Genomic DNA, 72,089 nt, shown 5'->3' on the forward strand with positions numbered 1-72,089 from the left:
TTCGTCTTGGGTCCGGTCCGGCAGATAAGAGGCTAGAAGTATAAATATCCCTGGGAAGACCAGCTACAAATGAAAATGGGCGAATCAGCCTAGCTAGACGTTACGACGTCAGCCCCGCAAGGGCAGTTTTGCAACGAGTTCAGTGAGGAGAGTCTGCGAGAACATTTTACGGGGATGACAGATGAAGGAGTGAATTTACAATGTGAATTAAATTCGATACGATTAAGGTGACGCCACGGAGAATTCCAGTAAACAATTAATAATATCGGTAAGTTACAGTAAAACTATAAGTGAAAAAAATAATGTAATAAATTTCATTCATAAACTATTTAGTCGTTTTTTTTTTTTTGTGGACAGCAAAGATATTTGCAAGTGAACTTGCAAACTATTTGCAAGTGATTGTTTGTTAATAGTTAAGAAGAAGATAGTTAAAAGAAGAGACAGACTTATAGGCCACATACTAAGGCATCCTGGAATAGTCGCTTTAATATTGGAAGGACAGGTAGAAGGGAAAAATTGTGTAGGCAGGCCACGTTTGGAGTATGTAAAACAAATTGTTGGGGATGTAGGATGTAGAGGGTATACTGAAATGAAACGACTAGCACTAGATAGGGAATCTTGGAGAGCTGCATCAAACCAGTCAAATGACTGAAGACAAAAAAAAAATGTTTGTTAATACAAGACTAATGGTTAAAAAAGGTTGAGACTACCTGGAATAAATTCCAGGTAGATAAATACGAACGATAATTTATGTTAAACTCTGTCTTGTGTGTAATCTCTATTTATTATTTACTATTGACATTTATAACTATTGATGTGTAATATTATGATTGTTGATTACGTTATATATTATGCTATGTTTACTGTTTTATGTTATGTATTAATTGTTTGATTCGTTGTTATTGACATGAAATATTATTTTCGTTTACTAGTACTATTATCCTGATTATGATTGTAGTTGTAATATAATTAATATTTGTGTATTTACTATTGTTCAAAGAGGACTTGTTGAAACGCGTCGATGATAAAACCAGAAAAGTCATCGCTCAACGATTTCCGACTTGTCCCTTCTTTTTCCTGATGTTTCAAGAGTTGTTATTCCTCGCATTGTTCATGACCATTTAGGCTTCAAAAAGGTTTGTACGCGTAGGTTGCCGCTCGTCTTAACGTAACATCGCAAAAAAATCAGAATGGGATCTGCTTTGGAATTTCTGATGCGCAACACAGAAAATGGTGATGATTGTTACCGACGATGAAATATGGATTTCGTATTACGGGCCAGAGAGAAAACGGCAGTCATGTGAATGGCGTCATCCTCAATCACTAACCAGATCAATAAAGGTCAAGCCACAGCCATTTGGATGCAAACTAATAACCACAGTTTTTTGGGATTGGTTTGGCATACTGCTGATTGATTTCATGCCACGTGGAACGACTATAAATGCAAAAGCTACTACGAAACTCTACCTAAGTTACGGCGCGGTATTCAAAATCGGCGACGTGGGCGGCTTATTGAAGGCGTCAACCTGGTGCACGATAATGCACGTCCACATTTTGTGGGTGCGACATATTATTTACTGAATACATTTGGATGGTAAATTTACTATCACCCACCATATAATCCAGATTTAGCTCCTTTCCCTGTTTGGGAAATTGGAAGAATTTTGGAGTGGTAAGCAATTCGCGGATGACGATGAACTTAAAAATGCTGTTAATCAGTGGCTAAGTGGACTGGTGGCAGAAGAATACGACGAGGGTATATTGAAGCTGATGTATCGCTATGATAAATATCTTAATTCATGTGGCGTATATATAGAAGTAGTATAAGGAATGTAGTTTAAACAAAATAAAATATATTTTTAAAGTTTTCAGAATAAATTTTTTTTTACAATGAAACGGTCTTTACTTTAGAGATAACCTCTCGTAAAATACCAAACGCTTTCATTCAGAAATATAATTTCCTTACATCAAAAATTAATTTATAAACATCAGGATAATTTTTTTCAAATGATATGTTTGTAACGTACTTTTATATAGAACTAAATCTTGGACGTTCAGAGTACCTGAGAAGAGACGATTAGAAGCTTTTAAAATGTAGTGCTATAGGAGAATATTAAAAATAAGATAAAATAACAAATGAAGAGGTGTTGCTGCAGCAAATTGATGAAGAAAGAATCATTTGAAAAATATAGTTACAAGAAGAGACAGACTTATAGGCCACATGTTAAGGCATCCGAGAATTGGCACTTTGATACTGGAGGAACAGGTAGAAGGGAAAAACTGTGCAGGCAGGCAACATTTGGAATATGTAAAACAAATTATTGGGATATAAGATGTAGAGGGTATACCTAAATCAAATGACTGGCAATATAGGGACTATAGGATAGAGAATTTTGGAGAGCTGCATCAAACCAGTCAAATGACTGAAGAAAAAATAATCATGTACAATAGATGATTGATTATTCAGCAAATACATTTTTATCTACCCATTTAAAATAAGGTATGTAACTCTACTTATTACTGTAATTTATTTTTTTGCATTTTTTCTCGCATAGTATTCTTTGTTAATTACTTTTTTAATGCAAGTGCTAATTAATTGTTTGCAGGTTTCAGACAGTGACAGAGTGTTTTCAGACAGACTAAAGTGTTAATGACATTTTACTTTCAAGTTTAACATTTATCCTACCGTATAAGAAAGATTGATTGTAATGTGTGATCAAAACAAGATGTAAGCATGTGTGTCTTATTCTCAAAAATAATGATTATAAGTTAAATACCATATAAACTGAAATAGAATATTGTAGAATTAATTAGCGTGTTGAAACAAGTTTTAAATATCTAAAAGCAAAAGCTATTCATAATATTAAAAACTAAATATAATTTTGAATGATATCGACACTACATTATAGTCTCCAACTCATAGTCATAGTAATATTTATTAGTTGGTGTCATTATGGACAGATAGTTACTCACAGATAATTTTAACATTTCAAAACCATACTGTCACATTGAAGACTGTAATCTTGGCCTAAAGATGATGATAAAGGCCTCAACCTTTCTTGTCAAAGGAGAATTAGTCCGAGTTAATGCTGTTTTAGACCCAAATTACTAAAGCGCACCTATGATGCACAATAAAATTCCATTGATGCATATCAGTCACTCATCCTATTAATACATTGGATCTTAAGTTTGGGTAATTACTACTTAATGAAAACCAAATAATCATTCCTTTTTGTATCTAAACAAAAAAATAATTATCCCATTTAATTATAAAATCATAGTCTAAATGTACCTTAAGATATTTTTCCAGAAGGCACACAAGCACAATTTTTTTAACATGGCAATACAAAAAAATATTGAATAAAACCTTTCTTTACAAAGTATCATTTTCAAAGTTAGACACAATCTGTTTAGTCCGGTGTTTGACGGTAAAAATAAACTGCAATTTAAGAACACCTTCCGTACATCGCGAAGAGGCCTGCAATGTCTTCTTTGGTATTCGACGTGTGGTCAATCCTGATGTTTTGTTTTATAAATTACGTTTCTGTTGTTGTTCTTCTATGATTTGTTTTGTTTCATTGTTACTGTATTGTTATTGTTCCATGTAATATTTTTATGTTTCTTGTTGTGTGTTGAACTCACTTTTACATAATTTTAATCTTAGAAACCACCCCTTATGATGAAATTTTTAATGGGCTTCCACTCCCACTGTAAAAGCACACATCGGCACTATATAACTTTTGTTCTTTGAGCTATTCCCTAATTACTGTCCAAATTTCATATAAATCGGTTTTTGTCCAAAAGAACTCTGAGCGAAAAACCGTCAAACACTGGACTAGATTCTAAGATTAATGAAGCAATTCTGTTAATTTTTATACATTCTGTCTTATCCATCAGTATTTTCTTACTAAAATCTTAATTTAGTTGGAAATTAACTAAATTAAGATTTTGGAAATTAACTGGAAATTTCATTGATGTCATATTTTTCAAAGATTAGATAAAAATTTAATTCTTCCTTACTTACTTACTTACTAAAAACTTAGGAATCCCATCTGGTGATGGTTCTATACAGTTAACAGAAGATGTATCTTCTGTAATTAAAAGAAATACACTTGTATAGCAAATTATCTTAAGCTAGTTTTATTATTATATCTTTTATAAAAAGCAAGTGTAGGAAATGTCTCAAACTTGGTTCTTACTCTTCTTCAAAACAGTAGAAGTAAGATATTACTTCTCAAATTTGATTCACCATAAACTACTCCAAAATATTGTATTAATTATTAGAATATTCAGTGAGAAACTGCTGTTATGTTATAGTAAATTTTCAGACATTCAGAGATTGTCCTGTTAACTGAAATTTATGCATTTTTAATCAATGATCCATGATGACTTTTAAATCACTTTTAATAATAATCATTCCATCAAAGACTAAATGTATACAGATTTACTAGATGCCGTTCGGCATCTAGTTGATGTTGTCCCTCCAACATCTTTCAGCAGCCAAAAAAGGCATTTTATTTTTTTGGTCGGTCCTTTTTCTGACATGTCCAACTACCAAGAAATGTAAATGTTGAAAGTTTTATCACTTTCAAGTGTGAGAAAAATAAACGACCGTTTGTTCAGAGCACATATGTACTGAAGGTATAATAAATTACAATCATTACAGTCAAAGATTCACTATTACAGTCATCTACCCATTAGCATAATAATTCACACCTTTGGTTACAGTTACATGTTGAAATGCAACATATGACTATGATATAAATAAAGAAGAAATTGTTATTTGTTTTATACATTGTATTGAGTGTAATATTGTCTGTAGAGTAAATATTTATTGTCAGTGTAACTGCAGTCTGAAGGATAGTAACTGTATATTATGTTTCAACAGTTATGTTTTTAATTTTAATTGTTATCAACTTCTTTTACTGGTTTACTATGATTATAATCAATAATATTAAATTGAAAATGACTTGATAGCATTTATGAAATAGAGTATTTACTCTTAAAGTTATGTATGAGTAAAATAAAATATATTTAACTACCTAATTTAGTTCTATATATCAGAGGCTAACCTAATTTAGTTTTTCCACTAGGCTGAATGCAGTGAGCTCCTAAATCAACATTTGTTCCAATGAAATTATCCTAAATTGAAGCTTTGTGTCAAATGACCTGTAAGATAGATAAAAACAAAAAATACTTTTTTTAAGATTATTTTTAATATATCAATTATATTATACACCTATTCTTTTACTTATATATTCTTGTTGATATAGATATTATTTAAAGTAAAGGAATCATGCAATCTTTTTCATTACTTTAAATTACATAAATGTTATTGCTTGTTTTTTTGTTGTTATTTACTGTAATCACTTCCTTCAATAATAAATTTGACATTTTTTTTTCTATTTCTTTCTTAATCTCTTTCAGAATATCACTGAATGACCAGCCACACTTTCCTTACTCTTTTTGCTCAAAAGATTTATTGAAACTGAGGTTTTTTTGTGAAAACACTTAAAAAGCTATTTTTATATTAATAAGTCAAATTGTAGCACATCAAATTTAAAAGCCTGTCCTCAATATGTTTTACTGGTTTTTTAATGGTTATTACTATTGCAGACTGTCCAGTCTAGAGTTTAAGATATTTTCAATTATACAAAGTACAAGGTATTCAAATTAAAAGAGGCCCTATAATTAATTTAGTCTCTAAATAATAATTTATTGGCAACACATACACAATAATTTACAGAAGGTGTTGAAAATTATGTCCATCCACTACTATACACTTGTCAACACATTTGACCATATTACTCCTTGATAGCTGCACCCTGTTCATTTCCTAGATAACATTGGTAATGTTTCCTAAATTTCTGCAGGGTGCATGGATTGCTCCTATAGACAATTTCTTTTAAGTAACCCCTACAGAAAAAAGTCCGAACTAGTCAGATCAGGGGGTCTTGGTAGCCACAATCCTTTAGAAATGATTCTTCCATTGAAAAAATCCTGTAGTATAGTAGAGCAAGCTGTTGTTGATGGTCTCTTGTTGCAACCAGCAGTCATACTCATCCTTCTGCACCAAGACTATGAAATGTTGGATAATTTCTTGGTGGACTCCATTAACCACAGTTTTTTTTTCTTCAAAAACTACAGTCCTATTATTCATCATCTTGAAACTGTACACCATACACCTACTTTTTGGAGATAGGAGAGATTAAAAAAAAATGTACAGGTTTTCAGTTCCCCAGGTTTGGTAGTTTTGACTACTCACTCACCCACCAAGCTGAAATCATGCTATATCTCTGATAACTATTTTTCTGAAATTCCAATGTTGCTTCTAATGAAGTTCGTGATCCATGACACTAGTGAATCCTTTTAGTATAATATCAATAATTATCGATATGGATAACATTTCAGCACCCATTCCTTCCATAAACAAAAAATAAAAAATAAATATAACTGCCATTAAATAATTACCTACCCCATAAGAGAAAGACTCAGCAGCAAAGAAATTTTTTCTATGTTCTGCAGTTAGTAGGGAGATAAATAAATCACCTGATATCTTTGCGTTCCAGCAATCTCCACACTGTAGTGTGGGCTGAACCTAGTGAAGAAATGTTCTTTTCTGGCTTAGTCTCTGCAAAAATTTATAGAGATCTTCTGACTTTCACTTTAATGTCCTATACAGTCTTTGCCATTAAAACTGACCTGTATCAACATGTTTCTGGTCCAACCTTGAACTTGTTTCACCAATTTTTTTAACAAATGAAATAACACTTTGTATTGGTGCTTCCTTTTCAAATCTCTCCCTGTACATTCACAGATAAATAACATGAGATTTCGTCTGTAAATAAGTTTTCATCACAAAAACATGTTCTTCAACAGTTAACCACATTTTAATAAACAACACACAATTAATTAACAATACCAACACAATGACCCACAAACACACAATAATAGCACACGACCTTGTTCCATGTTCAACGCAGAGTGGCAATACTCAAATGTGTAAGTAATAAACAGTCCTCCCTACTCCAGTTCCAGTTTTACCAACATCCTCCACATTATTTTATACTTCTAACATCATTATATGAATTTTAACAAATATATGCATTTAATGAAAACCGCTGATTGATGGGGCTTCTTTTAAGTTGAACATTCTGTATATTCCCATTTATTTCTAGGAAACCCCATATGTCACAAACTGTTTTATAATTCATTAAGACCTTTAGAATTTTTTTCTTTCCATATTTTAATCATACAATTTTTCAAAACTCTGCAATAAATTTGTATTGGTTTATTAATGAATTTTAGTTATACATATTCTACAAAACTTGAAGATGTTACCTTCCCAATTACAGCTTTTAAACTCTTTCAATAACTTACAATTTCTCCAGATACTTACAAGTTTTTCCATAAATTAGAAATCCACAAAATCAAATTGTTTTCAAGTGATAAAAGACTATTCCTATATTACTTTTGGTGCAACCATAGACAAAAAACCCTTTTCACAGAGTTAAGAAAGGGATTAATATTTTCAATGCTTCTGTGACTAAATTTCCATATTCATTTCAAGGAGCAAGCCGAAACGTATCTAAATCTTCAGATGTGATTTGTAGATGTAACGTTTTATCATTTATATCAGCTGATCGTGAATATCAACTGGTAACTTACCAGCTGTAACAACATTTTCACTAAATGGTTTCAGTACCCATTTGTTCAAGAAATTATTTTTTTCTTCCAGGAAATACTCTGCCAATTGAATTTTTAGCTTACCTAAATGAATCTTCATGCTATCCAAACTGTGGCGAATTAATAGTGTCTTCTTCATCCAAATTTTTCTCAGTATAATCGGAAGTGAGTGGGAATATATCAAAGTTTTTGCTTTGAAGGTGAATATTCCAGATATAAACTTCTTAATAAAGCATGAAATTTGTCATTAATAAAATGTTTTTGTCACGTCCTTATAAATTCACATTCAAGTCATTAAATGACAAAATATATCAGCTAAGTAAGCCAATAGAAACATATACTCGAATGGACTTTTTTTATACTGGAAAAATATTATTAATTCATCTCCAATAACACTTTCCCCTGTGATAATTGATAACCATCTGACTGCTGTATGGAAAAGAAGAGATTTTTTTGGCCATTTTATCACATAGCTTACAAACAGCCTATTCTGTAATGGTCGACTTTTAATAAAATTGATCATTTTTACAGCTTTACAAAGAATTTTTTTGAGATTTTCCAGCCTTTTTTTATGGCAAGAACATGTCTGTGAAGGAAGGCGTGCTTCCATTTCGCTCTTGTTATAAGACAATCTTTTAATTTTTTCAGATATCCATTGTTCTTTCCTGTTATCACCTTTGCACTATCACTACGTACTGCAATACATTTTGTCCAATCTGTAATGTAATTTTTTGTAGCTTTATAAAAAAAAAACATCAAAAAGGCTTTGTCCTGTTACATGACCAGGTATTGATTTGCAAAACAACATATTTTCTTTCATTGATCTGTTCCTATCGCATTCATATCTCACAAAACTTAAGAACTGAGAAATGTTTCCCACTTCTGTTTATTCATCAAACTAATACTAAAAAATTCACTTCAACTCACTTGCTGCCTGATCTGATTGTAAACATCAGTAGCCATGTCTTTGATTTGTCTTGATACTGTGTCGTTAGTAAACAGAATTTTCATTTTTTTTGCTTCTTTCACACTTATTAAAACACTGACCATATCAATTGCAGCAGTCAATATGAGGTTTTCTGGAATTATGTGGGGTTTGAATATCTTAGCTCCCCTTAATGCAATGAGATAAGATGCTTCAAGTGTACTTTTATCAATATGGCTTGATTTACAAATAGAAGCTTGTTGATTTCCCAAAGTATGTATATTTCTTTCCAGAAATTCAAAGGGTTTGCTTTAATGATCTGGATTTTTAGTTTTCAAGTGTCAATTAATTTTGATTGCTTCTTGCTTTCATCGGAGAAGACTTGAAAGCAAACAATGCACTGTGGCTTTCCATCCAATGAGGTAAAACAATAATTTAAATAACTGTAATTGCACAATCTTGTCTTTTTACTAATTGATTTATTGGATGTAGTTAGCTCAAAGGTTTTTTCATAAACTTATCTATTTTGCATAAGAATCTAATTGAAAAACAGTTACACCATTTGATAGAAACTAAAAAATCAAAATCTCCATTATTATTATTATTATTATTTTCAATGAAAATACACTTTTAAAAGTTAAATAAAGGCAGAAATGCTACAAATATTTTTCCTCATTCCCAAATTTTAACTACTTTCAAGTAATGGAACTAAATAGAGATGATATGATTTTTTATTTTTTTATTTTACCGTTGTAAACATTCATAAATAAATAAATCCTTATTTTCTACATTTTTGGTTCTTTTTATAAAAAAAAATAAATAAAATAGTAAAATCTGAAAAATACTTGGTATACTCGAATCACGATCAGGCTTGGAATTGTTCACATGATACAGAAATTTATATTTCATGAACTCAGCTTTAGTTACTAGAATAAATAAATACTCATATTAAGTATATATATTTTTTTTAAATATATTTATTTATAGTCACATCAACAATTAATGTTAGCGACTCATCAATATCTGTGTAGTAAATAATGTAGTTCAATATCTGTATGTGTGAACCTGTAGTCTTGAACAGACCCAAGCCGACTACTCTTGAGACGTGTGGTTAATTGATTCCCAACCAACAAAGAACACCGGTATCGAGGATCTAGTATTCAAATTGCAATAAAACCAACTACCTTTATTAGGATTTGAACATTACAACTCACGACTTTGATATCGGCTGATTTAAGATGACGACTTTTACCACTAGACCAACCCGATGGATTAAGTATATTTTATTAAACACTAAATTTGAAGTAAATAAGTTTTTTAATAGTTGAGTAATTTTTTTATAATTCTCATCATCAGTGTAGTCATGGTACACAATTTATTTACTTATTTTTTTAAATATAAACGAATACATTAATTCATTTATATCCGTCTAACTGCTTTATTATGGCTGTAATACATAAAGATCATAGAGGTACTTTCTCTGAAAATAATAATATTCATTATACAAAAACCCATAATATGACAAATTGAGTATTTTGCTATTGATTGGATTGATTTATGTTTTTTACTCAGTTCACTTACAACCGTTCGTCTATGACAATTAAATCATAATTTTTGAAAACTCTTAAGTTTCGCGACAATTTTTATTTCCTTGTACGAAGAAAGGAAGTATCGTGATCGTGAAAAATTTTGGTTTTCAGATTTCAACGGAAATATCATATATCACGATATATCATAAGTGATACTTATTTTCAATGGTTCCAGAGTTATAGCCAAATAAAATTTTAATTAATGAAATATTTGCATCTTACAAGGGGAAGGCACATCGGTTCATTGCCTACTTCATCTTCTTTTTTTTAACTTTTTTCTTTTATTTAAATATATTTATTTATTAATAATTATTAACCTCTAATTTAAAAAAAAATCCAATAAATAATAGTTCAATAATAACAATAAAAAAAACATATCAAAAGTTATTAACGAAATAAAATTTTATGTACTTTTCATTTAAAACAAATGTGTATTTGAGATTTAATAGGCGTACAAGGAAGTCATGTGGTATCCACATCAAATATTAATTTAAAGTAAATAGTATTATTACTCTTAGATGTCAATATCGTTGTTACTATTAAGGTAAACATGGATCCTATCAGAAAAACCCGTCCAAAAAATGGATATAGCTAAACGTGTTTGAGATGAGTTTTAATGTCTTCAAAAGCTTTTAATATTTAGTAGTGTTTAATTTTTCTTATTTTGGGTGGGCGGTCGAACTCCGTATCAGAGTAGGTAGCGTTTCGGTGGAGGTCCCGGTTTCGAGTTCCGGTCAGGCATGGCATCTTTCATATGCTACCAATTTCCATCGATGACCATAGCTATTGATGCCCGCTCTTTCATTACAAAAAAAAATTTACACACGAGTAGTATTGAACTCGTATTTAACTTGTACTCGTATTTACATACGAGTATGTCTTTATTATTAAAGCAGTATAGTTGTAATATGTTAACTTTGCTTGGAATGGAGGTGAATCCAAATCGAACCTCAGAATGGTTTGTCAATGAATTTACTATCAAGATCCTTGATAGGATCTGTTAAGATCCTTGATAGAATCCTATCAAGATCCTTGATAGGATTTGTTCCTAAGAGCAAATATTTGTGAGTTCATTGATCTATATTATTTGTCAATACTTTTATTAATAAAATTTATCAAAATTATTTATTATATGTAAGAAATTTCGTGAAATAATTTTTTTACGAAGAAATTGGAAGTTCTTGCTAAAATTTCAAATTACCTCCAATAAATCAGTAAAATATAAAAGAATAAATAGAAATAAATTTGTATGTGATTTTGTAGGAAAATTTATTTCTTACTGTCTAAACTGAAATGTATAAAAGCGCGCGGGCTCGCTCGCGCGGGCGCACACACACACACACACACACCTACGCATATACAAGATATATATATATATATATATATATTGATATAACTCAATTCTGTAGATTAATGTATATAAGAGCTTATAAGTAAGTTTTTCTTTCGTGTTTTTTTCTGTTTCTTTTATTGTCTGTATGTGCTATGTCAAACTTTTTTCATTCCATTTTCCAATCACTTTGATCTCTTAACATCAACGAAATTTAAAATATTTGCAAGGAAGTTCTACTTTGTCTTCATAATTCAAAACCTCTTAAAAAGAGAAAATCTAAATTTCTGTATGAATTATATTTAAAGTTTAAAAGGAATAGAAAGAACTTTTTTATTACAGTTAAAAAGAATGATTTAAGTTTTCTTTTCACTTCAAAGATCAATTCTTCATCTCTTCTAAAACCGTTAACGTAGACGGTTTAGTTGAATTACTAAAGGACCTCAAAATTATTACATAGAACTAATGCAATTTTCGTTTCCTTGGTAATATTATGATCTATAATAAAACGTAGAGATAAAAAATTGTAAAAGAATAAATAGTTCTGGTTAGAAAATTTCAATTATTCAAATTCATTAAAAACTTCACCGATTAAACGGAATTGAGATATCGCAGTATTTCTATAAAAAAAAGATTCGATTCCATTAATTTTTTTATCAGTAACTCAGATTGAACTACTCTAGTATTATATTTTTATTTTTTATTATTTTTCTTTGTTACGTTATTAAAGGCGAAGTTCTCCTCTTATCTGTTTTACTTACATATTGTATAAATTATTTATATAATAGTTTCCACTTACCAACAATCTTTAATAGTAATGTTCGACCGCTTTCGAATTATTGATCCATTCTCAGGAACAATGATATGTAATACATTATAATTATTTACTTCACATATCATTAATTATACTAAATTGAATTTTATAAAAATATAAATATAACAATTGACCGTCATAAGGGTACCTTTTGGCGATCAATTGTTATATTTATATGTTTATAAAATTATAATTATTTTTATAGTATAATTAATGATATGTGAAATAAATAATTATAATGCATTACATATCATTGTTCCTGAGAATGGATGAGTAATCCGAAAGCGCTCGAATATTACTATTAAAGATTGTTGGTAAGTGGAAACTATTACATAAATAATTTATGTATTAATTCCAACGGGCCACGCTTAATAAAATTGCATATTGTAATATTAGTTTTCATTTTCATATTTTTCCCACTAGCAAATTAATCAAATTGGATGATTTAATATATAACGTGTTAAATTAGATTAATTTTTCACAAAACATTTTGTTGGTTTCTTAATTTTACGGTTCCTCAAAATCCTTCTCTCTTTACTTTCGCCAATATCAGCCATAGGATTGGATTATATTACGTTATAAGGGAAGACAAATATTCGTTTTATAATTTCAAAAAACTTTCTGCAACTTTCCGCTAGGAAAATCTCCTGATAACTCCTAGTCTGAAAATTCGTTTCAACAAACTTGCAAACGGGAACAGTTCTATTAGTATGACTAATAGTATAAAAAATATATACAAAAAATGAATCGTGGATACAGAAAGAGAATAAATTAAAAGAAAGATCAATCAACACAAGGAATGTGATAATTTCGGAAAAAGTTACAAAGGTACCTTCTTTTTTATGTCCAGACCTCACTCTTTTTTTTTTTTGTTTAACCTCCGGGTCCGCAGTTAAGCAATTTTTTCCGCAGAGGATGAGATGAATGCTTTGTAACGTGTGTGAAAAATGGCATGCCTGACCGGGATTCGAACCCAAGACCTCCGGGTGAAAGTCCGAGAAGTTACCACTCTGTAATTACATAGTATCCAGATTATGGGTACTGGATACGTCTTTGAATCTTTGCCTATCTTCCTTTTCGATTTTATTTAACTGTGAGATACTTTCATGATCACTCAAATTGGTATCTGTTTTTTATCGGTTTTACCTTTAGTTTATTATTGGTAAATTGTAACGGCCTCGTTTAAAGTCTAAAGGTATTTTTTTTTTTTTTTTTTTTTTTTGCTTAACTAATACTTATTCGTAATATAACTTTCGGTGGTAGTCCATTATGCTTGTTCTCTTCGACTGATTTTTTAAACCACAAATTATAGAGTTTTCGTTGGGGTTTAATAATCCAAATTTCAACAGTTGTAATTTGTTAAAAATCTACAACAATTTATGATGATCTACACCATTATTTATTTTTTATGAATTAGTTGGTAACTGGGAAATAGATTATTATTTTTAAAAAATGGAATAAATTATCCCTAAAGTACTCGTTAAACGAAGTATACGAAAAATTCAGGTATATTTAATTACTAATTATTATTTAATAACTCAGCAGTAGAATAGTAATATTGCTTCTGTTAAAGGAAATATTTCCACTGAATTTTTGTATTTATTGAGAGATCGTTTTGTTTGCTAGGTAATTTATTAAAAATAAAAACTGAAACATAATAAATTTCTTTTTCAAAAACTGAAGTATTAATCTATGTGTTTTGTAACTTAAATGTGTTCTGGTTTGTTTTGACTAAACTAAATTTTGTGGGTGTTTTTTCTTTTACAAATACGTGACTTTATATAAATGAATTTGTACATTCGTAAATATATGAGTAAACGCTCGGCAATTCCAGAATTTCTAATTCATTAAAAATTTACCCACGTTATCATATTTTTCCGAACGGAATAAAGATCTAACAGCCCACTTTTGTACCTTTTAAGTAATGCTGTGCGCTTGTAAACAAGAAACTAATCAGCCAATAATTCTCTTATGAGGAACCGTTCGTTTTGCCGCGAAATATTTGATCACATTTGTATTACAAATTTTACTTCATATATATATCTGTTCCATTCCATGTTGAGTCGGTTAGTGCTGCACTCTAGCATCTACTATCGCTGGCCGGCGAGTTAGTCTCGTACGACATTCCAGTCGAAATCTTGCCGGGTGCGGTCATGTAAATTTAGTCTAAGGTGACTAACAGGTCTAATGTGACCATTTGAGAGTCGGATCCCGCTTGGAGCGGTCATGATTTTTTTAATGTAACATTTCATTCTAGTGCAGAATAGTTTTATTTTGTAGTCTAATGTGGCTTATAGTGTTTATTGATAATGTTCAATTGTATAATTTTTATTAATGTGTCATTTATTCATCCATACTTCTTCTACGACTTAACATCTTAATACTAACTTTCTTTTTTTATCACTTTTTGTAATACAGAATTACCAGATGGTATTATTAAAAAAAAATATTAATAAATATAATATTCATAAAACTTTGAACATGCTTGAAAAAAAAATTTGGTCGTACCAAATTAATGTAAAAATAAAGTATTTAATGGAATGGAACACCCTTGCTACTAATTCCAAAATTTTGAACTACCATTATCATAAAATACTTGAAATCTAAAAAAACAGATCTTTAGTAGAAAGTTAGAGTTTAGTACAATCTTTAGTAGATTTAAAAATTAAAATTAGAATAATTTTTTTAAAGTTAGCAGAAAAAATAATAAATACTACCACAGTTAGTTATAGTTATACAGGGCAATTCACAACGAACGTAACACATTTTAGAAGAGTTTCACTTTTGAAAATAAATAAAAAGATTCAAATAAATATAAGTTTGGAAACACCTCATTAGAGATTAGTGCCTGGCAAAACATTTCGCCCTGATTTTTGCGTCTTCAATAAAATTAAGCCAGACTGTAATTCTTGGGACTTAAATAAACGGGTAAATTTTGTGATTTTATATGAAATCAGACATGAAAAATTGAAAATAAAAAGTAAATACCAAAACTGTATTTTTAGTAGTTCTTGAGAAATCTGGGGTAAAAGACAAAAGATAGGGGTCGAAAAACATACTTTTAAGTGTTGTATAACTCCCAGAGAAAAGTTGGGAGTTGCCCCATCATGCTGGAAAATCGTCTGCCATTTTGTTATCAGAGGAAATATCTTTAAAAAGATCAGGCAGTTTATTCTGCAAAAGTTTAAAAGTTACTCGAGAATATATATATTCTCGATATATATATATATATATATATATATATATATTCTCTAATTGAGGGCTTGTCAGATAAATCTGACTGTACAACACTACAGTGTTGTGCATATAATATAACCCAACAATTAAAACAATGAAAAAGTATTTCTTTAAATAGTTAAACCTTAATTACAATACAAAACAACTGCTTAAAAATTTGTTTACTTAAAGTTTAATTACACGTGTTATTTCATCAATTTAAATAAAAAAATTATGGAAAGAGTTTGAAATTAATTTATTTATTTGATTTTTGACAAAATTACACTCTTTCACATTTTTAATAAAAATAAATAATATTATTATTCACTTAATTTTATAAACATTGTCTGATCCCAGAGGTTCAAGTGGTGTTAAAAAATGACTGTAGACTTTTGCCTCTTAATTCTTTAGTTGGTGGTATTTTGTTTTTCTGTTTCCTCCAATTCAATGTTTTCTGTGATTTTAATTTTCTCTTCACAACTCTTAATAGCTGAAAAAAAATGCAAATATCACTGTTCTATAAAAAAAATATTTTTTAACATCAATGAAATTCTATTTCAAATTGATTTTGTATTAGAGAATTAAATAAATAAAAAAATTATAGAAAGCTGTAACACTTGTCATTTTTGTTATTATAATTATGTGTAATATTATCCAAGGAATAAAAAAAAGTAAGTAAATTACTTATTTTGTTTCAACTTGTTTAATACAGCTTAACTATTTTCAAAATAATCCTTGGCTGAATTATTCTTTGAGTCCTGAATTATATTTCTTGATTGGACTGAAGTATCTCCATTCCATATTTTGTAATCTGAAGTTTCTCCCAACCCGTAATGATGGACCCAGGTACCATCAGAAGTTACTATTCTTTCCCAAATTCCATCCCTTCAATCAAATAACATTTTTGAGTTTCCTACTTGTTCAAAGTTTGGTTTTTTATGTTTATCATTAAGCAAACTTGGATAACTTCTTTCACATGTTTAACAGTAGATCAGTTAGCAGTCAATAATTCAGTAAATTAATAAAACAATAGTTCATTAATAAACAAATAGAAATTTTCAGCAATTCTTTCAATTGTAACTTGCCTCTCTCCTTGAATAAATTCATCAGTGAAAGATTTCAAAATTTGTATTGATAATCTCATTTGGTCATCTGACACATTGGTTGGGTAACACTAATTGGGCACTTTTGAACCATTTAATCACCCATAACAATTTGGAGTGTTCATACACTTACAAATTGCTCACTTAATTTTTTTCTTCAAAAGTGTCCTTTTTAAGAGTACTTCCCTCTGTTTCAAATATTAATTTTTGATATTTGTTACATATATAAAAATGATTTTCAATTAGTTGTTCAGATTAATGGTAAGACATGTAAACTTGTAATTAAGAAGTATCATACTTTTTATTCAGATGTTTAACATATCTTTATTCACATAAATGTCTTGATTTTAAATCAATCTCAAATTTGTGATTGGAACAAAAAAAAATAAAAACCTATGCTCCAAGATTACTTTAATTTTGATACTTACTATTGGTGGTAATGGAATGAGTTATATTAAACTCTTTCCACTTTATTGTATTCATTAACATTTTTTATTGACTTATTTCACCAACAGTTACTTAAAATTTAATTTTCCAGTGAAAAAATCAAAATGAGCTAAGCAAGTCTCAGGAGGGCAAAGCCCTGAGAAGGATTTATCAAAGTAACATGAAACAGAGTCTCATATAGAATAAGACATAACAGTAACTTCCAAATTATTGCTTACTCTTACATTCCCATATAATAAATAAATGTACTTACGTTTTTTGCCTTCCATAGCTAATATGATTCCTTTCAACGGTAAAATAAACATTAAAGAAAAAATAACTGATGCACCCAAACACAGCATAATCTCATTTAAATCAAACTGAAAAATGAGATTTATTATTAACAGTTTTTCATTATAATAAATTTGTAACTAGAATATTAAGCACATATGTGATATTGAGTATGCATCTAATCATTGAAAAAAAAAAATTGATAATCAAAAAATAAATACTGCTTTAGATATATGTAGAAAAAAGTTATTTATTTGTTAATGATAAAAGTTTAAATTAACGGATAATTTTACAGAATGCACATTAAAACATTTTCATCGACATTAAATCTTCTTTGCTTCTGTTTTTCATTGTGGTCCTAGCAGAAGTTACTATTGAAGGAACTCTTGATTTAAGACAGATTTTTTAGGTGAATACATTTCAGTGTAAGAGTATTCGTGTACACTTTACAATGTTCAAGCATGATTAGATATGTACATTTACCAAAGCACCAGCTGCTTTTGTCATTAGCTACTGGAAATTGCATCTAGTGAACTACATCCAGAGTTCATTAATGTAGTGGTGATGTTAACTGGTTTGTTGAAGATGACTGGCTGTTGGTATTAACATACTTCATGACTTTTGATTTCCACGATGCAACTCCCTGAAATATTGTAGTTGTTATGAAACAGTCTTTTATCAATTATTCTCCTACTAAAAACAGAATAACGCCAAATCAAATTATCTTAATGGTAGATGAATTAAGGGGATGTAATCTCCTTACATTTCCCATTCTGCCTATGATCCAATGGTGTGATCTTTTTGGTTAAAGTTGATTTATGATTTGTTTCAATGAAGTGGTTGATAAATATTTATTCTATTTATTTATATTTTCTATGGAGTACTTAATGATTTATCATAATTTTTTGCACCCTACTTCCAAAGGAATCAAAAACAGAACTCCTTTGCATTACATTTTGAGCAATTTAATTTATATATTCTTGGTACATTTCATTTATTTTACGAGGTTGTTTTTTGTGTAATAGTTAATTTTTTGTGCTAAAAATTGCACTGTATTGTTTAATTTTATAATAATTTTTTTTTAAACAGATAACACCAGATTGTACAAAAGAATAAAAATCAGTGCTTTTATAACTATAGATCAAAATTTTGCTTCAGTTTGCCAATAAATACAATACGTACATTTGAATATTCTTCAACATCCTTAAAGTGGCATAGTATATTTTAAAATGTAATAAAACGCATTTATTTAAAATGTAATAAAATTTTACAAATACGATGAAACAATCCTACAAAAAAATTAAGTAATATTTAAAAAAATTCTAATTGCAATTATACTATTTCAATTTTGTAAATTTGACACAATTTAGAAAAAATCAAAGTACAAGTTATAAATCATATATAATTGAAAATATTTACGTTACATATTGTAAGGTGAGATTATACTCTGTAACCCACCAGGTTGGTCTAGTTGTGGTCTTCCCAAGTCAGCTGATTTGGAAGTCGAGAGTTCCAGCGTTCAAGTCCTAGTAAAGCCAGCTATTTTTACACGGACTTGAATACTAGATCGTGGATACTGGTGTTCTTTGGTGGTTGGGTTTCAATTAACCACACATCTCAGGTATGGTCGAACTGAGATTGTACAAGACTACACTTCATTCACACTCACACATATCATCCTCATTCATCCTCCGAAGTATTATCTAAACGGTAGTTACCGGAGGCTAAACAAGAAAAAGAAAGATTATACTCTGTAACCCATTGGGTGGGTCTAGTGGTGAATGCGTCTTCGTAAAACAGCTGATTTTGAAGACAAGCGTTCTAACGTTCAAATCAAGGCAACTGCCTTTACTAGGATTTGAACGTTTACTTTACACAGGCTACTTTTACACAGGTTTAAATACTAGTCCATGGATACCAGCGTTCTTTGATGGTTGGATTTCAATTAACCACACATATCAGGAATGGTCGAACTGAGACTGTACAAGATTACACTTCATATACACTCATACATATCATCCTCATTCATCCTCTGAAGTAATACCTGAGGGGTAATTCCTGGAGACTAAACAGGAAAAAAAAGAAAAGGTTACACTCTGTAGATAAGGGGATAAGACATTCGGATGCATATATTTTTTTTTTTATAAGTTGTAAGTGATAATAGTGATTTAAACATTTTTTTGGTAAATCATTTCAATTGTCTGATACTACTGATACTACCATTCTCTTCTGTTCTGTGCTAATCTTTTTCATAAATTTCCTATATTCTAAGTAACTGTTTTATGTACTCCAATAATTCTCTTCCTTTATACACTTTATTTTCTGCACATCTGTCTGTTACCAAATTAAGCGTAGATTTCTTAACAGTTATCCCTTTCAACATTCTAACATGTATTTTTTTCTCTCACAATCTTAAGGCCTCTTTGTTTCTCCCTTTATCAACATCCTCCCACAATCACATCAACTCCATCAATCACATCACTCCCACAATCAGCCTAATTTTCAACATCCTCCCACAATATCACATACTAAAGGCCTGTATTCTTTCCCTTTCTATTCTTACTATTCTCTATGTTTCATGACCAAAAGGTATTAAACTTCAAACAAATATTTTAAATAATTTCTTCATAATTCTTAGATGTGTATTTGATACTAACAGACTTTCCTCTTTGTAAGAAAGTTCTCTCTGCTTGTATCAGTTTGTTTTTTATATAAGCATTATACCATTAAATTTAAAAAAATTTCTTCCTATGGAGAAACCACCCTTTGCCAAGAGGTGAATAAAATTATCTCAGAAAAAATGTCACCCCAATTTCTTGCTAAGAATTATTTGAGGTATCAAATAAGTGCGCAGCAGAGTCAGGAATAAACATTCATAACTTTTTTAATTTTTAAGATAATTTTATGAAAAATGTATCAAAATGTTTACAATTGAACAACTAGGATATCATTTACAATTGCTGATACAAAAAAGTTTTATTTACTTAACCTACTGAAAAACTTTTAACCTACTAAAAAAACAAATTTTATTTTTAGTTTATGATTTTTTTACAAGTAGGAACAATTTATTTGTGGGAAATAAGATGATTTTTTTTCATTGAAATGTTTATTAGAATTAGATGAAGAATTAAATCATATTATAGTCACATATTATTACATCATATCTAATACTGAAAGTCAGCCTTCATGAACAAGATTAATCATATCTGTGCAGGTAGCTGAAAACACAGCTTTGTTGTTTGGATTAAGCACTGGATTTAGGAATGTATTAATTTTGTCTTAAGTTGTTTTAAGTTTGTTAACAGTGCAATATCATAATGCCTCTTGTATAAATGATGTGGATCCCTTTTGTTATGTTTGTAATGAGTTTACCGTAAAATCAAACAGAAAAAACATTACACCTTTAATTAAAAAAGCATATCATTTGTACTTTCAGTGTAAAATTGGTGATCAGGCTAAGACGTGGACTCCTCATATAGTATGCACTAATTTTTTTGTATATTTAAGAGGATGGCTGAAAGGTACACAGAAGACTTTGCCATTTGGTGTACCTATGGCTTGGCATGAACCAAAGGATCATGTAACTGATTGTTACTTTTGTTTAACAAGTGTGTCTGGAATTTCTAAAAAATCTAAACATACTGTAAAATATCCTTCATTGTAATCTTCAATCAGGCCTCTACCACACAGTGAAATTATTTCAGTTCCTGAGCCATCTGTGAATGTATGTTTTGAAAGCAGCGGTGAAGAATCAGGCAGTACTGAAGAAGACAACAATGATTTTGACTTTGAATTATCTTCCAATAAGCCACATCTTATATCACAAGGTGAATTAAATATCATGGTTAGGGATTTAAATTTATCAAAAAATCAAGTTGAACTGTTAGGATCAATATTGCAAGGTTGAAATTTACTTTAAAAAAACAAAAATTTCAGGCTTTTGAAGCCAACAAAAAGAACTTTCTCAGTACTTTATTGATGAAAATAATTTGGTTTATTGCACAAATATTGATGAGCTTATGTTGCCCTTGGACAAGTTCATAAACCTTAGGAGTGGAGTCTTTCCATAGATTTGTCCAAGTATAGTTTAAAAGTGATTCTACTACGCAACGGTAGCAAACACCCTTTGATACCAATAACTTATGGTATTAATTAGAAAGAAACATATGATGTGATGAAAGACATTCTTGAAAAAATAAATTATAAAAAACATAGCTGGAACACATGTGGTGATTTAAAAGTTATAGCTACTTTGTTAAGCATGTAGTTAGTACATGTGTTTTCTTTGCAAATGGGACAGCTGAGCTAGTGATAAAACATTATGTTATCAAAGAGTGAAAGAAACAAGACAATTTAACTCCAAATGGGAAAAATATTATTCATCAGCACTTAGTTGAACCCAAAAAAATATTTTTACCCCCTCGCAATATCAAGCTAGAACTAATGAAAAATTTTGTAAAAGCAATGAAGCAGGATAGTCCTGGATTTTGTACATCAGGCAGAATTTCCAAATGTTAGTGAAGGAAAAATTAAAGAAGGAATATTTGTTGGTCCTCAAATAAGAGAGTTGGTCAAAAATGAAGCATTTTACTCAATGTTAAATAATGTAGAAAGTGCAGCTTGGAATTCATTTAAAGATGTTTGCAAAAAATTTCTCAGAAAACAAATATCTGACAATTATCATGATATTGTTAATCAAATTCTTACTTGATACAGAGCTATGGGATGTAATATGTCTCTGAAAATACATTTCCTGCACTCACATCTGGATTTTTTCTTGGACAACCTCAGAGACGTAAGTGATGAACATGGTCAATGTTTCCATCAAGACATTTTAATGATGGAAAGCTGCTATAAAGGGAAATGGAATACTAACATTCTGGCCAAAAATTAATGTCCAACAGTAATCACTGTTAGACATTAATTCGGGATGTGCCAGAGGTTATTTATAAAAGAAAAGCATCAATGAAATCATTCTAACTCTGGTACTTTTTCCTTAATTTTTTTTGAAGCGTAATTTATTTAAAACTAAGGGTAATACAAAAATTGTATTTACAGATTTTTAATATACGCAAAAAAGCAATTCAAGTAATAGTAGCATACTTAGAGAAACATTAAAAAAGTTTTTTTTGTCTATCAGTACTAGTGGATAGTTCTTCAAAAACACTCTGCAAAAGCAGACTGTTTTCTCTTTTTTTATTGCTACCAATCAGAAGTCAATTTTAGAATAATCCTTGTTACTCAGTTAGATATTTCCAAATATTAATAAGTCTGGGATTGGGGAAGGACTTTAAACTGTAAAACATAAGCTTGTTTTTGCATGGCTGAATAAATCTAAAGAAAAAACAGTTTATATAAATATATATTTGACTACTCAACATAAAATCATTAATTAGTGATATATGTTACCTCTGCTTCTGTACAGACATCCAGATCTATTAAATATTGTGAACAGGATGGGCATCCATTAATAGAAGTATTTTTGAAGCTATATTTTTTTTAATTTTTTTATTTCATTTCACATTGTCTTCAGTAGATCATTTAATATCCTTATCCATTGCAACAAAATCAGGTAGATATCGTGGCTACAATATTTTTTATAGTTTTGTGAAGGAGCTGTTCTTAAGCATTGTTTTTACTGTGTGGTAGTAAGTGTGTTTACTATCTCATGATTACACAAAACCCAAATTATAAAGTGGAGCTCATTAAGTAGTCAGGTTTCCTATATATTATTCCTTATAATATACACATATATATTTTATGAGGGTAATTATAATTAACTTTGTTCACTTACAGTTGAAAATAATGTCGCATAGACAGGAACTTGAGATGAAGTTATCAGTACAAACATAATGAAAATTTGTAGCATATAAAAAGGGTATGCTATTCTAGAAAACACTGTGAACCCTTTCCAGCTTAATAAATTATTAAGAAATTCTGAAAATAAAAACAAATTATTTACTTCAACATCAAAAAGAAAAAATGCATTATAAAATAAAATATTTTACTTCTCCTTTTAGTTTAAGAATTTCTTAATCCCTTTTCTCCAAGAAGGGAGATTTAAAATAAAAAAAAATAAAAATCTTCTGCTTTTTAAATCAAAATTTTAATTAATTTATCATTGGTTTATTCACGTGAGGAGATAGTGTGGTACTGCAAAAGTGTTTGTGACAAATTGAAAGCACTAAATTAAATTAGTTATAATGACATATCAATATTTCTGTGCTATGATATATTTCAGTAAAGTATTTACTAACTTCAATAAATCTTGTTTTAAGTAGCTATCCTTTGTTTCTTCATAAGATGTAGCCATTCAGAAAGAGTAACATATAAAAAGGACAGTATATAGTAATCAGTTACAGTGGTTAACAATAATTATGAACTAAAGGAACATTTGTACTACTTGACGGCAGGATATGGAATACTCAAAAAATTAAAGATTGTTATAGCTAAATACCAGGCACTAACCATGTATGGTGAATAGATAACTACCTGGTTATAAAAGTGAATACTTACTCACTTAAAATGATCTGAATGAATATTCAAGATACAAAAATGGGTTGTCGGACCCTTTGTTTGATACTTCATATATAAACAATAAAAGCTAATATTTAGTAAGTTAAAAATGTTAATTTACCCATATGTTATGGATGTAGAACTTTGCATAAAAAATAGTCACTTTTTTTATCTTAACACAGTACTTCATTTTATTAGAAAAAGGCTTATTATGGCTGCTGCCATTTTTTTAAAAATTAAGGAACCATTCAAAGTACAATTTAAAGATTTTCTTTGTAGAAACAATATATAAACTCTATTGTTGTTGATAATAATAGAATTTGCTTTTATTCAATACAAATTCTATTTTAACCGCATGCAATATATACAATTTACACTGTTGATGAATTTTTAAATAACACAAATAAACAAATTTTAAAGACCCTTGATTGTTGTCATTCAATGCGTACCTAAATGAGTGTCAATTAAAAATAATTTTGAATAATGCCTTCTGAATTGTGATTTATTTTATTGTTTTTTTATATTTAGTATCTTCACATATGTCCTTTAATATTATTGTGTATGCTTATATAGATGGCGCAAAAGTCACTTGACACTTGTTTATAAAAGTACTGAATTTATTTTATTTTATTTATTACAGACAATACTTAACAATTATATTTTAGTTCAAAATGTTTTCCATCTTCAGTAATACATTTTTGCACTCTATTAACACTATTACACACTCTATGGCAAAGTTCTCTATCACTGTCCAGATCACTGAATGCGTCGCAAATATAATCTTTCAGTTAGTCAGTAGTTGAGGCTTTCTAGAATAAACGGACTCCTTGATGCCCCATCGCAAAAATCCATTGGCAGAATATCTGGTAAACGTGGAGGCATGTATAGACATGCCTTCACATTGATAGACATCTGCCCATCAACTAATCACTCTTCTACCAAATCTTTCATTCAAATAATTGCAGCTTGCAGTGATGTAATTTGGTGGAGTGCCATCATGTTGGAAGTAAATTTCTTGAATGTTTTCAGCATTCTATGAGTCCTGATACCAAGTAATTTTTAAGAGTATTGAAATATTTATCTCCTATCACTGTTCCTCCAAAAAAGTTTGGTCTGAGTTGCCAAAAGAAGATATTGCCCCCAAACACAAACATCTGGTAAATTGAGTTGTTCCTCTAACAAAAGATGTTGGTTTTCAGTATACCAGTAAATGTAGTTATGTCTATTAACTTGAACACTTAACTTAAAATTGACCTCATCAGACCACACAAGTTTAATAAATACCTCCGGATCTTGTTTCTGTTCATTAAGAATCAATTCGTAAAACTGAAGATGTCGACCTGCGTCATCTTCAAGTAACCCATGAAGTAAACGTGGAATCTAAACTTTAAATTGAAACATTCTTTATACAAAACTTTGTGATAAATCCAGCTCAGAAGCTAATCATCTCGCTAATTTTTGTGGACTTTGCATTACTGCTAAACATACATGCAATTCATTTTCCTCTGTTGTGACTGTTATTGGGTGGCCAGATCTTGGTGCATCCATAACAGATTCATGTTGTTCAAATTTATCTCATACGTCATACATTGTATGTCTAGAGGGAAGGTTTGATGTAAAATGTCTATCCCACACATTAATAACTGCAGTAGCACCACTTTTATAAAAAGGTTTTAAAGCAAAAATGCTTTCTTCTTGCACCCCTTTAAACTCTAAAACTTTAACCTCTGAAACAGCAACACTCTGTTGGGGAGGGAGAAGAACGCTGACTGGGTCCCCTGCTCCCCCGAAGACGTACAAGAGCAACCGTTCAATGCAGCATCCAACTGTACCTCCCGGCAGTAAAAATACGGGAGCCGACACAATTCTTTCTGAATATTCCGTAAGGACCATGCGTTATCCTTAGCGAGTCCTGCTCCTCAGCAGCCGAATCGAAGTATATGCAAACTGCTCACCTCGCTGGTGACTCATCCTCTCGCCATTGAATCTTTGAGGTATCTTCGTTAACATACCGGGCTGCATCCCTGTCTGTAACAGCGACAGATCCTTGGAGGATCGTATATCCCGACAAGTCAGTAAAACGGCATACGTCAGCCGAAACAGTTGACAGCTCCGTTATTCGGCGTACTTTGTTCATAAACTCGTTCGGCCAGTTCATTGTCGCCGTCTCAACCAGTTCATCCCCTGCAAAGGTCTGCGTCAATATAGCTTTTAAGTCGCGACCTCTTTTCAAAGTCTACGTGAACACCTATGCCTGCTTCGACGACATGGTTGTACAAGTAGTACATGGCAGCACGACTCCCGCCATCCGTCTTGCTAACTTAGTCAAGACATCGGTACTCTGCTTAATCTCTCGTTCGATTTTTCGATTACTCGCCACCAGCGACTGTAGCGTCGAAATCTGAGAAACCATAAACTGGACATTCGATCCAAAGTCCAAATCAGTCGCTCGTCCGGTTCAGTCCTCGATCTGGTGAGTCCCCGTTCAAACTCTTAAGTTGGGGTCTAGGTGCCGAAACGGTACCGCCCTCCACCATATCATCTTCGCACCTCAGTTGCTCTTATCCTCGGAAGAACTGCATGACCTCGTGGAAGCAACTGCAGACGGCACCTGCCGGTTACTTTCAAATATCTTGCTCCTCGCAGACTTGCATCCACTTACTAGCGGCGACGGATCAACGACTTGAGCGGATTCCATTTCAACGGGCGCATCGAGATACGAATTACAGATCTTCGACTTGGGTAAACCAATGTCTCGCACCGGCTGTTCAGATTCATCGGCGCTGAGTGAAAATCATGGGACGATCCACCTCCCACCAACCCCTTCCACTCACAAGAGCCAAAATACAACCCCTAAAGATTCAGAGTCCTCGAGATCGGACATCATAACAGTCCACGTACAAAAATTTCAAAGTTGAAAAGTAAACAAAAAAATATTTTCAGTCCCGAAAATGTCAAAAATTCCACTATATAATGCTATATAACGAAAAACTGTCCACGAGCCCATCGTTGTTATGGTCAATAGGTCCTAACAACGGAGAACTCAGATAAAAATGTAATTTAAACTAGAAAACTTAATGAAACGAGAACACCACAAAACTGTAAACAAAATAGCACAAGAACAAACCAAATAAATAAACAGTAAAACTGATAAAAGTTGCGTGAAGAGAACAAGTACGTCTGTACGCGTCAGACGTACAACTCTAACTTCTTGGCTGTTGTACTTGCCACATTGTATATGCACCTTTTGATATAAAATAGATTTAGAGACAAAATATTATATTAAAACTCGCAACTTTTGTTTGCTGGGTAATAGTTAGTGGATACATAAATTTCTCCCTGATTGTATACACATCAGATTTGGTTGATACAATAACATGAGAAAAGTGGATACACATTCAGCATATTAATTATATTTCAGTGCACAGTCAAAAAATTTTCTTAACTTGATTTGTAAAAATAAATAAAAATATAGGCTATAAATAATTAAAAATACCTGCTTGTCTAGTATGGCAAGTAAAAATAACCCAGCACATAGCAAAACTCCATAATAAAGGTTGCGCCATTCCATAAATAGCCGAATGGATCGCACTATATTGAAAACTTTTTTTAGATGCTTCAGCTAATCCAAAATATGCATAATATATGCAAATAACTGTTACACCCCATCCTACGTTCAATTTTTCCTAATAAAAGAAGAAGAAATATCATAAAATAGATAAATTAGTTAATAAATAATACATTTAAAACATAATTTCATAAGGTATATCTTATCTACTGCCTAAACTACGTAATTCTTAATTATAAATTAAATATCCACCAAGACAAATAAGCATTAAAAACATATTTAAAAAACTGTAAACATACATCAAATAAAATCTATAATTTTATTATAGTACTTTACCGTATAAAACTGGATAATTTACTTTAAAGTTCTTCTATGCTAACTAACTCCAAAGGCGTTACCTTTAATAATACAGTAAAATCTTCTTATTCGCGGTAGTTAGAAACCGTAAAATGTCGTGAATACAAAAAACCGCGAATGTAAAACGGAACCAATCTCATTTAAGGAAGAATGGTTAGGTTCTGTATAAAATGAAAAAAAATCATGCGTACTTACTTAGAGCGATGTTATTGATGAAATATAGAAGGCAACATTAATTATAAGCAATTATTTAGTGCAGTTCGTAGGTACACTGCACAATAAATATTTTAAAAAATACAGTACATTTTCTAATTTACACGTAAGCACTTACCGAATTGTTTGATTTAAAAACTCACTACGGTTAATATTAATTTAAATTTTACCAGTACTCGTCGGACGATTCTTTCTTAATGGAAAACTATCTAATCCAAACCCGTCCTCCTCCTCCTCGTACACCCTCCCCGGAGTTTTCTGATGGAGAAGAGGATAACTGTGTGGGAGCAAGAAAACGTCTAAAGCGTAGGTCGGTAACCATGGGTGATCAATACTCCGAGGAGCCGAACACTACGAGGGGCAGCTCTGAAACGGCAGGTGGCACCATGGAGATTAGCGATGGAAATTCCTCGCAACCTCCGGTCACTAGGCGGGAGAAAATCCTACCTATCATGTTGGACTGCCCCAAGGAGTGGCCAACGCTGGCGAGAGCAATCTCCGCCATTATAAGAGGGCGCCTGGTAGCCAAAAGTACCGGGCTTTCTGTAAGGCTGCAGATAAGCAGCGAAGACGACTTCAGGGAAGTACAGAATTTTCTGCATTTCAAGGGAGTCGCCTTTCACTACTTTCAGCTCCCAAAAGATAGGAAGCTCAAAGTGGTTATTCGGACGTAGCTGGGCACGAGTTGCCGGAGGGGGAAAACCGGGCCACTAGCCTCAGGTAGTTTTACCGGCGGCAACGGTGACGGTGGAAAAAGAGGAATCACCTACCCCACACCAAGAAAGCCTAAACCGGCAATAGTTACAAGAAAGGTGAAGGCAAAAAAGCCGAACAAGCCTTCGACGAAGCCTGATCCGCAGGAATAAAAGGCTTTCGTTCATCGAACGGGCAGATCGAGACCTGATGTACTCGACATCGCAATCATGAAGGCGGTAACAACTCCGGTGATGATTAGAACGATAGGAGACCTCAGCTCGGACCACTCTCCTCTCTTATTGGAATTGGGCCAGGCAGGGGGCGGACGAGACCCCCGACTATAACCCGAAGGTCAGTGAATTGGAAAAGGTTCTATGAAACTCTCCAACGGGATTACAGATCAGCGCATCCTGAACTCCTGACCACACCGGAGGAAATCGACGACACGGTCGAATGCGTCACATCGTCAATGCCCGATGTTCTGTCAAACAACTCTACGGAAAAGACTACGAGGCCTATCCGTAATAATCTCCCACCTCACTTTTCTGATGCTATAGCAGAAAAGCGCCGACTCAGGAGGAGATACCGAATCACCCTGTCCCTCGATGATAAAAGGGCTTTTTATATTCAAACAAACAGAGTGAACAGCTGCTGGCACAACATCGTGAGGATTCGTGGAATGAATACCTCGCCTCGGTCTCAGACGACCACTCCTTGGTGTTCAGGCTTAACAAAAAAACTACGAGAAGGAAAGAAGCCCCGCCATCCGGTTATGGGGCAACGAGGCCTTCTGGCATATTCGGAGGCGGACAGGGCAGAGGTTTCCGCTGCAATCAAAGCCACAAGCCCCGACGAAGGCTCCGGGTGTTGACGGGATCGGTGCCCGCGCATTCCGGAATCCACCCACTCGTATAGCGACCATAACCACAATATTCACGTCAATTTTGTATGTTGGATATTTTCCGAATTGCTGGAAAACTGCAAAGGTAGTATGCCTACCCAAACCTGGGAAAAGTCTGCTCTTTCCCCAGAATTACAGGCCGATTTCCTTATTACCAGTATTGTCAAATCTATTCGAAAGGATTTTCCTAGAGAGACGTAGGCGACATTTGGAAAACGGAGTACGGCCTGAGCAATTTGAGTTCAGGGAGGGACACTCCTCGACCCTCCAACTGGTTAAAATAATAATAATCGACAATTTTGTCGAAGGTCTAAATACAAAAGCGGTAACCACAACCGTTTTTCTAGATGTAGCTAAAGCCTTTGACAAAGTTTGGCATAGCGGCTTGCTGTATAAGCTCGCACATACGACGATTCCCTGTCGCTATGTCAGATTGATACGGTCTTATTTACTAGACCGACAATTTGTTGTACGCGTAGGGGAAACAATCTCCTCCACCAGAGACGTAGCCGCTGGAGTCCCCCAAGAAGCAGTGCTTTCGCCGTTCTTGTACACGACCTACGTCAAAGATATGCCGCTGTCGGAATGTGTCAAAACAGCTCTATACGCTGACGACACGGCATTCTATTATGAATCCGGAAGTGTAGATTACGCGATCGAGAGACTCCGACGGCAATTGGATCTAGTAGAGCCGCGGCTCGTTATGAGGAGAATCAAGGTCAGTAGTACGGGAATAGGGATACGTCGTCAAACTTCAAGATGGCGAACAGTCCGCATTCAATCCAAAATGGCCGCCCTCTTGGATTGTGACGTCATTGGCGCTAGTAGCCTGTCAGTGCCATATTGGAATTTCCCTTTTCCCTTAGCGGGATATTTGAAATTCCGCAGGGATACCAACTGAGTAATATAATCGCTTTGAATATTATTTATAATAATTAATTCAAAGGTTAGTACCGCTGGTGAACAACTGTGGTGTAGCGGTCGGTTTGAATTAAATAAATAATATTTGAAGTGAAAAAAAACTTGGTTAGCCATGATTTTATATGTAATGAAGAAAATAAAGGTAGTAAAAAATAAATTAAGTCACACTCTAGATTAAAAAAACATTCAAATGAACATAAAAATTAAAAAAAACTTAAACTTACTGATGACAATGTGTAATATTTAATATTTTGAATATTCAAAATGTATCCAAGTAGCAGCCCCGAAAGGTAAGGTGTTAATCTATGTAATGGGTTTAAATAAAGCTGATTTCCACTTTCTGCTATCTTTTTTATTCTGAAAAATGTTAAAAGTAATATTAGTTAACCATACCACATTTTAAAATCTACGTTTGATTGTTTGTAGATTATGTACTTAATTAATTGTACATTATGTATAAAATGTTAAACATTAATGAACAATCTCTCTTAGATAGCTTAATTGGGCTGGAGCAATCTAAATTATTACATAAAACTATTTGGTCAGTAATAATTGTCTTTAAAAGTCAAAAAATTTAGAGAAATGTTAAAACCAACACAACACTTCCCTTAGTCAATATCTTTAGCGTTGCCAACTGGTCACAAAATTATTTCAACCTTTTCTTTTTCATTCTCAATAAAACAACCAAAATTTTTACTACAAATCTATCTCTTACAATGCTAAAATACCTTTGCAGGAACAAGTAATATTAAACCATTTCAATAATAGCATATACAAATAAGACTGTACCTGGCACCTCAACAACAGTTTTGATCAAACCTAAATGGCCATAACACAGTCCCTTAGGACACTAAGCTCTTGAAGATTTCCTTGTACCCATCCCAAGGCTGCCTAAAGGCAAATCCCATTCTAGACAACCTTCTCAGTTCATGAACATTTCTTTTTCAATTTATACATTATCAACTTTAAAGCCTGCAGTATATGATGAAGTTAGCTGTATATTGCTTATAAAATAATGTATTCAGATTTCTATTTAAGTTTTTACTTAATGAGATACATAATTTTTGAAGTAAGTGTAATAATTTTACAGTTTAAGTTTTTATTTGGTAAAAATAACACATTATTTGATACCATTAAAAACGAATTACTTACGTTATTCCATAATAGATTACAATTGGATAATTTCCAAAATAAATAATAGCTCCTTTGTAAATAGTAAGAATAGCAATTGATAATATTATCCCAAATAAACCATATTTTTTCCATTTCCATAAAGCAGTTATAATAAATGGTGATAATAAATAGATCTGCATATCTGTGATTACTTGGTGAGATGGTGGATAACACTAAAATAAACAATGTTGAATTAGTAAATATTGATTAAATAAACAATTAGATTAATGTTAGAATAGTAAGTTAATATTAGGATAATATAATGTAATAATATTATTATATAAATATAAATTAAATTGAATATTAGACAGAGAAAATGTAAAGCAAAGGGAAAAATTAGAATATATATAGCAAACAGTTACTTGAGGACAGGTTATAGCAATCCATAAAAGATTAGGATTTTTGGGAAAGAATAAAAAATTACACAAAAATATTTAATTACCAGAACAAAACATTGATTATAAGTAACCGGAAGAAATCGGTCATATATATGTTGTGTCTTGAATGGGAATGCTGAAGTGAAACCAACGCTTCAAAATTAATCAATCAGAAATTTATTCCTTAAAAGATTATCGATTAGTTCGTCACAACCTAGATAATTGCTAAAAATCTATTTAATAACTAAAGTTTTTGAGTATGAATTATGTCAGATTCAAACTTAGAATCTACTAGATGAGACAAACTATTTTATTATCTGTACTACTTCGCTATCATAAGCACTAAATTACATCTTTAATTTTATACCAGGGATAACTGTAAAGTAAAGATTGCTGGGAAATTTCTTTCCGTAAGGTTGGCGAACCTGTGCCCTTCATGGCCGCACTAGTAATGTACACATTGCAATGTTGTCTATATAGGTTGTCGCGATGTAGTATCTGTGAATCCAATAGTAGTGGGGAAATAGGAGTACTGTGCCAAAATCCAAGATGGCGGACAGTCATCTTTGAATGACGTCACGAATTGAAAATGACGGTAGTCGGCCATCTTTAATTATGACATCAGTGGCGTAGTAGCCCGTCAGTGGTACCAACTTGATTTATTTTGTGTGAATGTTGTCAACCTGGTTATACATTTAAATTATTGAAGTAATATTTCAAAGGTTGGTAGCACTGTTGAACAGCTGTTGTGTAGCGGTCGGTTTGAATTAAATAAATAAATAATATTTGAAGTTAAAAAAACTGGTCGACTAGGACTCGAACCGTGTCACGTAGGGACGCGACGAGCTGACACATTGAACCAATCGGCTACAGAGGCTCCCTGGCGTAATGAGTGAAAAATGTTCTACATAAGCTGTGAAATGATAACCCACCGGGTTGGTCTAGTGGTTAACGCGTCTTCCCAAATCAGCTGATTTGGAAATCGAGAGTTACAGCGTTCAAGTTCTAGTAAAGCCATTTATTTTTACAAGGATTTGAATACTAGATCGTGGATACCGGTGTTCTTTGGTGGTTGGGTTTCAATTAACCACACATCTCAGGAATTGTCGAACTGAGAATGTACAAGACTACACTTCATTTACACCCATACATATCATCCTCATTCATCCTCTGAAGAATTATCTAAACGGTAGTAACCGGAGGCTAAAAAGGAAAAAAAAGGCTGTGAAATGATGAACTATGAGTTTTAACGTCACATCAGTCTGTACACACACACACAACTATTTTTGTATTACACGCCAGAAATAGAAGGGCAGTTAAGCGAATGGCGTCATGGTGAATCACCAATAAAGGTCAAACCACAGCCATTTGGACACAAACTGGCCACAGTCTGTTGGGATCGTTTGGCATACTGCAGATTGATTTCATGAAAGTGGAAGAACTATAAATGCAGAAGCCTACTGCAAACTACCTGAGGACTACTTGAGGACAGGTTATAACAATCCATAAAAGATTAGGATTGTTTGGAAAGAATGGAAAATTACACAAAAATATTTAATTACCAGAAAGAAAGATTGATTATAAGTAATCAGAAAAAAATCGGTCATGTATATGTTGTGTCTTGAATGGGAATGCTAAAGTGAAACCAACGCTTCAAAATTAATCAATCAGAAATTTACTCCTTAAAAGATTATGGATTAGTTCGTCACAACCTTGATAATTGCTAAAAATCTATTTAATAACTAAAATTTTATAGTATGAATTATGTCAGATTCAAACTTAGAATCTCCTACCTAAGTTACGACGCGCCATTCAAAATCGGTGATGTGGACGGCTGACGAATGGCGTCATCCTGCCGCACGATAATGCACGTCAACATGTTGCGGGTCCAACACATGATTTACTCAGAACATTTTGGTGAGAAATTTACTATCACCCACCATGTGGTCCGGACAGCTTCTTCTGACAACCGTTTGTTCGGGAAATTGAAAGAAATTTAAGTTCATTGCGGATGACGATGAACTTAAAAAGTCTGTTAATCAGTGGCTAAATGGACTGGTGACAGAAGAATACGACGAGAGTATGTTGAAGTGGGTTATTGCTACGATAAATGTCTTAATTCATGTGGCGATTATATAGGGAAGTAGTGTAAGGTATGTAGTTTAAGAGAAATAAAAATTATTTAAAACGTTTTCAGAAAATTTTTTTTACAATGAAACGGTTTTTACTTTAAAGTAACCTCTCATAAATTAACCAAATATTTACTTCTTTATTTCTATGCACGCACGCGCTAGGGAGTGACACACACACACAAAACACAAATGATTATCTATGTTAATTATATTTATCTTTTCAGCGCAGTTTGTAAGATGTAAAAAACTAACTAGCCGAATTTTTTTTAACAACCTTTATACTCAGTGTTTGTCAAATGTATTTTTTACTTTACTAGAAATAATTCCTCTCACTGCTTGTGTCTACAACTTCACCTCACCCGGCAAGTAAAAATTCTGCAAAAATCCTAATTCTTGATTCTAAAAATGGTGGTGCAGCAGATATAAATATGAATGAACATGGGACCAAACAAATTCAGCAGACTCCTTACTCACCAGACATGGTTACTGCAGTTTTTGGATCTTTCCGAAGCTTAAAATTCTGCTTAAAGGAAAGAAATTTGAAGACAGATAAGAGATCAAAAGGCATGCTACAAGAGGACTTATGGTCCTCACTAAAAAATGCTTCCAACAATGAAATCATCACTGGGATAAGTGTGTTACATCAGAAGGAGCATACTATGAAGGGGACAAGTTATTGTACTAATGAATATTTTTCTCTTTTTACATATTTTTGATGAAACCTTATATTTAGAAACTTTTAAAATACTGGAAAAAAATTAAATGATGAACAGTATGTTACACTTTTATTATAATGATGAACTAATTTAATTTTTTTAATTTTCTAATGTGCTTAACTTTTGAACTAATCATTCATTTATATGAGAATTCTGAAAATATCCATTGCTAAAACAAAATTGTGACTTTTTATTTGAAATATCTATTACACTAATAAAAATACATTGAACAATGAAATGCTAAAACGGATTGCAGCTGCCACAGTTAAATTGCCTCAGATATTATTGCAACTGAATAGTAGATAATGAATAGTCCAATAAAGTTATTAGCTTCTAGCTTAGAACTAGTATTATTTCTATGCAATTTATGACAGTGTGATGTAATTTTGCAAGACAGTGGCAATATTAGTCTTGATACATGCAAAATTGTGGGAGTCGGTAAACTGCATCTCCTTATTACTGATTCTTGCATTGCCGGAATGTATCAGCACCCACATAATGGAATGATGTGAAGTTAGAATTAAATGTCAATAGCTGCGAAAGTCATATCTTAATACTAATTCTTACAGATCATCAGTTTAAACAATTTCACATACAATTGTACTACATCATGTTTTCATTTGTTGATAACTAATGATGATTGAAATTAAAAAAAATAGAATCATTTTTTCAATGTTTATTGTGGAATTAAAAGCAAACCACTATTATAGTAATTCATATTATATTGCATAAATTCTTAAACTTATATTATGTGCATAAACTCTGGTCTCAGTTTATTTAAATTTAAGGTGTCATTAAATTTAATTTTTGGTTCATTCACATAAATTTAAATTTAAAGATAATGATTGTACATCTTATGTCAGATCACTTATAATCTTTAAATATGATACTTAACATACATTATAATTATTAATCCTACTACAGTTAATAAGTAAATTCTATTGGTTTTAAAAGTAAATTGTTAAGAAAGTACTAATCATTGCAAACCAACCAACCATGTATCATTTATCATTACCCATAATTTATCATTTCCCCATTCTAACATGTTATTCAGAGTCTATGATGACTATAAAAAGAGAAGAAGAAAAATATGTATGACTGAGATGCATAGAGGAAAGAATTTAAAATTGACTTGTAGCAAGCCCTTATGAAGCATTGATTGAACAACGAGAAAAATCAAGTAAAAAATAAGATGACACCTATGCTGTAGACTCACTAGAAACAAGAACTGAACAAGGTAAACCAAGATGGTTTAGGTATTTATATAGATTGGAAAGTTGAAGAATAATAAAAAAAAATTCAATCTAAGTGTAATGGAATAAAGGCCTAGAGGAAGACCCAGAAAAAGTAATTTAATTTTGAAAATTAAAACTTGAATAAGAAAACAGAGGTGGAGACTGTTATCATGGAAGAATGATTTAGTGGCAGCATTAAGCAGAGGCCATGACGTGCAGCTCAACACACCTCCAAAAAAAAAAATAAATGGATGAAGTGAAATGATGTAATTATTTCGTTTTAAAGAAATATTCAACAAATTTAATATCAATAATATAACAAAGACTCACCATATCATTTATACCATCAATATTACTAATATAAAAAACAGATTTCCAGATGTTGTTACATTTGTCAACAAAATCATCAGTTACATGAATTGCTAATGGTCCTGTAAAAATATTATGACCAAAATTTTTTATTGTCAATGTAGTCATTATAAATACAGGTGTGAACCTACAAAAATAAAATAAATATTATATTTGGAGATAAAAATAAAGAGATAAATATAATTTTAAAATATATAAATTGTAATATAAACGTTTTAATAAAATCTAAACAAAACTATATATAATAAAAATATCTAAATAAAACAATATTATTTGAGTAATAACCGACAAAAAAATTAAAACTTAGTATATTTGAGGTTTTTATGTTAACATAAAAACATTTTCACTGGTGTACAAGTAAAATGTAAAAAGTTTTATTTTTGCTCATAAAGAATTCATTGTTGCTGGCAGTTTTGTGTAGTATGCTTGAAAAATTCCAACATCATAATTAAAACCAAACTCCCATCTTAATTGTAAACAATATCAACAACAGAATCTTTATCAATTCCTTCAATAATTTTCAATTATCCAGTGATGCACCTGGTATATCATGATTAATTATAATGAAACATCTCATTTATAGGTGTATGATAAATGATGATTTTGATTAAATATATTTGTAAAATTGGTTACATTTTTTAAAAATTATTTAATGACTAATATTAAAGATATTGGAGATTAGAGGGGTGAAGAAGAAGGCTAGAAATAGAAATGGATATAGACAGCAATGCCATAAGGGATCTGCCATCAGGCAGAATACCAGATGATAAAATAAACATCATTTTAAAACAAATGGGAAATGTCACTGACAGCTGACAACGTGGAACAGTTTAAATAAAAATTAACTTTTTTTTTAAAACCATCATTTTATTTAATTTTAATCATAATACTTGAGTGTTGTCATTCTTCTACCTACTAATTCTAACTTCCAAAGCTTGTTTCTTATATATTATTCAATTGTTCATTCCACACATCCAAACCATCTTACATTATATTCCTGCAGCTTGACTCATCCCCTAATCTATTTGTCTTACTTATCCCTTCTAATTAGTCTATACCTAATTCAGTTAGCTTATAGAGCTACGAGTGTTCATGCAGCCGATTTAAAAGCCATCTCCTGTAAATTCTGATGCATGTAAAAGAAACTATGCAATGTTAATATTCAGTAACAACGTGTAATTATATATTTTATATATATACATATATATCAAAATACTTACTTTATGTATCTTTTGATATACATAGAATAAAAATTTAATTTTTTTCCATCAACTAGCTTTTTAAAATTATAGTATGATGTTAGAACTCCACTTAAAATAACAAAGGTGTCAACAACATTCCAAAAAGCTCGAAACATCATTGTCCAACTTCCTTGCAACACCTAGAAACAAACAAAAGAATTTAAGTAGGATTATCTGCTAACCAGTTTATCTATTCCTGGATAGAATAATATTCAGTTGATTCAAAACATATAATTTTCTTTTATTATTTACATAAAAATAAAAACAAATTAAAATTATTTAACTAATTAAAAAATTGAATTCAAATATGCATGATTTGTTTAAAACATCTACTGTACATTTCATTTAAGACTGCAAAAAATTAAACCTAGTAGCTTTCACTCTAACTGAAGCTTCTTCAGAATCTGAGTGCTGAGAATGGTAAATATTTTAATGTTGAGGAATGTATACTAGAGATTGGATAAAGTTTTGAAGGATCTTTTTTGTTTAAAATTCATTGAAAGTTAAATGTGAAATTTAAATTGTGTTTGTTCACTTAGAATAATGTTGTTTATGTATGTTTTGAATAGGTTATTAATTTAAAGTTGATCAACTTTATCTAATTTTTATTTAAAAATTAAGGCTAAATTAACAATGATTTTGAACGCTTTTTAATAAAAATTAGATTTTAAAAAATAATAGCAGATTATAATTTTAATTCAAAGATAAAAGTTATTTTAAGTCAATAAAAGCTAAGAAGAAAATACAGCACGTATAATAATATAAATTACCTCAGCAATGACTGTCCTATTGGTAAGTAGCACAAAAAGTCCAAAAACAGCTTTGTGGCTGAAAAATATTAGTAGTGAAAATAGGAAACGTATTCCATGAACACAAGTTATTTCACCATCATCCAACTTGGTACTTATGAGATCAGGAATTGTTGAATAAAGTGAAAAAGACATCACAATTTTCTTCCAGAATGTCTCTGAAATAATTTTCAATTATCTGTTAATTTAATAAAATATATATAATTATTACAAATTAATGAACATATGAGAAATCTAGAAGGTTGTACAATCTTATTAAGCAAATATGAAAGTCACAACAATTAAAATTTATGATGTATATAATCATGGTATTTAATTGACTCAATGATAAATTTTCCATGAAAATTAAGCTAAGAGCTTTATCTAAGTATGATATAAATTATGATATATCCAAGAAAAAAGAATCGTACATCTTTGTGTTCCCTCTACAACTCCACTGTAGTCAAACTTTCCTTTTTGAAATTTAAAGGCAAGAACAATCTTTGCTGATCATATTTTATTTAGAACAATGTTTATTTTTAGTTTTTTTTTTTTTTTTACTGATTAACTGAATTTTAGAAGTTCAAAATCCACTGTTTATTCTAATTAAGCTGTCATATTAAAAATTCACTGATACAGAAAAGCCCAAGAGCTACTTTTTTCTTTTAATCTAAATATCCTGAATAAACTTGTAAAGAATTCAAATTTTCATTCTTTAAAATCATACGTCAAGTACATTGAGGAATGAAGAATTCTTTTTAGAAATTTCTTTTTTCTCAATGCTACTTTGATGTCTGTGTATGAACCAGTGAAAACAACAATTTATACATGTCACTCATTAAAATATAGTTTATTCTCATATGTTGCTAAAAATATTCTAAATTTTCAGCCTTGAAAAAAGAGAAATTACAAATTACTGAAAAAAAAGAAATTGCAAATTACGTGAATATTTTTATTTTATTTTATTTGTTTGATCTTGTTAGACATCTAAAACATATATTTTAACAAGAAAGATGGACAAGTGAAACATAATGAATGAATGAGCACAGAGAATGAAATAATGAGTAATTGCAATAATACATTAAATTAACATTATAAACTCATTAACCACTGCTAATGTAATAAACACAACATTTAAAAGAGTTTTCATTAGTTTAACTGTACTGATGGAGACATTACTATTAATGCAAACTAAACTAAACCTGGTTCAAAATTAAATTACAGTTTTAAATTAAACTTACTCCAACAATACACAACTCAGATGTAAGTAGCTTTAATTTTGAATATTTAAAATTAAGGTATGCATATAACAAACTAAATACAAATACATAAATGCTAAATTATCGCTATATATTAATAAACCAATATCATCAAATCTTGAAATATTCGTACAAGCAGAATAGAAAACCGTGATGATGCCCACCACTATTACTATTGCACTCAGGAAATTCCCCCACAGTATAAAAAAATTGCTAAGCAATAAGCTTTTAACCTTCCATCCAAATTTTTTACATATGTAATCTCATATTGTGATGATGTAAAACCTGTTCAGTTCGAATTTATTCAGATTGTACCTGACAATGTTTCCCAGTCTAAATAGAAGGTAGTGGAAGTATTTTAAAGTACTTTATAAGCATTTAACAATTATGTGCATTATCAACTGCTTCCATTATGATTAAACATTTTTTTTGCAATTTGAATAGTTTAGAGAATTCTTCCAGTAAATGAATAACACAAAAAAAAGCAAGGAACGAATATCAACAAAATAGACAGAGATAAGACAAGCTTCTATCTGTAGTCAACTTAACCCTTTTATTATTAAGTAGCACTCAGCAATTACTTGAGAACAAAGTGCTTGTATATGTGAAGTTCTACTCCAGCCTTTATCTATAGTAATGTTAAGAAACTCAGCATTTTCTATATTCTCAATCTTTTTCTGAGTGAAAACTCATTATATCTGATGTTTGTTTACAATAAGTGCATTTTGTAGAGTGCAGAAAAATTTTAAGCATTACTGGAATTCAAACTTTGATTCTGATTGGTGAAAGATATAGATGCTGTAATTTAACTATGGTGATCTATAAAAAGGATTTAAATTGATGCTTGAAATTAGAGAGCTCTTTTATTAAAATTTAAAAATTAAATGCTCTGATACAAATACTGGGAAATGCAGATTAATTTTTCCTAACTGAATGATTCAAATTCAAACAATCCATTATTTGAATGTATAAAAATTTTTTACTTCGAACTCCTTGGGAAAGATTTTCAAAGATTAAAAAAATAGCATCTAACACCACAGTAATAGAATTCAAAAATTAATGTAGAGTGATCAGGATCAAAAGCCTTTGTCAAGTCAACAAGAATGCATATGCTCTTAAATTTCGTTTCTTGATAAATTAATACACTACCCATCAAATCTGCATCTGCTAAGATAATAGAAAAGCCTTTTCTAAGGTAATTAAACTCTTTTCACTCAGTGTTTAAAATTTTATAAAGTAAGATACATCTATTAAAAACTACCTTTTTACAACATTTTTGAGTAGAGAAAATATACTGGCCAGTAGTTTACATGAATGTGTTTTGGAGTTTCTTTTTTAAAACTAGAATTATTTTGGTAAATTTTAAGCAATCAAAAAATAAAGGTAACTGACATCACATACTAAAATACCTCAAAATAGATATAATGCAAAACTCTTTAGAATTGTAGTATTTATTTCAAATACATTTACTGAAATTTTATTTTAAAGACATATCATAAACAAAGATCTTATCTCTAAAAACTCTTTCCAGATAAAAGCATTGATTGATTGAAGGAACAGAGTAGACACTATACATAAAATCTGTTGAAAATTTAGTATCAAACTTAAAAGGGTATAATAATAACTGATAATAACAACAGAAGTAATACTGATTACCAGTTATTAAAATAATTGGCAGCTCTTCTATCAGTAATAATCGTAATCATTAACTAGCTTTACAACAGAATTTATAATGGTTATATAAGAAAATATATAGCTCTCTCAAAATGGGTTAAATTACAATAGGTTTTGAATTTATTGTCACTAGAAAAAATGTTACTTTTAAAATCTATTTTCTTATCAGAAAGTAGACTTACTTTGCTTATATGTTCTTTGAAATAAATCTAAAAATTCAGTGATATTACTTCTTTTTCAGGACATGAGGGATTTTCAGTCTACAATGTAGAATTAAAAGACCTGCTAAAAACCATTGCTTATGTTTGAGCTGTTTATATTTCCCCTTTTTTATCAAGCTTATATCATTTAGGATACTGAGGAAGGCAAAAAAAATTAAACCTCTCATTTGGATCATTAAATTTTATCTAGAACACTATTCAGTGTCAAATTAAGTATGTCGAAAATTATTGTCAAAATTTGTAATTTTATTCCTCATATTATTGAGTTTCAAAAACAAGTAAATATTTTCACAACGAGAGCTTTATGATTACATAGAGCCACATTTAAAACAGAACCTATAAATTCCACATTAGGTAAATTTGTAGCAGTATAGTCTACTTGAGTTTGGGAAGAGGAAGTAATTCTGGTAGAACTATTTGTTATCGGAACTGGATCAAGTAATCTAATTAGTAAATATAGAGTCTTCCAATCATTAGAGGTAATTTGTTATAAATATTTAGGTTTCTGGTGTGGATGACAAACTTTCATTCTCTGTGAATTATGCCTAATATTTTACTCAGTAAATTGAAATAATATTTGGTGCTGGAATATAAAGTTCTGTATAGTGATGAAAATCCTTTCATCAGTAATGTCATTTATTGTTGAATATAGTTTATCTCCAGAGTATGCAATTAGGTTTCCATATTGATACCTGCTATTAAATATGAATCTAATATCCTATCACTGTAACCATTTCTCAACACTAACAGAGATGTGTGATCATTTTATTTTTTATTAATAAGTTAGAGTTGGCACTTAATTTTTTAACCTTTTTTTTTATTTCTTCACAAAAAAATTTAGTTTTCCCCTAAGGAATATTAAACATAATAAGAATGCTGAGCACATTCACATTAGCCCCCCAATATACAGATTCTGTCAGAAGTAATAATCCAGAATATTGAATGCACCTAAATTAAATGTCACTAGATAATAGTCATAAAAATCATGAGGTGATGATGTATTAACATTAGAACAGATTCCATAGACTGTATAATTATCTGTATTAAAGCACTCTTAAATACTTGTTACAGAAATTATATTTTCTGTTTCAAAATCCAAAATAATGACTTATATTGAATGAATAAAACTGACAATACCACAAAATTACCAAAACATTCAGTCATTGTTACAAACTAGAACAAGCATAAAATTCTAACATGACTGTTTATTTGATCTTCACAAAACAATCTTGGATCTACAGTACTATTATTATTAAGACCTTATGTAGTTAGCACAACAAAAATCAAAATATAAAGCCTCCTTTTGCCCTTGATGTTTAAATCTAGAATATCTCAAATATATTGGAACTGTTCAAAGATGGACTAGTTCACTAATCATTACTGAATTTATTCTGGCTGCCAATCTTTACAAATAGTTATTAAAAAACATGATCTGTTCTTTCATATGAGAAGAACATGGTTTTTAATACCATAAAAGGATTTTACACAAAAGAACTCCTTAACATGTTAAGTCTACTTTCTATAGTTTAAATACTGTCATTATCTGAGCAATGGAAATGACATTGGTACCTTAGGTATAATAACATGTCAGTATAACAACATCTCACAGTGCTTCAGAATCAATTATTTACATCAGTCTGCACATGGCATCACAAAGCCTAAGATTTTACTGTCACTTTGACCCTTGGATTTAATTTATGTTGTTAGACTTAATCTGTGATTAGAATTACCAAACTATTAGTCACTATGTTTAGGGTCATCTATGTTTCAAACATCAATAATTGCCAGCATCTGAAAACAGGTGCATTTTAGTAACTAAAGCTTTTTTTTTGTCTTCAATCATTTGACTGGTTTGATGCAGCTCTCCAAGATTCCCTATCTAGTGCTAGTCGTTTCATTTCGGTATACCCCCTACATCCTACATCCCTAACAATTTGATTACATATTCCAAATGTTGCCTGCCTGCACAATTTTTTCCTTCTACCTGACCCTCTAATATTAAAGCGACTATTCCAGGATGCCTTAATATGTGGCCTATAAGTCTGTCTCTTCTTTTAGCTATATTTTTCAAAATGCTTCTTTCTTCATCTATTTGCTGCAACACCTCTTCATTTGTCACTTTATCTACCCATTTGATTTTTAACATTCTCCTATAGCACCACATTTCAAAAGCTTCTAATCTTTTCTTTTCAGATATTGGGATCGTCCAAATTTCACTTCGATATAAAGCGATACTCCAAACGTATACTTTCAAAAATCTTTTCCTGACATTTAAATTAATTTTTAATGTAAACAAATTATATTTCTGACTGAAGACTCGTTTCCCCTATTCTATTTGGCATTTTGTCGCTCCTGCTTTGTCCATCTTTAGTAATTCTACTTCCCAAATAACAGATTTCTTCTACTTCCATAATCTTTTCTCCTCCTATTTTCACATTCAGCAGTCCATCTTTGTTATTTCTACTACATTTCATTACTTCGTTTTGTTCTTGTTTATTTTGATGCGGTAGTTCTTGCGTAGGACTTCATCCATGCTATTCATTGTTTCTTCTAAATCCTTTTTACTCTCAACTGGAATTACTATATCATCAGCAAATCGTAGCATCTTTATCTTTTCACCTTGTACTGCTATTCTGGATCTAAATTGTTCTTTAACACCATTAACTGCTAGTTCTATGTAAAGATTAAAAAGTTATAAAAAGATTAAAAAGGGGTAGGAAACATCCTTGTCGGACTCCCTTTCTTATTACAGCTTCTTTCTTATGTTCTTCAATTATTACTGTTGCTGTTTGGTTCCTGTAAATGTTAGCAATTGTTGTTCTAGTTCTGTATTTGAACCCTGATTTTTTTTAAAATGCTGAACATTTTATTCCAGTCTACGTTATCGAATGTCTTTTCTAGGTATAAATGCCAAGTATGTTTGTTTGTTTTTCTTTAGTCTACTATTAATCTGAGGCCTAAAATTGCTTCCCTTGTCCCTATACTTTTCCTGAAACCAAATTGGTCTTCTCCTAACACTTCTTCCACTCTCTTTTCAATTGTTCTGTACAGAATTCTATTTAAGATTTTTGATGCGTTACCAATTAAGCTATTTGTTCTGTATTCTTCACATTTATCTGCTCCTGCTTTCTTTGGTATCATGACTATAACACTTTTTTTGAAGTCTGATGGAACTTCCCCTTTTTCATAAATATTACACACCAGTGTGTATAATCTTTCAATCACTTCCTCACCTGCACTGCACAGTAATTCTACAGGTATTCCGTCTATTCGAGGAGCCTTTTTGCCATTCAAATCTTTTAATGCTCTCTTAAATTCAGATCTCAGTATTGTTTCTCCCATTTCATCCTCTTCAACTTCCTCTTCTTCCTCTATAACACCATTTTCTAATTCATTTCCTCCGTATAACTCTTCAATATATTTGACTCTACCTTTTGTATTATAAATTGGTGCACCATCTTTGATTAACACATTATTGGATTTTAATTTATGTACCCCAAAATTTTCTTTAACTTTCCTGTATGCTTCTCTCTTTTACCAATGTTCATTTCTCTTTCCACTGCTGAACACTTTTCTTTAATCCACTCTTCTTTCGCTAGTTTGCACTTTCTGTTTTTTGTATTTCTTAATTGTCGATAGTTCCGTTTACTTTCTTCATCACTAGCATTCTTATATTTTCTTCGTTAATCCTTTAGCTGCAATATATCATATGAAACCCAAGATTTTCTACCAGTTCTCTTTGTTCCGCTTAAGTTTACTTCTGCTGATTTAAGAATTTTGTTTTTAACATTCTCCCATTCTTCTTCTACATTTTCTACCTTATCTTTTTTATTCAGACCTCTTGTGATGTCCTTCTCAAAAATCTTCTTTACCTCCTCTTCCTCAAGCTTCTCTAAATTCCACCGATTTATCTGACACCTTTACTTCAGGCTTTTAAACTATAATCTACATTTCATTATCACTAAATTATGGTTGCTATCAATGTCTGCTCCGGGGTAAGTTTTGCAGTCAACGAGCTGATTTATAAATCTTAGCTTAACCATGATAGAATCTATCTGATACCTTGCAGTATTGCCTGGCTTTTTCCATGTGTATATGCTTCTATTATGATTTTTAAACTGGGTGTTGGCAATTACTAAATTATACTTCGTGCAAAACTCTATAAGTCGGTCCCCTCTTTCATTCCCTATGCCCAGCCCATATTCACCCAATATATTTCCTTCCTTGCCTTTTCCAATGCTTGCATTTCAATCTCCAACTATTATTAAATTTTCATCTATATGTTTAATTGCTTCGTCAATTTCTTCATATACACACTCTACCTCATGGGCACTTGTAGGCATATAGACGTTAACAATCGTTATCAGTTTAGGTTTTGATTTTATCCTTATTACAATGATTCTATCGCTATGCATTTTGAAATACTCTATTCTCTTCCCTATCTTCTTGTTCATTACTAACCTACTCCTGCCGGCCCATTATTTGAAGCTGAGTTATTTATTCTAAAATCATCTGACCAAAAGTCGTTTTCCTCTTCCCACCAAACCTCACTAATTCCTACTACATCTACATTTATCCTATCCATTTCTCTCATTAAATTTTCTAACCTTCCAACCTTTTTTAAACTTCTAACATTCCATGCTCCGAATCGTAGAATGTTATTTATTAATTTTCTGGTGACCCCTTTCTTAGTAGTCCCCACCCGGAGATCTGAACAGAGTACTAGTTATGTAACTAGTAACATCAGCTACTTGTACGTAATGGTGAGGAGTTGAAATCATCCAGAATTAAACCATTGATCTGATTTTATTTTGTAAAAAAAGTATCTGTCCAGAAAATATAATACCAACAGCTTATTAAACAAAAAAAAAAACAATATTCATAGTTCAAAGTTGCAAAGCAGCCTAAACATATAATGTTGTAAAAGTGCAAGGAAACTGAACAATCTAATGAGGTACTGATAGTTATCTTAAATACTCCTCAGATGAGTCAACCATTACAATGGAAAATCTTATTTGATGTTTTAAAAAAATTAGTTTCTTGAAAATTTGATATCCTTATGAACAGAGGAGAGCTACATTTTCCTCTCTGTACTAACTTTTTATTTCTATTAAATATATCTACCTATATAACATTCATTTTGGACTAAATAATAATTATTTTTCTTAAAGCAGATTTCTGAAAATTTTGAATTCATTTGGTAAAGTATATTAATGAGTCCACTAAAAAATGTTGAATTATCCTCAATTTTTACTATCAATGTAATGAAATCTCATGAAAACATTTGTCAGTTACACATTTAAGACGATTTACCAACTAAATATTGATTATTATCATTATTATATTTCTAGTAGTTTTTTTTCAGAGCTATTATGTAACCCTTCAGCAGTAATGTAATTGGTATTTCTGTTATTAGTTAAGTTTTTCTTGAAATAGTCAAATGGAATATTTAATTTTTTTTCATTTAATTTATTGTTTTCTTCTGAATTTAGGATGTTAATAAATTTCAAATTACTCACCTATACTAAGATTGTGGCTTCTAAGAATAACTTGAAAATTTACATAATATGATTAATAGTATGTATACCCTGTTATTATGAGGTGATTTGCAAAGAGTGACGTTTCCAATGTATGATGTACACAATGTATTCTTGAACCAACAGTTGATTCTAACCCTATAAGTCAGACAGGCAATGCAGACATAACAGTACAAAATTATTCACCGTTAAGTTATGATTATCAGTCATGTAATAATCATACGAACTTGTACATTTTGAGTTGTTTTGAAAGTGACAACCAACACTTCCTTCCTAAAAATCTCGGAAATTTTGTATGAACATTGACCGATGTATATTTACATAATGCATATTCTGCCACAAAGTATGTTTTTGATTATGTTTTGCATTTACTGTGGATAAAAAATGTATCAGTTTTGGTAGTATGTTGGGTATTGTTTAAGTTATTTACTTTGTTGCCTACTTTGGACATAGTGATTTAGAAAGTTGAGTTGTCATGATTATATTTTGCAGCAAACTGCTGACTTAAACTGCTGCTTATTTTTTTATTTCTAGTGAAAAATAAATAACATTGCTTTAGAGTGTCTTTGTAGAGGAATATAACTTATAGAGGAATATTAATATAGAATTGTCAGTGTTGTATTTAATCTGTATTTCTATTCTATGGCAAAAGTCTATTTTTTAACAGAAGTAATGTTATTTCAGCCAGCAATTAGAAATGGATAACAGACATAAAAAACTTAATTAAAAGAAGTATCTATTGAATGAAAAATAGTTTTGATTGCTATTTTAATATTTCATACAGAACAATGCTTATAAATAAACAAAATATGTTAATCTGAATATTATTTAATTACAAATTTTACCTGGGTTTTGTTCAGTTCGAGACGTGTCTTTCTTAAAATAAGTGTAATCACTGAACGTAGCAAAAGCTATAGCTGAAATTACTGTTGCATATATCAAACTAAAACAGAAGAGAATTGTATTTAGCTTTACTAAAATATAAAAACATTTCTTGAGAAAATGTTTATATGAAAAAATTACATATTCTATATAATTGTTTTTTCGTTAGAATTGTTATTTATTTGGAACAATTAAAATTGTATTAACACAGAAAATTTATAAAAATGAGGAGCTCAATTACAAAGCATTCCTTGTCGTTTGAGTGAAATTTGTGGCAAACCACAAAAAACATTTGCGAAGCTAAAATTCTGTATCTATGCAGAAAAAAGTTATCAAGTTATCTGTCATGTTTATAAATTTAATATAAACATATATTGTCAAAAAAATAGGTAATGAAAGCAACACATTAAAAGTAAATAAAGAAATAATTCTGAACAAAAGTCATTTTGTTCAGAATTATAATAAAGACAAGGGATGTTTTGGAATGAAACGCTTCAGACAAGAAACATTCTGGTTCAAAAGACAGTGTACAAAATTTGTCAAAAAATTATACAATTTATTACTAAAAAAGGGTAACAATTCTTTATGCTTATTCTATAGTACAAAAAAAAATTTAGTATTTAGGCCTATATGAGTCTATAATATGATAGAAATTGTAGATTTATCAGTGAAAGTAAGTTAAGTTGTTATTACAATTTCATACAATAAAATAAGAAAATAATAACCTTACCTGACTATTTAAATTATACTTTCAACATCTTCCGTCATGGTAGGTAGTAAAATTTCCACCTTCCATGAAAGGTGAAAGTATCACAGAATGTGATATCTTCCAATTCATTTTCCAAACCCTCGCAGTCAATATGTTCACTCAAAATGACATTTTTATAAAGTAATAAGTCCAGGTTCACCTCCCAGTCTCTTCAAAATGAAAATGTACAAGTACTTCACATTCTCAACCTTTTTTGTTTTTATAGGAATGCCTTTCTCTATTTGTAGTTCTCTATTGTATTTTTTTCTGTATTGTAATCTTAACAGCTTCTGTTTTGGTTTAAGAATTTTTTTTTAGGTACCTATAACTGTTTGGTACCATGTTTTCCTTTAACTAAAAAATATATATATTTTATGTAGCTTTGAAATATTCAGGAAACTGGGCAAGTACTGGCATGTTTTACATAAGCCTCTGCAGGAATGTTTTTTAATGGATCTAGTTTTTCAACGAAAGACTTCACTGCAGTAATTTTATTTTCATAAAGATGAGGGATCTGTGATCACCATCACCAGCTTCAGAAGCAAGACTTCCATTTAAAATATGTCTTCTGCAGAAATGCTGAATTATTTTCTCTGCAACACCTAGTATTTCAGAAAAAGCTTCCTTACATACCTGAATTTGCCTTGTTTGCCCATCTTTTGTGTGTGAACTGAAGAATCTATTGCATGTCTGCATTATCTGCTTCTACATATTTCTCTTCTTCTCTTAGGAGATTCACTCGTCTTACCGTTAAGCATGAAATTGTCTTGAATTTCCTTATTTATTTTTTTATAAAAGTTCTGATTAAATTTACAAATATACTTCACAGTTAACTCACTACAATAAAACTTGCTTGAACCATGTGAGTGCTGAGAACATTTTGGTAAATTTTTAGAGCATAACCCTGCTTTTTTGCCACTTTCCAGCATTGAACAGCTCAGTGCATTTCCCTTTTCCCTTTCATTGCAAGGTTAAACTACGTTTTTGCACTTCTTGTTCACTGGTTTGAGTACCTTACATACAAAACAATATACAATATTGCAACAGCCTATAGTCCGATAAAATACAGTAAGTTTTAATAAGGTTATAATCAAACTGATAATTCTATTGCATAAAACAAACTAATAAAGTCATATTGTTCATAACTAATACATATATGTAAACAATACGCTAAAGAAAAAAAGATAACCCAAATTTTGCCAAATGTATCTAAATAACCAGAGAAGGAACTAACACACAGAACTCATAATCACTTTCCAGAAAATATTTATGTCAACTGTTAGGAATATTAGCCGTGTGACCACATTAAATATTTCCCACCTGTAACATTACATTATATTCTATTTTACAGATTTTTTTATTATTCTATGATGTGCAACACACTGGACAGAGACACCATTGAAAGTAAAGCCATATCTATATTTAATGTATGCATTGGACAAGAGACTTTTTGTTACAAAAAAAAGGAAGCAAATTGAAAATATTACAGCCATATTGAATGGACATTTTGGAAACAAGATTCATACATTATTTAAATTGATTTTTTAATCATTTTAAGGATGTTTTTTGAACAAAAACCATAATTTCTCCTGTAGGAGGAGAAAATGCTGAATAAAGTCATACAAAAATATCAATTTCAAACATTTTTGGACGAGAGTCGTTTTGGAAATGCGATTAAATATTTAATTTCCAAACATAAAAATCCTTCTCAAAAATACTTTTAATACTCATATAACGTAAACTAATTAAGAGTTCTTAGAGCTCCAAATTTAGAAAAATCATTCAAGCAGAGGTATCAATACACAACTTAGCTTACTATATTTTCATTATAAAAACAAAATTTTTACAAAATTCAAAAAGAAATTCCTTAATTAATTTTTTAAGAAGTCATCAACTGAATTATTCATTAGCCCTTAATAAAAAGTAACATTATGGAGTGAAACACCCCAACAATATTCGACTTTAATGATCTACAGGTGTTAAAATTAAATATGCCTTTGTCATTTTATCCTTATTAAACACACTTGAATTAAGCTACTCCATGAGATCTGTTAGGGGTTAGATAAGTTATCATTTATGCATTTTGGTAATAACAAAATCTACACAATTTACCATTTTACCTAGAACAAAAAATATGTTAAAGAAATGCTACCTGCTTTTTATCAGAATTGGTAATCAAGTATTACAGATAAGAAGAAAAGCAACATTTGGCAAAAAAAAATAGAGTGCTTGATTACTTTCCTTTAAAAAAATTCTTTAGAACAAATATCATAAAATGCTATTTTAAAACCTTCAGCTACCATTCAAATATTTTTTGCAGTTATGACAAATTAATTATAAATGAATAAATATGTAAATAATGCTGAACTAAAACTTGACATGCTTGTTATATTTTTCATTGGAAGTATCATTACCTCCAATGAAAAAGTAAACAAATAAAATAAAAGAATACCATTTATTTATACTAAACGGAAACAAAGGGGCAGACTGTGATATTTTTTAATACATTGTCTCAGAACAGAGGGCTACATTAATTTGTTCCATCACAACATTGTACCAATGTTTTTTATGGCTATGATGCATTTAATGCATCTAAGGTACTAAAGACACCAGTTAGAATTACTCTCGTTGAGATTAATGATTTTTACTTCATAGTCAGTCTCAGTAGTGCACAGAGTGAAGGCGTCACTTGCAGGATAGAATATGAAGTGAATTTCATTTCATAGGCCACATGATGACATCCAACCATACATCTGGTTCAGTGCAGAAGTTAATCAGTAAATCAGTAGTCACTTCATTCTTCACTTTCCTAGTAAGCCTGGTTTGAATAATTTTTATTAATGAGAATGGTTTGTCATTTTTAGGAGTGACTTGTAACTTTTGTCCAGTCATCCACAAACATTGCAATTATTGCACTCAACATATATTACACATTTAAAAACACTAGATGTTTATACAGCACTGCCAAATAGAGTAATGATAATAAAAAAATGTTTAAATATCATCTTAATAGTAATTATAAAATATATACAATCAAACTAAACTTACAGAGTGACTGCTCCAGAAGTAGTTAATCTGTAAGGTTTTTTCTGAACTTGACAAGAATTAGACTTCATCCTCATTCTAATATTAAGACCAGTGTCAGTTGAATTATACTTCATAAGGTAATGTGAAAATATATTTTCAACTTCATTTACTGAGCATGATGATGGTACACACAATCCCCAAAGTAATTCAGAAAATGATGGAGCAATTTTTATATCTATCTGGAAAATAAATTCAAAGAATGTCAATAAAATTGCTGCATTTTAATTTATTCAACAATAGAAAATTAAATTGTTATTGCTTTTCTGTTGTTATAGGAAAATGTGTGTTATTCTGTGTTAACATGCAATTTTACTTTTGTTCAGTAAGCATGAATTGATATGTTTATAAATATAACTTTTTAAGAGGAAAAAGAGTACACAAACCAAACTATGCTGACTTCAAGATGTTCTACATTGGACAAACATTGTTCATTTTCATTCAAAGATAAAATAATTATAACAAAAACATCCATATTGAAAGTTTGTTATTAATACTTTATACTTTTCAGGAAATGATAAAACTTGATTTTTTTTTTAATTTTCTCAAATACTTTAGAAAATACAAACAATTACAAAACTGACCTATAATTTTGTAAATTGAATGCCAAATCTTGAGGGAAATAACGAATGTATTAGGAAAGCTGTAAAGTACTCCATTTTTCAATAATGTATTAATTAAAATCGTAAACTTGGATTTAGATGCAACTGTTTGATAATATTTTAATTTGTAATGAATTGGCTAACTGTAATTTAAATTAAATTATAAAGAGAAACAGCTTAGTAATGATTTACCGAACGTAAAAATATAAAATAAGGGATGTTTTGACATTAAACAGTAATTACCAGATGCAGTGAAATTTTTATTCTCATCTGTCTATTTATTTACTAATTATATCTTATTTATATTATAGATGTTATATTGTAGAAGTATTTTCAAGAACTCAGCTAAATCCTCTAAAGATACTGTCTTATAATTTTAATTTATAAAGGAATTTTTTAAATAGTAATAGTTTATATTGCAATAAGTAAAGTTGATTTTGATGTATCACAGTTTCATAAATACTTCTACAGTTGTGCATATTAATAACTGTAAACCTGTACAGACATTACCATAAATAAAATTATGCTGAAAATATGAATATAAAATACAAACATCATCAGGTGTGCTGTGCATTGCTCTGTGTGACTGAATTAAATCCAGAACATTTTGATCTAATTTCGATGAGTTTCTTTTATCAAGAAACAGTGAAGCTAGGCAATACTGTCCTTGAATATCATTCTGTGATTCAGATATTTCAACACAACCGTCATAATCTCCTAATTGTGCTGAGTTCCCTCTTAACACACCAGATCCAAGTTTTCCTGTTGCATCATACACTGTAAAAAAAAATGTATTATGTAAAATCTACATATTACAAAAAAAATAATTATTAAATATGAGTGTACTGTTTTTTTTTTATTCCTAATGATAATTCTTACTTTCCTATAACTAATGGAATTAGAAAAATAAAATTGAAATGAGGATAATAAGAGCCATATATTATAAATTTCAAATAGTTCATTTTATGCTTTCCTTTACATTCAGTTACTTTTACAAAAGTATGTATTAGAAAACCTATTTAAACTAACTTAAATCCATTTCTCCTTAGAATTGTACTTTGATTAAATTCTTTGCAATAGATCTATTTTCTGTTCTGAAATTTTCATTATTTTAAGTAAAACCTTTTACAATCATATTACATAGAAGATGCAATTTCTATAATTTGTTTTCAATGTTTGCTTTTCTGTCTCATTATTACATTGTAACAAAAGAATTATTGATCTGATTCAAATGAAAAATTTACTTTTGTTAAGATTGGTTATCAGAAGGAATGATGAAGACTACAAAACATCTGATAAACAACAATAGGAGTAATGATAGGATTTTCTCTAAGTCAAAATTGGTTTTCTGTCAATATCTTGCTTATTTTTCCACTATGATACTTTTTCAGAAGCAAAAATTAAAGCTGTACATAACTTTTGTTGGACTTTTGGCCAGTCACACTCTCACTGGATGAAAAATATTTCTTTGCAACTTTCTCAATAATCTTTGATTCCCTCTTTGAGAGAGAATATATATATATATATATATATATATATATATATATATATGTGTGTGTGTGTGTGTGTGTGTGTGTGTGTGTGTGTGTGTGTGTGTGTGTGTGTGTGTGTGTGTGTGTGTATGTTTTAATTGCTTTACTTACTTATTTTTTTTATCTAATATTTAAGATGTTCATAATTTGTATTTTTTTCTAATTAAAAAATAACAATAATTTCGTTATTTTTGTAACAAAAAAGAAAAAAGTAGTATAATATCCAAATTTATATACACATATATATATATATTAATCTGTTTTATATATATATTTATATGAATACACATTAAAATTAATCTGTTCAATGAATTCATTGAACATTTATCTAAAATGACTATTTAATTAAGCAATTCATTTTATTTTGCTTAATTCTAAGTATTACTTTGATTTTGTGTGAATGTATCAATTATGAAAATTTATGAATTCATTGAACAGATTAATTTTAATATGTATTCATACAAATATATATATATATATATATATATATATATATATATAACAGATTAATATATATATATATTAATCTGTTCAGTGAATTCATCAGTTTTTCTATTTGATACATGCACACAAAATCAAAGTAATACTTAGAATAAGGCTGAATAAAATGAATTTGCTTAATTAAATAGTCATTTTAGATAAATTTAGCTCTTTAATAGTATTATGATGGATGTTGTAATACAAAAAATATAGTAGCAGTCTGACTAGAGATTCAGGTCACTCCCAAAATGAAATACATTCTCAATAGACATGGTTGTTGCAACAACAATCATTCTCTTTTATATGGTTGCATTACAGGACACTAAGTGTTCCAAACTGTAAGTAATATTCAGCTCTACAAGCAGCAGCTTCAAGAGTTGTATAATTACACCATTTTTCCAGAAAAAGTATTTCTGGTAAACAGACACTTTTATTGCATGATAGTTATAAGAAAAATTGAGATGGCACATGTGTAAAGCAACAAATAGATTCGGAAACTACTGTGAGATTATTTTTGCTCAGGTACAAATCATGTTTCTTAACTAAGAAACATGATTTCAGAATCATCTTTTAAGAACTATCTTCCATAAAACATGAATTGATTTATCAATCAGGTCAGCAATTTTCATGTTGTATAGTGTGGTGCAATATACTGATAAACAGGTTGTAATGTAATCCTTTACTTTTTTTAAACTGTCAAAAATCTTAACATTTTTCAAATAAAGTGTGAAAGAGTGAATCTCAGAAATGAAATTTATTTCTCCTATTGTTTCTTAAAAGCTATTATGATTTTTTTTTAAATAACAAGAAGTTTACACTTAGGTTAGTAATGTTTGGATTAATAAATTACTAATCTACTTTTGTATTGGTTATCTTATTGGTTTTTCATAGGCGAAAGCTTATATGAACATTATTATTCCTAATGTTATTCTTAGTTTTCTGGAAAAGAAATCTCTAGAATAGCAATTAATTAGATTGAAATTAATACTTGTAATGCAATTGTAATAGATACCAGTCACTCTTTAAGATAATTTGTAGCGATCATCCTTATCCCTAGTAATGTGGCAAATTCTATAATGTGATGACCCCATTAGGACATTAATTCAGCTAAATATAAAAATGTACATTAAATAAAAATAAAACATGCCAAGATTCAGTTCCTTAGATCACTTCACATATCACACTAGATAAATCACAGGAAATAGTAACTATCACACCAGAATGTAAAAATAAAATACATGATAAGGTGGTGATATAACAACAATAACTGAACCACTATCATCTTAAATGTACTTGTCCAGCTTTAATACTAAATTATCACTGAACACACTTTTTCTATTAACATTTCTGGGGAACATAAAGAATATATAAGCGTAACCTACAGCTAACTTGATTAGGTTCTTTCCTTTTTTTCATAATGATTAAAATTTTACATTTGACATAACAACTGACTTCAAAATAAAAAATTATTCTCAAACATACATACATACCTATACATATCTTATATTAATGTGATTGTTTCTATTAACCTATAAACGAGTATTATCTATTTTCAGCCAAGAAAAAATATCAATTTTGGGTAGTTTTAAAACAGATTTAGCTTTTTTATTATAAAAATTATGGATAATCTTAGTTGTTCAGAAAATTAATCTTGAGTTTTAAAAATTTGATCCTACTTCATTAAAATATTAAAAGTCAGGAAATTAATTATTAAATATTTAAAGTATTTTTTTTATTTAAAGTATTTTTAAATAGCTGCAGAAAATTCTTTGAAGTAAAAAAATAAGATAGGGCCACTTTAAGGCAATATTGATGTAGCACCTAACTCCCTTAATTTTTGTTTCATATTTTAATGGGCTATAAAATTCAATTAAAATAAAATCAGAAACTTACTTTTTAATGCCCACAATTCCATATTTTGTAATTCATTTAGAAAAAATTGAAAGTGATTCCAGCATGCAGGACTGATCAATTCTTGATCAATAGTAATAGGTAATGATGATGGAAGATTCCAGTTTCTTCCAGGCCAAATTGATTCATCATCTGTAATAATAATAAGTTTTGACTCATAAGTTAAAACAGGAATACAGTAAGGTAGAACAGATGTAGATATATAATAATAATAATAATAACTAATCTTTATTATTTGAAGGAACTGCTGAAAGAAACAAATTATCTTCCACTTTTCTAATATTAACCATCTCTAATTAGACATAGCACTTAGAAGGTGCTATGCCTAATAAGCGTGATCTGTTTAATTCTGAAAGGACACTGTTTCCAATCTGGCTGGTCACAATAAAAAAAATAATAAACTGTTACTGTTTTTCTCCCAACTTTGAAAAAACCAATATTCTGTTTTGTTTTCTACTCTATATTATGTATTAAATTTGAATGGAAATGCAATCACTAAACTACTACTGCACAGACTGGTGGATCTAACCTTTACATTTTGGGTAATGTTCAGACCTGATTCTGCCTCGTTTCAACGAGGCAGAAATCAGGTCTCAATTGTTTACTACTTTTACTATTAGTAATAGTAGTAAACAATTGTTTACAATTCATTTTTACAACAGTGAAGTATCAACCAATATCAAAGATGTTCATTGACTGCTAAGTTAATTGTTTTCAATAATCACCATAAGAAGCACTAGAATTGTTCAAATCTAGAGTCAATAATTTGTTTTCAGACAATGCTGTAACTGCTTTGAAGTTTGTAAATGGTTGTTAATTTTGTTTTATAATAATCATAAATCAGTCCATACAGTTATTACTACAGTACTTGGTACACATACTCTAAAGTATAGAAATTCCATTCAAATACTTACTGTTTGTCTGAAAGCTATTCTTTGGAAGAAGACATATTAATAAAATCACCACTTTTGTTATCATTGTCACAGATCCTGAACAATTTTCAATTTCCTGTAAAAAAGCAGGTCAGAATTATTATATGGATCAGTATTCGAGAAATGTGTTGAGAGTTGACAGATATATTTTTTTACAACCTCAATAACAGTGACTACAAGTTATTACATATTTCCTATTAGTTAACTGAATTTATCAAGGGCAGCATATCGTAATATGAAAAACAGAGATGTCTGGGCATGATATCTCAGTGTCCTCTACCAAGAAATTTATAGAATCATGATTATAAACCCCACACAAATATGGTGTGTAGTTTTTGTCTGCAAGTGGATATGTTAATGAGAGGTGGAAGGCGAACTACAGTGCATATTAAAGATGTAGATACAGACGACCGAACAAGAGTTCAAGGAGCCATAGCACATGTGTTGAAGCAAGCTTATGGTGAGACATAAAATGTTTCTATAGTTATAACACTACTGGCTGCCAACATGTTGATAGAGCGGAGAATACATATTGGCTGGATGCATTGCAGGGCCTACATTTGGGAAGATGTCGATCGGTGCTACAGATGCTGGGGCACCGGTCATAGGAGAAGTGAGTGTAAGGGCCCTGACAGCTCGGAATTATGCTTTAATTGTGTGTGGAAAGGGCACAAAATTGTGTCATGCTTAGAGCCCAAGAAGTGCCTAGACTGAGGGAAGGGGACTATCGCATTGGAGGAGTACCGTGCAAATCAACCAATAATGATTAAAGTGCTGCTAACTAATGCCAACAGACGTTCGCTCTCCCATGATTTAGTGGAAGAGGTAGCAAAGAAACGAGATGTTGACCTAATGGTAGCTACCGAACTAAGCAAATATGTTGCAGCAAGTGCTGGCTGGTGGTATGATAGCAAAGGAGATGTCGCCATCTTCAATATCAGTGGCAGGTGGATGTGGACTCTTCTAAGTCGTAGCAAAGGACTCATAGGGTTGGAACTGGCAAATGCAGTTGTCATTGGAGCATATGTTTCACCAAACATCGAGTTTGTTGCGTTATAGGCATTCATGGACACGCTATACAGGATAATAACGACATTTCCCAAACGAGTGGTAGTAGTCAGCCACTTCAACAGCAGAGCAGTGGTGACAGCAGTAGTACCACGAACAGTCGAGGTGAAGTGTTGACTGAATTGCTCGAAGTCACGAGGTGTTATTGTGTTAACGCAGGAACCCCAACGTACCAGGCTAGGGAACACTCATCGCTGTTAAATTTAACACTACCAATTGGCAGGTGTAATAAAGAACAACTACAGGTGGAGTGTGTTGACGGAAGATACGGCAACTGACCATCTCGCTACGTTGGTGGAGTTAACAGATACTGCGTTTTATATTGCAGATAGGAGCGGGAGTTTCGGCTGACTAAGGAGCAAGTAGAGAGAATTGTGGCAAAAGTTATCAACAGAATCGAGACAGGTGTGCTACTGACTCCGGAGACAATGCAGACAGTCATATAGCAAACGATGACTCGTAGGCGATTACCTGTGCTGACTAGGGAGCAAGCGAGAGAACAGATAGTTAGCTCTTTCCATGTACTGAAGATAAGGTCGAGGAAGTTATTACATGTGATTCAAGATTTCACTTTGGAAGACGTCACGACCGCAGTTAAACAACTAGGGAATAAAAAGAGCCCGGACCTAGATGACATACCAGCTGCCATCCAGAAAAAATTATTAGAGAAGATACCGTGGGAGTTAGTCGATGTAGCTAGTTCTGACATTCGAGAATAGGTGTTTCCCACGATGTTGGAAATAATCCATAGTAGTTTTTCTCCCAAAAAACAAGTTAAAAGAAGATAGAGTAGCCTCCTATAGACCATTGAGTTTAATAAACACCATGGGCAAGGTGATAGAGATGATTTTAGCAGCACGCATCATCAGGGACCTCAACGACGCTGAAGGTATTAGCAATTAGTAAAAGCAATTTGGGTTTTGGAAGAACCATTCGGCCAAACAGGCGTTTGTGAAAGTTATGAGTTATGAGTATGGCCAGAAAGATAAGAGCTGGTACTTGGCATACGCGTGGAATTCTTCTGTTTACATCCTTAGACATCAAAACGTGTTTGGCTCGGCGCCATGACAGGTAATTATGGCCGCCATGCGGGAGAATGGCGTAAGTCAATATCTCTGTTGTCAAGTCAGAGATTATTTATCCGAGCGATGGAATACTATCGAGGCTCAGGAGGGAAAGATCAAATTTTAGTCGTTTGGCGGAGTCCCCCAGGAATCGTGCTGAAGCCCCTGCTTTGCGTCCTAGCTTATGATAGTGTTCTCCGTTTGAGGCTTTCAGACAGTTCCGCTGCAATAGCCTATGCTGATGACCTTGCTCTCTTAATCCAAGGCAAGACTGAAGAAGAGGTTGCAGTGAAGGGAAATGCTTTATTAGCGATGGTCAGTGACTGGTTGAGGACACGGGATTTAAAGCTTGCGCCAGATAAGAGCGTATATACTTTGATGACCGGCAGGAAAGTGATTGCTCCGATTGAGCTGAAGGTTGCTGATCAGCCGATTCAATACAGGCCGAACTTAAAGTATCTGGGTGTCACATTGTATAAGAATTGTAAATTCACGGAACATATCTTGCAGAGCTGCATGAAGGCTGAACGTACAATTAAGGAATTGAATGTCTTCATGTCAACACAAAGAGCTCCCAAAATGTCAAACCGAAGGTTGGTTATGTCAGTGATTACCTCCTGAACGCTATATGTTGCACCAGTATAGGGTGCATCGACAGCCATAAAAAAGAATTTAAAATAGAAACCATCAGAATTTAAATAGAATGCGACAGGTTCACAGAAGATCGTTCTTGGGAGTGGTATCTTCTTACCGTACTGTATCGTACGAGGCGCTATGCGTGGTTGTCTCTGTACCACCGATTGAGCTTCAAGTTCGGAAATGAATAGACATCTACCGTATAATGGTGTTTCCAAAGGCGAGGCAAGAAATAGAACACTGGATGACTGGAAGGAGTAGTGGAAGGCAGTTGAAGGTGTTGCCACGTGGACCAAGAGACTAATATATGATTTGCACGTTTGGCTTGGAAGAATGCACGGTGAGACGTATTACTAATTGATACAAATCATTACAAGTCAAGTAATTTCGAAAAGTGTTTGAGGACGTTCGGGAGAAGGGAATCCTCCAGATGTATGTTCTGTGAACAACCAGATACGTTCGAACTTAGAGTTTTCATATGCTCGAGGTGGGCGGTTAAAAGATTCTAGGCCGGTAAATCAGGTCTAACCACAAGAAACCCTCATAGATTATACGTTGAATCCTGTCGAACAATGGAAAGCAGTTGAACTTTTTGCGACAGACGTGATTAAACAAAAGAACGAGGGGTGGTTGAGGGGTTTTAAGGTCAGGTGGATAGCCCCAACCGCGAGGGCTGGCATGCTCCAGGGTGACAGTCTCAATGATCATTTGGGGACTCCGGAGTGTTAGTGTAGGTTGAAAAACCCCGAACCGGTGAGGGTGTCTCGGCATCCTTCATTTAAGTGAGCAAATAGCACTCTCAAAATAGCTGACCGGCGAGCCTATCTGCCATGCCGGATGTACAGCCTATCGGTGGGTAGGATCGTTAGAGTTGCAAAAAATGAGTTGAACAGGCTTGGACTAAAGTAAAACGCCTTCTGAGAGAAAATAATTGTGGTAACTTAAATCAATATAATTTAAAGAAATTAACTGACATCACCATCAAAGCAGTAACTGAGTGTACCGGAAAAGTTACTTTTCAAAAGTGACAAATCTGGAGGAAGAATGCTGGCTAAAGACGGAATTGTTTTGGTTGTCACTGATAAGTTTATTATATCCACCAGCAAGGCAGACAATTCTTCAACAAACTCTGAATCCAACAGCGATGATACAGGCAGGGGTGAAAACTGGCTACAGCAGTTTTATAAGACTAAGTACAAAAGTTATTTAAGTACTAGTGAAAATATTTATTCCCTTTTTAGTGCATACAAAATAGGCTAATTTAAATTTAAACATTAATCTTTTGTAGTTCAAAAAATAATATTATGTTCAGTAAGTAGTTCAATAAAAAATCAAAAATTAATTTTGTCAAAAGAATTTACAGTTAAGATAGTAGCGGGCAGTTTCCTTTTTGGTACCCACCGGGTTGGACTAGTGGTGAACGCGTCTTCGCAAATCAGCTGATTTCGAAGTCGAGAGTTCCAACGTTCAAATCCTAGTAAAGACAGTTACTTTAATACGGATTTGAATACTGGATCGTCGGTATCCACGATCCAGTATTCTCTGGTGGTTGGGTTTCAATTAACCACACATCTCAAAAATGGTACCTGAAACTGTACAAGATCAAACTTTACTTACTCTCATACACACCATCCTCTGAAGTAATACCTGACGGTGATTCCCGTAGGCTAAACAGAAAAACGTTTCCTTTTTGGTAGTATGATTATCATTGAATGACGTTTTAGTACCGCCATCTAACTACCTCTCTTTCTCGTACTCACTCAATCTCTCTCTCGTACGACACATTCCTTAAAGAGGTACACTTATAACTCCAGTACGCGCTGTTGTAAATCTTAATTTCAAAACTTTATAATTTTGAAATGAAAATAATCATGAATATAAAATTAGAATAAAAATACAGAATTTAAAAATTTTTTACGGAAAATATGATATTTTATATAATATTTTACCAAAATTAACAAAAGAAATATTTTTAAATTATTTTTTTCACTTATTATTTATTTATAATTTTTTTTTTTTTAATTTTATCCTAAGGTTTTGAAAAATTGTAAAGTAATAGAATCCATCTACAATGATCTGAATCCAAAAGAAAGTTTTGCTTTACTGAAATTGCATTGTGAATTACTTGGTAATCTAATGTAGCTTAAATGGAAAGTAAGTTCTGCTTTATCATACTCATGCTGAAGGTAAGAAAAGTAGTTTTTTCTTAATTTACTTTTTGCAGCTTTGACCATTTATTTGGTGTAGTGGTCAGAATGCTTTCTTCTCAATCATCTATTCCTTAGTTCATTTCCTAGTTAGGTCACCATATTTGTTTTTTCAAATAAAAAAAAATGTAATTTCATTTGGGCATCTGTCTGTTATTATTTCATTTTCGATGGATGTTTTATTTTAATATTACATAAATTAGTTTATTCTATATTTGTGCATTGTGAATTAGTTACCAGTTGTAATACAATCTTTTTAGACTTTGAAATTATTTATTGTTTTTTTAGTTAATTATGATCAACAAGTGAGATATATTTATATTTATATATTTTATATTTAGAGTAATATAAAAATGGTTAAATATTATTTAAAGTAGCATTTCTCTTTGTTTATTTGATATTTATATGTTAAAACAGGACAGAACTAGTCTATAATTTTTGTTATTCAAAAACTTAAATGAAATTTTAAACCTTACATTATAAAACCTTGGCCTTAAGTAAGAAACTAGATTAACTTGTGATGAAAGTTGTAAACCGATTCTAAAATCGTGATTTCACAAGGTAACATTAATTTAAGCACTTCTGGATCATCTTTAATTAGTTATTGGATGTTGGAAAACAATTAAAATCTATAATAATTAGATATTAAATCACATAGTATGTTAAATATCCAAAAATTTATTTCTAGAAAAAAAAGCATTTAATGAAAATTGATCCTTCTGTTTTCTCTTACATAGAGACCTATATAAATATAGATATTTGTAAGAATTACAATATAAATATTGTAAATATATTCATATATTTTTAAGAATTTCTAATTCCTAGATAATTTTATTAACAGTCCTTTGTACAAACCTTTGTCACAAAAGCTTTCCTTGCTTTTGCCAGTCTGCTGCTGTCTTTTTTACTTCATCCATTCTTTGTAATTTTAAGGCTAAATTAAAAAAATTCTCTAACTTCTATTTATTATATTCTTCTGTTAGTATATTTAAATTCTCTTTATGACACTCAGTCATACTTCATCATCGTTAGTCATTCTTGTTTATTTTCAGACTGAATTTTTCTCAAACATTGAAACCATGTCAATCAGTATTTCTTCTAATATTTAGTACCAAAAAATAATATCATTCATGCATCTCAACATCTATCATTCCTTGGATTGTTGCTCCCCTCTCAAATATGAACTTCCTTTGTTGCTTCTGTGCATGGAGTAAAAAGCAACGGGAGTATTACAGCTTTGTCTCATTCCTTTTTGTATTGGAGCATCTTGTACATTTTATCATAGTTCCCTGACTTTTATTTAGATTGTAGATTATTTTTTCCTAATGTGTTCATTGCAGTCTGTTCAACTAGTGAACAATATGCAAGCTCCCCCATGGCCCAATGAGATGAGGATTTTAAGCATGACATATAAATGAGGTATAGTCTTAGGCCGACCATTCCTGATGTGATTCCTGAGATGTGTGGTTAAAGACCACACCACCCCAACCACCAAAATACACCGGTATCCTTTGTCTAGTATTCAAATCAAAATAGTATAAAGTCAACTAATGTTACAAGGATATGAAGCTCAGAACCATCAACTTCAAAAGTCAGCTGTTTAACAACTGATTTGTAATCTCTTTCTCAATATTTTCCTTCTAACTCTTAATTCTATTTTGGTTAAAATTTTAAAATTATTCAATTACATTTCCATATTTCTTCTTGAGGCAAGTATGTAGACTTTGTATACTTCAACCTTACTTTTAAAATCAATCTTGAGTTTCAATGGATTTTCGTGTAATCATGTTCTTTCTAAAACTGAAATGTACTAAAGCAAAGAAGTTTCTTTCTTTATGTACTAAAGCAAAGAAGTAAGGTGTGTATCACATGTAACAGATATTGTGTGTATATGTGTATGTTTAGGTGTCACATGCTCGACTTTCATTCAGGGATTCTTCAGGAACTGAAGTTTCTGATTTGAAAAATGAAATAAGTTCCCAGAGAATAAATACAATACTTATTGAGTTAGTATAACTTTATTGCCTATAGCAATAAATATCTTTATAAAATATTTGTATGAACCCATCATGTTTTCTCTAAATGTGGAACATTTAGTTGTTTCAGTCTTCTTGTTCAGTGGCTACAGCCAAGAAGCAAGATTTTGTATCAAATTTGAATCGATATTGAAATATAATTTTATTTATATATTGATAAAGTAAGAACAACTAGGTTCAAATTTTCAGTTACTAAAATGTCTGTACGTGTCTCATTTTTTAAATTGATAATACTAAATTATTTTGTAATCAATAAGAAATTACAGTTTGTTAACATTTTTAGGTCTTTATTTTTATGTAAACATATCATGTTGTAAATGAATCATTTAAAGAACTCCCCGACGGGGAGTCTTATTCTTTAAGACTTTGGGGGTTGGCGTTCCCACGGGCCTAGCCTTTGCAGCTTTTCTTCCCACTACACACGGAGCTGCAGAACACTTTACACTATACACATATACTACACCAATAACACTACATAAATTACAACATATACACTTACACAACAACATCCTACACTGATATTTCTTACATTTACACTTGTGATGTTGCGACATCTTACGAAACGCAACTTCCAAAGGACGTTCTTCCATAGACCATTTAGTGTCACTGGAAGCAGCCATCCAAAAAGCTTTCCTATTTTGTCAGCGCCTCATCGCTGTTTTCTTTGATATCAAGAAGGCTTACGACACGGCCTGACGACATGGTATTCTTAACACCCTTAAGGAATGGGGAGTCAAGGGCTGTGTGCTTGCATTTATCAAGGGTTTCCTAAATTACCGATCTTTCCGTGATCGTTTTGGAGATTCCTTAATGGGTAGCATCACTTTGGAGAATGGAGTCTCCCAAGTAAGTTTATTAAGTACCACCTTCTTCGCTGTAGCCATCAATAGTATTACTGCATGTGTGCAACCACTTGTTTCATGTTCGTTGTTTGTTGATGATTTTACCATCTATATCACGTCCTGTTCAACATTCACAGCAGAAAGACTATTGCAGAACACAATATCTCGTCTTGAAGGTTGGTCTAAGGTAACCAGCTTCACCTTTTCAGCTGAAAAAACAAAAGGGCAACCGAATCACTCGGCTTTTACCGCAGTTATTGCAAATCCTAGTTTACAGAGATACGAAGACCATCCACGTGATACTGCGCCTATGGGTGGGTGTACGTACTCGGCGGTTACTACATCTTTTAAACATGGACATACCTTCTATTTTTCCAACGTGTGGAAAAATATACTGTTCATATCCTCCGTGGAGAATCAACCTTATAAATTTTATTTTAGATCTTACCACATACAAGAAACAAGCAGCAACACCTATCGTTTTTCAGCAAATTTTTCACCATATACTCTCCAAAATAAACCTGGACGCAATAGTATACACAGATGGCTCAAAGCAGAATCATACCGTTGGAAGTGCATTTATTGTTAATAGCAAAATCTACTTGTTTGGTCTGCCTAATATTACAGGTATATTTACTGCTGAATTGTACGCTATTATAAGGCATTGAATATCGTTAACCCAAAATACCGTCATATCATTATTTGTAGCGACTCGTGTAGTGCACTCCAAGCTTTACAAGATTTTTACTCTAGACATCAGTTGGTCACTGAAATCTATAATGCAATCGCTGAGTTGGATCATCGCAACACAGAAGTGACTTTCTGTTGGATTCCTAGCCACGTGGGAATTCCAGGTAACGAAAGTGCGGATTCTGCTGCTAAAGAGGCTAGTAATCAACCTCCCTTCACCACTCATGTTGCTACTTCAGACTTTATTAATTATGTAAAGAAGTCTCTTCGAGCAAAGTGGCAAGGTGATTGGACGGCCACCGTTGATAACAAAGTACGGCACATTAAAGATTCTGTGTTGCCTTGGGTCTCTTCATGCAGAAAAATTCGTCGAGTGGAAGTGGTCCTCTGTCGATTGCGATTAGGCCATACTAGAGACACACACGAGTACCTGATATCAGTAGGTCATGCACCACTATGAGCACGATGCAATTGCCGCATGACCGTGCACCACATTCTTGTGGATTGCATTCGTCATGCGGCTTTGCATAGTAAATTTAAATTGCCCAGAAATATCCGTCAATTTTTGAGTCTAAAACAAAGTTTTAGACCGGATGTTTCTGTTTTTGCATCGTGTTGGTCTTATCCGAGAAGAGGCCCTTTACACCCTTCTCGGATATTCTGAAATTCTATACTTGTGTAAATTTTATATTGTTTTTTGTTTTTATTTCTTTTTAAGATAAATTTTATCTTATTTTAAAATTCTGACTGATATTAGTCAGAATTTTAAAATGTTATATAAGTCCTTAGTAATATTAGATATAAATTTTTAGTAGTATTAGTTTTAAGTTTTTATTTCATTTTTAATATTTTTGTTTTTTATATTCGATATATTTATTTACTTTATGTTAGTTATATTTTTAGTTTAGTTATAGTTTTTATTTTATCTGTTAGTCTTACTGTTATCCGAGAAGGGGCCATTTACACCCCTTCTCGGAGTTTGTTAAATTCTTTTTACTTTTGGTTTGTTTTAGATTTTATACGTGATATTAGTTGTAATTTTTATTTCTCTTTTATTTTATTTTAGTTAGTTTCTTTTATTTTATTATAGTTTCTTTATTTTCTTTATAAAAAAATAATTTTTTTTTAAATCCGGGTGATGATAACGCATACGCGTTTTTCGCTCTCAAAAGAAAAAAAATTTAAAGAACTGAAAATTCAATGTTAAAATTTTAAGATGTTTTACGTCTTGAAAGGGTGATTGAGGATCAGATCAAACATAAATGCTAAAATTCTATCTGGCATTATTGAGGTCTCAATTAAATTACAATTCAGTTTTTTTGCTACTCTGGAAGATAAATTGCTGTTAAATTATTAGTAATCATAAAGCTTAATTATTGCTGTAAAATTTAAGTGGCTTTCACTCTTACATTCATATGTGCAGCATTTGCATTTAAATGATACAAAACTGAGTGTGGGATTAGCTTTCGCCCCCAAACACCACAATGTTCACAAGACAGGGATTTTTTTTAGTAATATCAACTAAAAAAAAAAAAAAATGCTGTAAGAATATGAGAGCATTTTTATTTTTAATCGACTTAAAAAAAAGAGTAAGAGAGCCTTCTTGTATTTAGAGATTATGTATGTATTTATGTTATATTTTATAGACATTAATTATCCAATATACAAAATGTATTTTTACATACATAACAACTGACATACATAAAAACGAATACATATATACAGAGTGATTCATGTAGTAATATCGGCCCTTTCTAAGCACATTCTACTAGCGAGAATAATGCAAAAAGTTCATATAAACATGAGTCTAGAAACGCTCCGTTAGTGAGTTTCGAGTAGAGAAAGATTTCGCCCTGATTCCTGGGCAAAGGGTGAGATAAAGTCGTACTGAAATTTTAATTCTACAATTCATAGAATGTAAAAAAATAAAAATGTAATTGATACATTTAATAAAGTTTACAATAAATTTTCAAAAATCGGTCCTACTTCAATACATTTGACTGCACGCTCTCGGATTGCTAGCATTGCTCTCTGCAATTCTGCGCGACTCCTTAATTCGTGCAGTGGCATCTGTAATACGAGCAACCAACTCTTCACGTGTATGAATTTTTATCTTGTACACAATACTTTTCATCCAACTCCTCAATCAAAAATCTAACAATGTTATATCAGGTGATCTTGATGGCAACGAATGTGGCCCGCAGCTGCTAATTCATCGATCTGGAAGTTGCTCTTTTAAGTATTCCTATACGACACTTCTTTCTGGACATATCCGGGTTATTTAATAATTCACGGTGGCCCTCTGCTCTGTTTCAGTTGCAGAAGCCTAAATGTACACGAAATGAATTAGAAGTGATCCCAAGTTATTTCAGCCATCGGACTGTTTCCCTGCGTGATGGCGGCTCGGAGGTTCGTAAAACCCTAACTAAAGGATGCCCTCAGGGTAGTGTCCTGAATCCCCTTATTTGGATTATAGAATTCGATTCCCTGTTGCGTTTGAGGTTGCCGTGTTGTTGTCGTGTCATCGCTTATGCTGACGACGCGTTACTGCTGATTGAAGGGGATTCGCATAACGAAGTTGAGTTCCGAGCTGCTCATGCTTGTGAGACACCCCAGCTGTGGAGTTTCCAACATAAGATGATTTTCAGCCCAGAAAAACCACAATGATATTGCTTAAGGGTCGATTGGGCCCAACGACCCTCTTGTTGGCTGTTATAGGCGGTTGTAGAACAGTCTCGCGGGAGGCAGTCTGTGTTATAGCCAGACGCAAACCAATACATATCTTGGCTAATGAGCGTAAGGAACGCTACATTTCCAAGGTAAATAACCTATTGACGTCAGAACGAAAGCAGCAGTTGAAGACAGGGACCTTGCGTCTTGGAAGGTCGGGTGGAACGAATCCCCCACAGGTCGATACACGCATGGTATTTTTCCTACAGTGTCTAATTTAGGTGCGATTAGATGGGTTTCCCCCAATCGGTGTATTACACAGTTTCTCTCCGGGTATGGTTCCTTTCGGGTGAGTTTGGCTAGGTTTCTTCGGTGGATTCGACTCAATGCCCGGATTGTGGGGCTGATGATACAGTGGACCACGTCCTCTACGTCTGTCCCCAATTGAGGTCGAACGTTCACGAGCTGTTAAGGAACTTAAGAGAATACATTCCTTTCTGGATCTCCGTATTAATTGGATGATCCGCGAGGAGTGCTTTATAGTAACTGGTTTTCTTCGCGCCCTTGCGGTGTGTAGGTCTGCAGAGGGAATTTAATCAAGTTTTTTGATCGTGGTAGGATCCCGGGTGGCTAAGGTTCCAGCCTAGGCATTAGATTGGTTGGAGGTAGGCGCATTGGCATCGCGCCACGGTTATATTGGTATTGTTTGTGATTCGATTTGGGGCTCCCGCTGGCAGGGCTAGCCGTGCTGCTTATGGTAGCTCGTGTAACCGGGGACGTGACTTAGTTCCGCCGGTGGCGGTCCCTGATTGTGAATTGGTAATGCCGCGCGAGACTCCATGATGGGACCGGGTGGTGGTGCGGGATTTGTCCCCAGATCCTGCGCGGACCGGAATAAGGTTACATTTCCCTTGTTAGGTGACCTAATTTGGTCGACGTATTTGGGCGAAGGTCTGAATTTCTATGTTGCCGTAAAACATTATTAGTTAGTTAGTTTGTTCGGTTAGTTAGTTTGAGGGAATCATGCTAGGAAGATTTCCGTTTGAGTCCTACGTGAAGGCAAAATTTGATTTGTATTTTACTGATGCAACTGTCTACCGAGGCATTTACATAGGTGGCATCCCGACCGAGGCCTGGCTGATGACTGTAAGATGTAATCAGTAAGAGGATCTAAAGACGACCTCCGTTAAAATCCCCCAGGGCTCTGAACGGAGGGGTTGGTATGGTGACCGGAAACATCACAAGGTGACGTTACCGTAGTATATCTTCCCGCTACGGGGTTGGGATGTTCCTTAAGAAATTTCAAGTAATTCTGAATTTAGACGTCCTAGAAGAATGAATGATCCAATTAGTTGATCGTAAGATAGACCACACCACACATTGACGCTAAATCGATTTTGGAAATAACATTCTACTGTCATGTTTGGATTGACTTCGGTCCAAGCGTGTTCGTTGCAAAGGTTATTGATGCCATCACCTGTAAACTGAGCCTCGTCAGTATATAAAATGAACACGTTGCAAATCTTAATTTGCAATGTTGCAAATGAAAAGAAGAATCTCTTGGTTGAAGATTTTGTACTCATTTATTATGGTAAGGATACATACAGCTTGTTATTATGAAGTGTCCTCCACATTAGAGACTTGGAAACTCTAAATGTCCATAGTATACTAACATTCGGATTGTGTTGAGCAGTCTCGACAATGGTTTCATCAATGTTGGTATCATGATTGGCAGAACGCTCACAATAAATACTAATGCTGGGATGTGTACCGGTTTCTTGTAGCATAAGGAATGTTCCATTACTTTTTTGAGGATTTGGAACTTCATGGTTAGACAAAAATCTTTTGTAATTCTGCAGCAGCAGCAGCAGTTGTATTTCCATCACACATTCCCAAGATAAATATGATTTGTACACGTAATCCATTCATTTTCATATAGTAAGTGTTAGTATTAAAATCAAATTTCTTGAAAGTTATTTTCGTATTAAATTCTCTACAAGCATTGATAATAAATTTTAAGCATTTGTCATTTAAAAAAATTCTGTTATGATAAATATTATGAAAGCTACTGCAGATATGGTTCTGGAAGCAGTTTTATTCAAGTCTGTTTTATTTTTTTAAAGTCAAAAACCGCAAGAAAAACATCAAGTATACTGCTTTATTTGGGTTCCTAGAATTTCAGTATGGTTTTATTTTACTTTTTGTCCAGGGATCAGGGCGAATCTTCCGCTAGCGATAACTCGCTAATGGAGCATTTTCGGACCCACGTTTATATGACCGTTTTTCACTATTCCACTATTAAAATGACCTCGGAGAGACCTGAAATATTCTATATATATATACACATATATACATTTATACACATATACACATCTATTTATATATATATATATATATATATATATACATACACACGAGTATATAAAAATAGTAAATAAACGCTATTCAGACCTAATGTTCTTTTCAACTGTGTTCTAAGCACACGCCTTACTTAAGAAAACTCGCAGAAATAAACATAAATTAGAGTGAGAAACAGAATTACAAGAAGACACCGAATGTGGCTTGTATGTGACTTAAAAATGTCATGGAATGTTTTTCTAGTCCAACCAAATAACACTTAGAGAAAAAAAATTGTAACCCGAACTTTTATAAATGGAAATGATAAAGTGGCTTATAATAAACGTAAAAAAAATAAATGCGTGAGCGAAGATGGTAGGGGCGATTTGGGGGGTTGGAGGTTGAAAAATAATTTTGCAATACAGAAGTTGTAGATCATGCAAAAATCTTACCACTTTTGGAGATGTCTCTTCTTAACTCAACCTCAAAATTTCGGAGAAAAATGCGAAAAATCTTTTCTTTTTTTTACTTTACATTACCGCAAAAAAGTAATTTAATTTTGACGTAACTTGGTGAAATTTTACCTTTCTGTGTCCTAAATAAACAGAAATTTTTTTGACGTCAACTTTCGCCGGAAATTGCAATAATACCATTTTCACCCCTTTTCAATCTCCCAAATCAACCCTCCACCCCCCTACCAACGCATTTGTTTTTTTACGTTTCTTATAAGCTCCTTTACCATTTCCACTCATAAAAGTCCAGGTAACAATTTTTTCCTCTCTAAATGAGTTATTTCGATCTGTAAATTTAACTTAATTTAATTTATTATAAATTATAAAAAATCATCATTAACAAATTTGGTTTATTTGTTGTAAAAGATTACTAATTTCCAGCATCTACCACCATGTACAATAAAAACAAAAAAAATTATAAGCAAAACATTATCAGCTAAAATAAAATATAGAAATAGAATAAAGAAATAGAAAGAAAAACTGCCACAGAACAAGTAAAATTACGTAACTTACAATTAGGTGCAGACCTACACTTTAACTTGATTTAGTCCTGATATTGATAATAGTTGTTTTAATGTATAA

At 31.6% G+C, this 72,089-nt stretch overlaps 1 protein-coding gene across 1 annotated transcript; it reads right to left on the minus strand.

Moving 5' to 3' along the window:
* Positions 1 to 30,755: 30,755 nt before the first annotated feature.
* LOC142325749 (nose resistant to fluoxetine protein 6-like) lies at positions 30,756 to 57,491 on the minus strand. Its single transcript, XM_075367779.1, has 10 exons — positions 57,428 to 57,491; positions 56,496 to 56,645; positions 53,144 to 53,367; positions 51,953 to 52,170; positions 48,120 to 48,217; positions 38,566 to 38,762; positions 37,832 to 37,935; positions 36,516 to 36,681; positions 31,705 to 31,898; positions 30,756 to 30,909 (listed from the first exon to the last, which is right to left on the minus strand). The coding sequence occupies exons 1-10, from the start codon at positions 57,489 to 57,491 to the stop codon at positions 30,756 to 30,758; spliced, it is 1,569 nt and encodes a 522-aa protein (XP_075223894.1).
* Positions 57,492 to 72,089: the final 14,598 nt, after the last annotated feature.

This window comes from Lycorma delicatula, chromosome 5, assembly GCF_047948215.1.
Source record: "Lycorma delicatula isolate Av1 chromosome 5, ASM4794821v1, whole genome shotgun sequence".
Taxonomy (NCBI): domain Eukaryota; kingdom Metazoa; phylum Arthropoda; class Insecta; order Hemiptera; family Fulgoridae; genus Lycorma; species Lycorma delicatula.

Excerpts from the sequence above, each read along its gene's own strand:
- LOC142325749 (XM_075367779.1), bottom strand. The coding sequence starts at position 57,491 with ATGATAACAAAAGTGGTGATTTTATTAATATGTCTTCTTCCAAAGAAT. Across the intron at positions 53,368-56,495 it reads GGAATTGTGGGCATTAAAAA|TGTATGATGCAACAGGAAAA; the intron begins GTAAGTTTCTGA and ends TTTTTTTTACAG. Across the intron at positions 52,171-53,143 it reads TGCACAGCACACCTGATGAT|ATAGATATAAAAATTGCTCC; the intron begins GTTTGTATTTTA and ends TTTATTTTCCAG.